Here is a 72,089-nt window from a genome sequence, read left to right on the forward strand (position 1 = left end):
TCCCTGTCTCGGTGTCTGACATTGTAGTTTTTGTGAAGTCCCTTGGTAAGGGTCTTCCTTCCAGGTTGACTATTACTGCAGATCCTGTCAAATGTCAGGACCCACTTCAAGCCTACATCTTAAGAAAGCAGAAGTCTTGGAAACAATTTCTTCCAAGCAGGAACTTTTATTAAGAGTAGGTGATAGCAGGCATAATAGACAGGATATGAGATTTCCCATGCAAAGCAGTAGATTATAATAACCCCAAGCAGGACCCCACCACATAGATCGACCGCTCGATGTGGGATAGCCAATCCCCAAGTGTTAAGTCCATTGTGGGAACTGGAGAGATAACATCAGCTCATCTCCAGCTCATGCAGCAAGGGTCGGCGGCTTCTTCACATCTTTCTCTGAGAGTGTAGACATAAACCAGGCACTGAGGTTACATTCCTTATTTCCTCCTTTGTTCTTAACTGACAGTTTAAAAGATAGAGTTCAGAGAGAGAGATAATGTAGGAAACAGGATACAGACCCAACAAACCTAGCAAAGATTGTCATTGTAGTGAATAGAGGAAGTGAAAGTAATAGCCCTGCAGGCACATTCCCCCTCCCCCTTGGAAGTATGGCAAAACCCAGGAAAATATGGAATGAAATAGAAAAGAAATGAAATAGGAATGGGTTTTGACACTATGTTTCAATAATACATATTTTATTTTGCTGTTTTCCATAATTAACAGGTATTTTCTGTATTGTCAACATTACATGATTTAGCTTCAATGTTCTATTTTTTTAAAAAAAAATCCAAAGCATTTTATTAATATGCAACATGGTGGAACTAAGGTAACATATGACATACGACCGACAATCTTTGCTGGCCTGGCAAGTTTCTAGTGGTTTTGGAACTGTTGGTGAGACCGTTAAAAGTCGTTGGCGCTGTTTGAATTTGTTCTACCAGCAGCAAGATCTGACTGATGGCCCAGTGATGGATTGTATTGCAAATCAGGGCTGTTTCCAGAGGAGGAGAGGAGGAGAGGACCTGAAGCTTATGGAGTGAAGGAACTGGATGAGGCTGTCGGCAGGCCCAGAGGAAGGGAGTGGGGCTTTTGGAGGAGTTGGTGGCAGCAGCAGCATGCTCCAGGGGCGAAAAGAAGCAAGGCCTCTTTAAGGAAAAGGTGGAAGAGTCAGGATCAGAAAAAGGAAAGAAGGCGAGGTTGTCAGAATACAAGCTAACTTGAGGGCTAATTCACATGGAGCCCCATTTCCATCTGTCCTGTTTGCCATCGTTCACTCGCTAGAGACTAAAATGGACAATGTGAAATTTGAGCGGGCCCCGAACAAGGAGTATATATCGGAGGTGGTGACCCTTTGAGAGCTGTATGCAATGAAATTTCATTTTGATGTATGCCGATTGGTGTACATTCAAAGTGACAATAAAGTTATCATCATCATATTCTGTATGTATTTGCAGGTTCATCCTTCATTTTGAAAATCCTATCCAGAAATGCAATTAAGATTCTTCGGATCGAAAAGAAGCATTCTCTGAAAGTCTCTTAATCAACCTTTTTGTCACTTCTTCACTGGAAAGTAGTTACAAGTGATGAAAAAAGACTTGCAGGCACTGAGATACTTGATCGCATGACAGTAATAGTGCAGAGACAAATGACAAATGAAAGCAGGGTGCCTGTGGAAAAGATGAAAAGAATGTGTAGTTCAGCAAAACAGTATTTTTCTGTGTAGGTTTTTCTCTTGAAGTATGGAAAAAGTGGCAAGCAATTTCTTATCTCTGGGGATTTCAGGGAGGGAATAATTATGATGAGTATTGCTATAGTCACTTTGTTTGCTCTTGTTTATAGCTGTTGAGTGATCCAGTAGAAATCACAAAACACAATAATTGTACAAAGAATTAATCTATAAGGTGGTTGCCATATTCATTTTAGAAATAACATAGCTAAACTAATATAAGTAATCTTATTTCTAATATGTCTTGAGAAGGTAGTATAGCTTTTTCTTATTTTTATAGATATGAGACTACTCTGTTTTAACAAATTTGACTAATAGGCAAATAACCATATAATGTTAAAGTTATCTGATGAATGATAAGCATAGAGGCTTTGAGATAAGTTTGCATCAGAAATATTTTTCATCCTGAGCATACCTACCTATACTTACAATTACACATTGCAGAAGGTTTCTTTTCAATTTGGAGCACATAATAGCCTGTTTTGCATTGATTTCTGGGGAAGATATGGTAAGAAACAGAAGTGCTTGCTGGTGTTTTTTAAGCTGAACCACAAAAACAGATTCGTTTATTATAGGGTTAAACAATTTTTTTGCTTATATAGTAAAAGAGATATTGACTTAGCTATAAGGCTTGAAACTTGGCATCTGTAATCTAACTGATGAAGTCTATGATTATGTTAAATCTAAAATCAATTTGATAAAAATACGCAACAAGTTTAAAAGTTCAAAAATCATCTCAGGGTAAGCACAAGACAATGTTTACCATTAACTAAAGTAGATATTCTGCAAGGATGATTTGAGTTTAGTCTAAACTTCATTAAAGACCTGTTTCCATAACATTTAAAATGTTAAAAGAACTCTTAAGCTTGCAAAATCTCAATTTTAAATGCAAATGCTGCCAAAGAACAGCAAAAGTGAGGCAAAAGTCCAACAACAGTAGTTCAAAGAAGCCTTTTAGATGTCAGTTCAGATAGACACCTTAGTGCCAACCAACTCTCAGTTGACAAAGATAGGGATTCTGGTTATGAAAAATGTTTGAAGCCCTTTGTCACTCTCTAAAACAGAAGGTGAGGTGCACAATTCTTTTAAGAACTTCACAACTATTATAATGATTTCCTATAGTCATTTCCTCTAGTTTGATTGATTGATATAAAGATATCGAGCAAAAAATAGTTGTAGAGAAATATTGGTGCAATTTACACTGATGAATTTTTATTACAGTTTCAATTAACATTATGGGATGGACTATTCAAGATTATGTTGCTGTACTACTTTGGATCTACTTGCTAATTTCCCAGTTATTGGCACAAAGTAAGTTGCAATTTAAAAAACATGCATTTGGAACAGAAATGGTGTATTTTTCTTTTTAAAATGTATATAAGAACTGGGATAAAAGTCAGAGCTAAATCAGTCTTCAACATTACACTGTTTGCCAGGCTACTTTAATGTTGATGTACAATGATTTTAGATTGTTTATGTACAAAAAAATGAAATTTAACAAAAATTTAGGTTTCAAGGTAAATAATACAGATAAATATTGTAATGTTTAGCATAAGCTAAAGAAAACAACCAACAACAATATAGACTATACTACAACTTTCTGGACAATATCCAATCTAGGTTGGTCACTGGGACCAAAGGTTTTGTCTTCTGAGCTTTTTGAGTTGTGCTGGAGCCCATTTTCATGGAACTTCTCTCTTCTTTTTGGACAGTGTTAATACATAAAGAAGATATAATTTAAAAAATGTTTTGAATAGGATTTAATGAACTTTTACTAAAGCAGTTTAATTCCAATATAATTTTGTTTGCATTTTATTTATTTTATCATTTTATTTATTTATTTGTCATTTTTAATAATTCTTTTCCAGCAGATTTTGTTTATTAATATTATATATTGATTTTAATTTTGGCTGAGTTATCTTTCACAGATTGCATAAACACGTCCGTTATCTCTCCAAAATGGATTATTAATATTTTAGTTATTGCCCAATTGTGTTTTATTTGTATCTATTATATTATTATATACTTAATAATTATGACAGCCTATAAGTTAATTAAAAATAAATACATAAAATATTTTTGTCTTTATACAGAATAAACCTGCTAAAACCAATGGATTTAAATTAGTACGATAATTCAATCAATCTACTGTACTATAATTAAATTTGGATTAATGCATTGCTTATAATTAAAAGACAGATATAAAATTGTAGTAACTGGTATCCTTGATTTCCTGGAATATCTCAAGAAATTTGAAGTTACATCAACATTCTCTTGTTACTTTATTATAAAATCCATTTTACAAAGCAAAAATTATTATAGACAGGAAGAATAATCTATTAGTATGTGTTAGGAATATTGAACCATTTATATGGTAGTTGCACAGGATTTTTCTTTTTTCAATCACTCTTACTTATTTCTTTTGAAGATTTATGTCCCCCCAGTGAATATTCTGATGAGGAAGACACCTCAGAAGAAACAGGTAGTATTTTAAAGATTGATTGATTCATTATTTGCCATCAAGTCATTTTTGACTCCTAGTGACCACATAGATTTTCTTCCTGGCAGTCTATTCCTAATCTATTCTTCCAAGTCTTCCAACTGTGCATTCATCTCTATTGTAACTGAGTCCATTCACCTTGCTGTGGGTTGTCCTCTTCTCTTTCTTTTCCCCTTCCTAGCATTAGAAATGTTTCTAGAATGCTGGGTTTTTGCATAATGTATCTGGAGTACGATAATTTGATATTGGCTATTTGTGTCTCAAGTTAGAACTCTGGTTTATTTCTTGGTTGATCCATTGGTTTGTTTTCTTGGCCATCTACAATATTCTCAGGACTCTTCATCAACACCAAAATTCATCCACAAATATGTACTCACAGTCTTTTCAGTTCTGCAATATACTTCATAAAAATCTTTTTCCAACTTCCCAAATGCTTTGTCCCAAGGAAGAGAATGTTTTATCTTAAATTCAGGTTGATTTGGAATTTATTTTGCTGCCTTCTTCTGATTGTATTTGAATGGTGGAAAGTGGTGGAGACTGACAGAAAGTACCCTGAAGACTACTTACAATTGTCTTCGAAGTATTTGATCTCAGAAAACTATAAATAAGGGCTAAGTCACTCAAGCCATGTTATATGGTTTGATCAAATGCAGAACAATTCTGAGCAGTTTCTGTGAAATGGACCTGAAACATGTCAAAGTGTTTTTCTCCTTCAAAGAAACTGAAATTGAGGAATAATTGACATCCTCCTGAGACAAGGTTCTTCCATCTGCACTAGTTATGGGGTGTTTGGGGGTCCAATTTGAGGCGCTGGTAGTTACCGTACCTATAAAATACTATATGACTTGGGACCAGGTACCTGAGTGATTGCCTTTTCCAAAAGTCTCTACCCATCCAACAAGGTCAAGGAAAAGGGGCATGCTGCAGATCCCGTCAGCCAAAAAATGCCGGCTGCTAAAAGCCAGAAGGCAAGCTTTTTTTGCAGTGGCCATTGCTCTAAGGACCATGTTCCCTTCTGTACCCAACCCTGTTAGCTTTTCATAAGGCCTTAAAAGCCTGGCTATGTTTTCAAACTTGGGGCGTTGAACATGACAATGGACCTATTCCCTAGCTATATTGCTAACAAGTCAAATATCTTGCTGTGTGATGTTTTTATTGTTTTAAAAATGTTATTTTGAATTGTAATATATTTTATGAACTGTAAGCCAGCCAGAGTCATTGGCTCAGATGGGTGGCCATAGAAATTGAACAAATAAAATAAATAAATAAGGAGGCATAGGAAGACAAGTGGAAAATATAGCTATCCAAAAGTTTCACAGATACAAAGACTTTATCGCATTCTCATCTATGTCTTCAATAGGTCAGGAATAAATTAACTCCACGCACAAACATGATCAGTTTGAAGGGTAACAAAGGTCTATAAAAGATAAATGTATTTATAATTGCTATATAGAAGATCTGAAGCTGTTTTTTATATCTTTTCTTTTTTCTTTCTTTTATTATTTTCAAATTTATTTTTCAATTTTCTCTTTTTTTCTTCTCTAAGTTTATATTGTTTTTGCTCTGTAAAATAAACAGTCAGTAAAAATTTCTTTTAAAAAGTACATAGTGGGATAACCATTATCGGAGAGCATCAAGGATTCTATGGTGAAATTTATGGAAATCTTTTATACATGATTGCACATCATAACTGAGGATAAATTAAATATATAAAGTGGCACAAATGGAAATTATAACAACCTTGCCTTGAATCCTAAGTTGTCCAACTATTTTCCAGTGAGAACTAAATAATGTAGAGTGAGAAGTGAAGCTGATGGAGAACAGGTAAACTGTCTGAGCCAAATATATGCATAAATAATGTAATATATGTTGTTAAAGGGATTTAATAGTTATAAACATAAGTTCGCAGGTTTGACAGTTCTTTGACAGCTGACAGTTCCACACACGGCTACCACTGACAGCTCCACACACGGTTACCGCTGACAGCTACCGATAACAGCTGCGACCTGACAGCTCCACATGCGGTCAGCAGGGATTGGTCGAGCAGAAGCAGTGGGAGAATCCCCGAACAGGGATTGGCCAGGAGTCTGCCAGCAGGACTATATAAGGGGGTTTAAAATGCGCTAACATTGTTCCTGAGGAGATGAATAAACAGCTGATCTCACTCAAGCCTGCTGTCCTTTTTTCGACCGGGAACCCGCCGCTACAATACATCTGGCAACGAAGGTGGTACTGCTTCACGGAGCAAATACGGAGTGAAGTCACTGGGGGAAAATAGCCCCACAAGACCCGTGAAGCAGCAGGCACCAGGACAGCATGACATCTTTGGGACAAATAAGAGAATTTGACATCAAATACCCCAAGCGATGGGAATCACACTTCGGGCAGGTAGAAGGGTACCTTCTATTCAACAAAATTACTGAAGACCGCCTGAAGGCTGCAACGTTACTATGCCTCAGTGGACCTGCCATCTATGATGTCGCCGCCGGCCTTTGCAACCCGGGCCCAGTCAACACCGTCCCTTATGTGGTCCTGACTGACCTATTGAACAAGCATTTCATACCAGCTCATTCAGAGCTACACTGGCGACTGTGGTTCGCCCAGCAGACTCAGCAGACAGGAGAAGCTGCAACAGACTTTGTTGCTGCTGTCAGACACGCCGCTCGCTGGTGCCATTTCCTGGACTTAGAAGATAGGATCCGGGACCAGATCATCCTAGGACTCCTCGACAAGCGGCTCTAAAGGAAAATAGTTGCCAAACCAACTATGAGCCTCGCCGAGGTCATCAGTGAGATCCGGGCATATGAAATGACTCGTGAGGAAAACCTAGACCAGCCCTCCAACGGACTCCAGAGGTCAATACATCTTTGCAACTCAGCCGACAACAAAGGAGAAATAACAGACCCCAACATCGGAATCGATGTAATTCAACAAAGCTACAAGAAACCTCTGTCACAGCGAGGTGCCGCAAGGCCTCCAAACAAACCACTGGCGTCGACCTACCAAAACCCCCACACACTGAACAACAGGAACACCTGATAACCGTTTAAATGTCCATCAGTTGCTAAGGCCCCAAATTAGAATCAAAGTCCATTTACAGGGAATTCCCTGCGAAATGGAGGTGGATTCAGGCTCCTCGGTCTCCATAATTTCTATGGAGACCTATAACACAATCTGTGGCCTTAGCAAACAGCAAATTCCCCTAAAATCTACTAAAATGAGATTGGCTGACTTCCAACAGGCCCCAATTAAGCTTAAGGGAATAGCCACCCTAAACGTTAGATTCAGGGGATTCCAGGGCCCACTTGAAGTATTAGTCACCCAGGGAAAGGGGGCCAGCTTAGTGGGACTCAACTGGTTCGAGGCCTTGGGTATTTGGTTAGGGGGAGTCTACCTTACCCAGGCCAAAAGCCTCGAATCCGTCTGCAAACAATTTGCAGACGTATTCGATGGTTCCCTAGGAGGGTACACGGGCCCCCCAATCTCCCTAAAATTTAAACCCGATGTCCTTCCTGTTAGAATTAAGGCCAGAAGAGTTCCCTTTACCCTCAAACAAAAAATCGAGGACGAACTGGAACGCTTAGTAAAACTAGGGGTGCTAGAACCCGTGGAAGGAGGGACCTGGGAAACCCCTATAGTCACCCCCGTGAAACCTAACGGGGATGTGCGCATATGCGCTGACTATAAAGCCACCCTCAACCACGCTCTCAACCCACATGCTTACCCTGTTCCTTCGGTGAAGCATGTCCTCTCTGCCATTCAGTCTGGCGCCATCTTCTCCAAGCTAGATCTCACGCATGCTTACTTGCAGCTCCCTGTTACCAGGGAGACGGCAGATGCGCAAACACCACGGGGCTTTCAAAGTTCACAGACTGCAGTTTGGCATTTCTGCCGTGCCTGGGATTTTCCAGGAAGTCATGGAGCGAACTTTGAAAGGCATTCCGGGGGTGTGTCCTTACTTCGATGACATCCTAATTGCTGTGGAAAATGAAGAGACACTAGCAGAGAGACTACAAACAATACTTAGCAGATTTCGTACTGCTGGGTTAAAACTAAAAAGAGAAAAATGTTCAATTGGGGTGACATCCACAGAATTCTTGGGCTACAGGATAGACACACAGGTGATCCATCCAACAGAGTCCAAGGTAAGAGCTATTAAAAGAGCCCCTACTCCAAAAAATAAAGCAGAGCTTCAAGCCTTCTTGGGGCTCTTAAATTTCTACCATACCTTCCTTCCCCAGAAAGCTGCAAGAGCAGAACCTTTACATAGATTACTAGATAAAAATGCCCCATGGAAGTGGACCACACTCCATGAAAACTGTTTCAGGAACCTAAAAGAGCTGCTATCCAGCAATTCTACCATCACCCATTATAATGAGCATAAACCAATTTGTATCGCATGTGACGCATCCCCTTATGGGGTTGGCGCCGTGCTAAGCCATCTGGAGGAAGGAGGGGTCCAGAACCCAATAGCATATTACTCACGGTCATTAACAAGGGCGGAGAGGAATTATGCCCAAATAGATAAAGAAGCGTTAGCCCTTGTTGCAGGGGTTATATAAATAAAATTATAATTATTATTATTATAATTATTATTATTATAATTATTATTATAATTATTATTATAATTATTATTATTATTATTATTATTATTATTATTATTATTATTATTATTAAAAAATTCCACGATTACCTATATGGCAGAGAATTTACGATCTTTACAGATCACAAGCCCTTGCTGGGGCTTTTCACCATGGACAAACAAACCCCCCAAATTCTGTCCCCTAGGGTTCTGCGCTGGTCCACTTTTTTATCAGCATATACGTTCAAATTACTTCACAAGCCCAGCAAAGACATGTGTCATGCTGATGGGCTTAGCAAACTGCCTTTAGCAGACATTGATCCAGCCCCAGCCCCAGGGGGACAGATCTTGGCCATTGAAGAATTGCCAGATTGCCCCCTGCAAGTGAAAGACATAGCTTCTGCTACAACCACAGACAGGCTCCTTAGCAGGGTACTGGGTTGGGTAACCTCTGGCTGGCAGGCCCATAGCCCAGGGCCTGAATTACAGGCCTACTTTAATAGGAGAAATGAATTATCCACCCACCAAGGGTGCATCTTATGGGGAAGCCGAGTAGTCATCCCTGAAAAACACAGGCAAAGAGCCCTCTTAGCCCTGCATGAGGGACACCCAGGGGTGGTAAAAATGAAGGCCTTAGCTCGCAGCTACCTTTGGTGGCTGGGGTTGGATAAACACATAGAGGAGCATGTTGCCAGATGCCAGCCATGTCAACAATCCAGACCAGGGCCACTACACGCACCCCTACATAAGTGGGAGTCAGCCCGCAAACCCTGGTCAAGGATCCACTTAGATTTTGCAGGACCCTTCCAGGGGCAACTGTTCCTTATCATAGTTGACAGCTATTCCAGGTGGCTAGAGGTCATCCTAGTTAGAAGCCTGACTACAGCCAGCACAGTACAAGTGCTTAGGGGGCTCTTCACCAGGCACGGTCTCCCCGATATTATAGTTTCAGACAATTCATTTCTGCTGATTTCCAGAATTTCACCAGGGCCAACTTGATTAAACATATCACCTCGGCTCCCTTCCGGCCATCCACTAACGGCCTGGCTGAAGTCATGGTCCGGACAACCAAGGACGTCTTACGATGCATCATTGCCAGAAATTGGCACCAACGATTGGCTCAGTTCCTTCTGGCCCACCACTCGACCCCTTGCACAACCACAGGCAAAAGCCCAGCTGAATTGCGTTGGGGCCGCCGCCTAGTCACCAGACTAGACAGGCTACATCCGGACAGAATGGCAGCTGAGACAGAATTGCCAGTCCCCTCCAGACAATTCGACATAGGGGACCATGTGTGGGCAAGGAACTTTGGACTCAGAAACAAATGGCTGCCTGGGGTAGTCATCTTTCGCACAGGGCCAATATCATATCTTGTTGAAGAGGAAGGAGGTCAGCAATTGAGATGTCATATTGACCAGCTGAGGAAAAGGGGACCTAGCATCCAAACCCCAGCACCAGCAGAACATCCAGCAACTTGGGAGCCAGGCAGCTTTAGCCCCAACCCTCAGGCAGAATTCGAAAACCTCCCAGACCCAGTAGAAACCTCTGGCCTAGGGGAAAATCCCTGCGCCACCCTAAATCCCCAGAGCAGCCAGGTCCCCACGACCTGGAACCCCCCAGCTCCTACATCCTCATCTACCCAAGAAAGCCCGGTTGGCAATCCCCCCAGATGCTCTACCAAGAGCTGAAAGACCACCTGTTTATTTAAGGGATTACGTATGGCCAGGCGGCCAATAAGCAGGCAACAAGTTGTTTAAATATTAACTGTTTAATTATTGGGGGGAAGGGGTGTAATATATGTTGTTAAAGGGATTTAATAGTTATAAACATAGGTTCGCAGGTTTGACAGTTCTTTGACAGCTGACAGCTCCACACGCGGCTACTGCTGACAGCTCCACACGTGGTTACCGCTGACAGCTACTGATAACAGCTGTGACCTGACAGCTCCACATGCGGTCGGCAGGGATTAGTCGAGCGGAAGCAGCGGGAGAATCCCCGAACAGGGATTGACCAGGAGTCTGCCAGCGGGACTATATAAGGGGGTTTAAAACGCGCTAACATTGATCCTGAGGAGACGAATAAACAGCTGATCTCACTCAAGCCTGCTGTCCTTTTTTCGACCGGGAACCCGCCGCTACAATACAAATAAAGTCAGTATAAACAATAATATTTTTACCCCATCTCTTTTTATCTCTCCAATGAGAATTTTCAGTAGCACTAGTGGCTACAGAAGGAGGAGAGAAACTTTTGTGAATGACTTTTTGTAAATTATATGTGTTCATTTACTGCAAACAAATGATCAGTGTAAATCAGTATTTCTCAACTTCAGCCATTTTAAGATCTGTGGACTTCAACTCCCAGAATTCCCCAACCAGCAACACACTCATTCCTTATTTGTTAATTATTTTCCAATCACTATCATTTTCGTGCGGTATGGTAGTCCTTGTTCAAAGTTGCTTGGTTATAACATTGTTAGAACACATAAGGACTGTAATTTGAAAGATGATTTGCAAATTTGGTTGAATCCATAAACAACCTTTTGTAGCCTGACCCTACATTTTGGCTTTTCATAACTATAAATATTGAGTTTTAAAAATTCACAAATGTTTCACTATAGTAGCATGTCAGGCAAGAGAATCTCTAAACAAAATATTCAGACAGATTTCATTATACAAATGTCATGTTTTATTTTTCATTATGATTGACCAGATTCTTCATACAATGAAGACGAATTGTGTATAAATTATATAATAAAAAATATCCACAATGAGCAGATGAAGATCTTGTGGGATCCTATAGAAAGGTTTACTGGAGGGAAATTTACGGTGTTTTATAGGTAAGTATTATTGAAAGACTGTACTCAGTTATATGGGAGGCATACAAATTTAATAAATAAATAAATAAATAAATAAATAAATAAATAAATAAATAAATAAATAAATAAATAAATTTTACTTCCTTTGAACAATTAAGTTTTAATGCTAAAAGTTCCTTTGAATAAGTAACACAGTTTTACAAACAACATAAATGGTGTTCTTCATCATTTTTCCTCATTCTTTTGTTTTGTCTGGAAGAATATTTTTACTACTACAATAGGCCTCCCTTTTTCATTCTTTTAAATCCTTGAGAGCTTTTAAACAATGACATTGATATGAAGAAACTGTCAGAGATTTACTGTACATTTTACTTAAAAGAAAAAATTGAGCAGCAAACACATCATTAATTGAATTTCAGTGACATAGTTTTGGGCTAGGACCACAGAAGGCTGACTTTGATGTAAGTGGAACTAAATGAAATAAATAAAGAAATAAATGTGCTTTTAAAAAAAATCCTCTCTGAATTGTGACTCTAACTGGCGAATACCAATCTGACTTCCACAAATATCCATTGTTAATTCTACTTTGAAAAATCCAGATGCAATTTTTATCTCATTGGCTAAACATTCTATATTTTTGACACTTTCACTAACCTAAAACCTAAGTATGAGGAGACCAATTACCATTGATCTCACTGAACCTTCTTTAATGCACAGTTCTAACACTCTGTTCAGAATTATCTGAAGATATATTTTTGTGGAACTAACCTACAACCTAATGAGAGCATGATATTTTATACCAATGGTAGGCAAATACAGTAGATGCTGAAAACAAAAGCTACAAGTGGGGCATCAGAAGTCTGAGATGAAAAATCAGTGCTGATTTTTCTTGCAAACACCCATCCTGTGGGGAAAAAAGAATGAAGATTTGCATACAGGTAGTCCTTTACTTACAACCACTCTTTTAGCATCATTCAAAGTTACAACAACAGTGAAAAAAGTGACTTAAAACTGGTCTTTGTATTTACAACTGTCACAGATCTCCACAATTATTTGATCAAAACTTGAGCACTTGGCAAGTATCTTGTATTTATGACTGTTGCAGCATCCCAGGATCATGTGATTGCCATTTGAGACCTTTCCAGTTGGCTTCTAACAAGCAAAGCCAATGGAAAAAGCTGGATTCACTTAAGAACCCCTTGCTTCACATAACAATTGCATTGATTTTCTTAACAACCATGGCAAAAAGGTCATAAAATCAGATGCAACTCACTTAACAACCACTTTGCTTAGCAACGGAAATTCTGGTCTCAGTTGTGGTTGTAAACTGAAGACTACCTATATAGCCTTCTATTGGAGGAATGAAAGTACAGAGTTATTTAGATTAAGTTAAGGGAACTGTAAATGCTGCTGAGAGGCAGTGGAAAAAATAATCAAGTTTATCTACTGGGGCTATTATTATATCTTTAATGCAACCTAATGATTGCATTGTTTTTTCACAAGGTATCCAGAAGAATGCAGGTCAAAATATATTCAGATGGCTTGAGGACTGGGCTTCCTTTACAGAGTCAAAGCCAACACTATGTTGACTATTTTGGTCTCCTTGTGGACATCCCCGGTAGTTGCACTTTATTATTTTTGCACTTAAATTGAAATTCAGTTATGACTGAATCCTTGTCACCTTAGAAAATGGATGAAGTAGCTGTTAATCCCACTGATTTTGCCTTCACATGTTTATTGTAGTACAGATATATAAACTGCCCTGACAGTTGGAAACACAATATTGGATTTTTGTTTTCCACTTCCACTCCTCTCTGTAGGATCTTATTCTAAGGACAAATGTTAGGAGTTTGGGTGTAAGAATGGTGTGTAGTAAAAGGAATCGGTGGTGATTGCAGTCCTGTGGTTGTGTGGGTTTTTCCCACTACACCGGAGACATTATGCATCATGCAGTATGTGGTTCAAAAGGTTACCACATTCAAACCTAACTTCTGAAACATTCTTATATAATGCTGCTGAGCAGTAAATATCTCATTGGCAGAGAAAACTAACAGTGCCAGCTGTAACAACCAGAATATCTGCAGAACACTTTACTATCATTGTGCCTCCCTGGCATTTTATGTTTTGCTGTTATTACCATTTTTAAAGGAGAAAACAGATGGAGTCTGTTGTGAATCTAAGAAGTGTCTGTCCATCCTTGTCAAACATTTAAGCCAGTCTGCATTGACTTTTTATATTGCAGAAAGACTGACATTAGCACAAGGAGTTGGGTTTATTTTTCCCGTCTTTTCTTTTCCTTTTTTCAAGTTAATATTGTTAAATCTATATTATTTCACTGTAGAAACTGAATTTATGTTGATTAAATTGCTGATTTTTATATGATGTGAGCATACCGAACTGAACAAAGATTTTAATATTAGTTCCTTTAAGTAGGAGTGAATATGCAACACCTTCTACACACACACACACACACACACACACCAGAGAGAGAAAGAGAGAGAGAAAGAGAGAGAGAGAGAGAAACAGAGATATAGATATAGATAGAAACACAAACACACAAACAAATTCCCAATGAATTGCTTAGTATTCACTTGGCCTACAAAACCTACAAAGCCTACTTGGTCTACAAAAACAGAGAACTTTTATTAGAAAGTCATAATTTTTCAGAGTGGGAGAAAGCTAATTGTTTCAGATGGCATGGAATTTCTTATGTTTATTCCTGGGACAATAAAGTAATCAGCATTTTCTGGAAAATAATAGGAATATTTTGTAGGATAGGAAACAGAGTATTTTCAAAATAGGAATATTCTAAAAATATTCATTTCTATGATTCTCAAAAGATAATTTTGTATGATACCAGAGGACAACCAGGACCGAAATCCTCTCTTTCTTGTGGTCACACACAAACTGCAATCATATCACTATTTAATATTGCTATTTCAACTTTAGATTTGAGGAACAGAATTGGAAGCAGTGTGTCCAGTATGTCCATGATCGTGGATACATAATTGGTTGTGTTTTTAAAACTGAAGGACGTGAATTTGATATTTCCATCAGAGATACAAATGGGACACAAAAACTTTACCAGGATTTTAAACTAGAAAGCATAAAATTCTGTAAGTCTATATTTTTACATATTAGAAATCTATTCAAGTGACAAATATAATTATGGGGTACTTGGTATTTAATAAAATTGTAACTGCATGAATAATAGCATTTGTAATTTGATATCATATTTCATAGCAAAAACATGGTAAGCAGTCATAAGAATATGACTTAATTGCTGGATTAATTCCAGACTTCTTGTTTTAAAATTTTTTCAGCTCTTCACTGAGTTGGAAATTTCAGTTGATTGAGATTTTAATGAGTCCTTGTTACTCAACAGGAAGTGTGAGAAAATTTATTAAAATCACCTTTTCTCTCTATAACACAGTGGTCCTCAACCTTTCTGGCTCTGCGGACGAGCAGGGGCAGTGGTGAGCAGTGGTGGCAATGTGGGGGGAAGGGATTGGTTTTGTGTGTGCAACCTAATCCCGTGCATACACGAATGGAGATTTGTGTGCTTGTCCACTGCTTGCATGGTCCAGTTCCCAATGGGCTGTGGACCAATAGGGACCAGAGGTTGGAAGACCCCTGCTCTAAATAATTAAGTATTTAATTTCCAGACAAAGGTTATTTTTAACAACCTTTGCCATAAACATGCTGATTTGGCATTTTTGTTAAGAAAATATCTCCCTGTTTTAAATTGGAGCCATAGGAAACTGTCTTATTCCAAGTTAGACATTGTTCCATCTCACTATTAGCTTTGTAGAGTTTCAGCTGGATTTTCTCTCAACTTTACTTGGGATCAGTCTAGAATAGTTTGCTTTCAGACTACAGAAAGATTAGAGACTCTAACACTAGCATCATTTTAGTTCTTTCCTTTATCTTGAAAAGAGTGCTGAATTTTCTACTGCAAGTTGCAGATTACATATTTAATATAGAGAAATCTATTCTCGTGACTGAACTGCCTTGCAAAAGGACTGCCAAAAATGATAAACCTGACCTGAGAAATTGCTAGTTCTGTTCTTTCACAATAAGTAAAACTGAAATCTGGATAATATCTTTTCCCAGTAGCTAAATTTTTCAGGGGCTGTAACCCAAAGAAGCAGCTCAAGTTCCTAGTAATGTAGAGCTCTTGAGTCATGAACTACAAGGGAAAAAAAAGATTTAATTCTTGACTGCAGAAAGATATTCTTAAGTGAGACAAAATGGGAAGAAAGGATTACCAGTCACCTGAAATACAATTTTGGAGGAAAAACTGGGAGAGAAATCTAATAATGAATATGTTCCCTGACTCCCTCTAGTCTCCAGTCATTTGAACCTGTGGCCTACCCATACCCTACAGAGAACAAAATATGGTTTCTTCATTATATATTTCTTTACAATACCTGAAAAATACTAATTTCTCAGCAGTTGTATAACATCCTGCTGCAGCATCAGGGCTTCCTAAAAAAAGAAACATAACCAAGAGCATATAAACACATAGAAGCCATCAATTTAAAAAAGTTAATGAGCTACAAATATTATTAACCTAGTTTTGCTCCTACCTTTTATTCCCAGTAGACATAGTACTGCCCTATCAGATCACCTGCAATATTCTGGATTTTAAAATTTTATAGTAAAACCTGATGCCTTACATATTTAAAAGATCATTTTAATTACTGTACATAAAAATGTTAATGCATAATCAAAAAGGACTTTTAGAAAAATTATTAAACATTTAGATTCTTGCAATGTAATAAGTATTAGAAAATGAAAAGCAAATTTGTGGGCATCTAGAAAAGTTTCAATCTGTACTGATTTATTTCCATTTTTTCCAGTGAAGCCCAAATCTCCTCAAAATTTAACCTTCCTCTGGGAACATGACAAAGTGATCATAGAATATAAGCCACCTTTCTCTCTACGTTGTTTTATATTGGAATATCAGTACAAAAGTGACTTTGCTGAAGATTGGGTATGTGTCCGATGGAATTTTTTGTTACATAGATTCAAAGGTAAAGGGGATGGGAATGTTGAAAAGGCAGTTAACTATGTTTAAAAGCCTGTCATATGTAACAGATATAGAACTGTTCTCTGTTAAAATAGAGTGGGATGTGGAACAACAGGTTGAAATAAAATGCAAAGATGCATTAAGGATGAACATTAGGAGGAATTTCATGATGGTAAAGGTTCTGTACAAGCAGAATAGTTTGCCTAGGACACTGGTGGACACCCACTTTTTGAAGAATTTCAAATGGATTGGAATTCAAATGGTTGGATGTGTGTGTGACTAGAAGATTACATGGTTCCTTCCAGTTTATATGTTCCAATATTCTATGAGGTTTCAGGCTAACGTGATGAATCTCATAATGATTATTTTTCCTGGTGATTACAGTAATCACAAAAAACATAGGCTTGCAAACACTCAGATATTTTTTTCTTAATTGCCAATGTAAAAATAGAAAGATGGGAACTTAAAAGAATGATTTGTGCTTAATTGCTTTATGGTCTATGGTTCCCATTATGTTCTGAATTGTGGTGCAGGTGATTGGATTATAAATGAGACTGATGAATTTAACATTTTACATTACTGATATCTGACAGAAAGAGTTGATCTTTCTAATAGATTTGTGTATTTCAAAAACCTTTGCTATCTAATCTTGTTTTTTCCTATATCTACTAGGATAAACTGGAAGGGGAAATATTCATAGTGAACAAAATTAATAATGACTGCCACTCTTGCCATTCAGTTTAGGAAAAATGAAAGCTGCAAGTTTGAAATACAAGGTTTGGATCCAGTGAAGTGCTATTCCTTCCAGTTTAGGGCGAGATTCAGATGCAGTAGTTCTTCTTACCCGAGTGAATGGGGACCAAAAATACACTGGAAAAATGGCAGTTCTATAGGTAAAAACTGCTAAATATTATTTCCCTATCATCATCATCAACAACATCATTAATTCTCTGATGTTTAATATTTATTTATGTACACATATGTATAATTACCAGGCTCATAGTCTCAGCCCTGTGAGGTACTCTGGACAACAAGCACACATAGAAGTACTGCTCTCAACATTATTGTAAGGCACGGGTGTCAAACTCGCCACATCATGTGACATGTCACAATGTATCATGACTCTTTTTACATTGCCGGCAATGGGGTGGGTGCAGCTTCAGTATGATGAAACCAGCCTGCAGGCCGGCAGTTTGACACCCCTGTTGTAAGGTTAGACTAACAAAATCATGTTCCTTCTGTTGGCTCAGTCTGACCCTTTTTTTGTCTGCAGGAATTCTACATGCATCTGAAAGCCATTCACACTTATCATTCCATTTAGATCGTCTTCCACTGATGCAGCCTCAGCAGTAATAGCACTAAATCTGGGTTTGGCAGGTTATATTATTATATTATAGGTCTCACTAGTTAATCCTGTAGAGAATCAGGATGTCCCAGATGGTTTGATCTTAGAAGAATAATGCTCTTCTGCCTCTTTCCCAGGTCTCTTCATGCTGATACTGAACGTGAGGACAATCCAGAATAAAACCTGATTTATCTCTAATTTAACTATGGATTAGAGCAGGAGTTTCCAAATTTGGCAACTTTAAGACTTGTAGACTTCAATTCCCATGACTAGCTGGGGAATTCTGAGAGTTGAAGTCCATAAGTCTTAAAATGGTCAAGTTTGGAGACCTCTGGATTAAAGGCTGAGATAGTATATAAGAGCCAGGTGGAGAAAGGGGAGAAGCTAGTCTCTTCCAATTTAATCCTCTTGTAGTAGTAAAATAGATTTAAGGTTAAGGAGGGTTAGGGATAGGATGTTGCTGTAGCCTTTTAAGGTGTCCATTGCTTTCTTCAAGCTTTCAATTCATGTAAATGCTAATCTGGACTGCTGGGAAATTGAGATGTATTAAAAATTTTGAGGATAGACTGCGTATCTGCTGCTTCTTAGTTTTCTTACTTGTTCTATCTTAACTGGCTTTTCTGTGTGGCAGAGGGCCTTATTCCAGAGAGAAAAAGGGTGGATCTTGCTCTCTCTTTTAAACAAAATTAATTGTAGAAACACATGTAAGATTTACTCTGAGCCATATTCTATAAAGAATGAGTTGCCTCCTGTTCTCAGTTTGGAAAATCACTTTACAAGTCTCAATACCCAACTGCAAACTAGTAATAAAATGGGATTGAATGTATACTTGTGTTATTTGGGGAAAAAACAATTCAAATATTAACTAAGATCAAATGCTTTTAGGTTGAGACCTTGCTAAGTGTGGTAACAGCTGTGATGAGGCATCATTACGGTCACCTCAGGTGGCTTTTCTATCAGGTATCTTTACCAGAATATTTCTAGTGAAATACAAAATGTATTACCATGAAACTTTAACATGGCAATAATATTAAGACTGGTGTACTGTATATTGAAGATCCTCCATAAAGCCTTTTCAGACTTTATTCCTTTTTAGAAGACAATATTTGCAAAAAATATACCTAAGCAGAAATGATGTTTCTTTTATTAATCCCTTAAAGAATACTTCCAACTTTTTGTCTCTGTGTGCCTGTGTCTGCATCTTTTTGTGATTTCTTTAAGATTCCTGTGAAACTGATGAGTTCAATCCAGATTTAAATATTGTTCTCCAATCAAGTTTGATGATGGCTGGCCTCCTAATCATGACAGCCCTTCTGCTTTATATCTGCAGGCTGAAGAAGTATGTGATGCTTATTTTTATAATTCTTTGTCAACTCTTTGTAACAATGCCCTTTATTATGATTATAAAACCTAAGCAATTATTGAGATCAATTGGGAGCAAAGTTTTTTTTTATTCTGGTATGTTGCACCATCTTGATTCTTCCTTTTGCATTAAATGTCACTTTTAAACTGAATCCGTTACTCCACTAAGATACCCATTGTGGTATGCATATTTTGGATGAGAAACATTTGAAGGATAAACATGTCCCAAGATCCATATTAGGCTAGGAACCAGTAATTAGGCCAGTTTGCTCAAAAACATTTATTTATTTATTTATTTATTTATTTTATTATATTTATATACTGCCCTTTCCCGAAGGACTCAGGGCAGTTTACAGGGTGGTTAAAACAAAAAATACAAAAGTTAAAAACAGATTAAAAATTTTTTATATCCGTCTCTGAACAAATAAAACCCCAGTTAAAATTAAAATTAAAATTAAAATTCTCAGCCTGGGCCAGAGAGCTCGAAGAGCCAGGTCTTCAGGTCCCAGCGGAACGAATGGAGGTTGGGGGCGGTCCTAAGCTCCACTGGCAGCTGATTCCAAAGGGCAGGCGCACCCACTGAGAAGGCCCTATCCCTGGGTGTTGTCTGCCGGCAGTCTCTTACCGGCGGTACCCTGAGAAGACCCTCCCTGTGGGAGTGCACTGGACGAAGGGAGCTTGATGCCGGCAGCAGGTGTTCCCTGATGAAATAAAGTGATTATTGAAAGAGGAATTATTTTCAACGTAGTGCAAAAAGAGGAAGTTGGTTGGAAAAGTGAAGAAATTGGAGTGGGTGAGAGGAGACTTCTAAAGAAAGTTCAAAGAAAGTGTTATAATATTTGCAAATCAAGCACAGACAGATTTTTTCACAATTTATGTACTGACAAAAGCAGGGAATTTATACAAATCCTTGTAGCTAATTAGTACCTGATGTGACTTTCATTCATTCTTACTGGATAAAATTAAAATATTGTATTTCCCATCATTATAAACCTCCATTGGCTCAGCCTCCAATGATAGATACTTAAAAGTTTCCAAAGAACTAAAACAGAAGTGAAAGATAAGTTTATTTTAAACAAGAATAGCATATAGAGAAGTTTTTACTGTCATACTTTAAACTCAGATTAAACTTTTTTCTTGAAGCTAAACTGAAGAATTGAAAATAATCTCTGTTTAAATTATCAGTGGGATACTGTCTCTTTTATTGGTAATACAGTACTTTATCATGGTAAACATGTTGCAATTTTCTACGGTAGCATACTTATTATGATTAAATATTTCTAAAGAGATTCAACAGAAATCAGATTGACTATATGCTCTGCAGCCAAAGATGGAGAAGCTCTATACAGTCAGTAAAAACAAGACCAGGAGCTGACTGTGGCTCAGACCATGAGCTTCTTGTTGCAAAGTTTAGGCTTAAATTAAAGAAAGTAGGGAAAAGCGCTAGGCCAGTCAGGTATGAATTAAATCATATCCCTGTTGAATATACAGTAGAGGTGACAAATAGATTTAAGGAATTAGATCTGATAGACAGAGTGCCTGAAGAACTATGGACAGAGGTTCGCAATATTGTACAACACGTAGCAACCAAAACCATCCCAAAGAAAAAGAAATGCAAGAAAGCAAAATGGCTGTCTGAGGAAGCTTTGCAAATAGCTGAGGAAAGGAGGGAAGTGAAAGGCAAGGGAGAAAAAGAAAGATATGCCCAATTAAATGCAGAATTCCAAAGAATAGCTAGAAGAGATAAGAATGCCTTCTTAAATGAACAATGCAAAGAAATAGAAGAAAACAATAGAATAGGGAGGACCAGAGATCTTTTCAAGAAAATTGGAGAGATGAAAGGAACGTTTCATTCAAAAATGGGCATGATAAAGGACCAAAATGGCAGGGACCTAACAGAGGCAGAAGAGATTAAGAAGAGGTGGCAAAATTACACAGAAGAACTATACAAGAATGAGCTTAACGTCCCTGATAATCCCAATGAGGTGGTCACTGACCTCTAGCCTGACATCCTAGAATGTGAAGTGAAGTGGGCCTTAGAAAAGCTGAGCAACAACAAAGCTAGTGGAGGTGACAGTATTCCAGCTGAGCTATTCAAAATCTTAAAAGACGATGCAGTAAAAGTGCTACACTCAATTTGCCAGCAAATTTGGAAAACTCAATAGTGGCCACAGGTTTGGAAAAGATCAGTTTACATTCCAATTCCAAAGAAAGGCAGTGCCAAAGAATGTTCAAACTATCACACCATTGCACTCATTTCTCATGCTAGTAAAGTTATGCTTAAAATTCTACAAGCTAGACTCCAGCAGTATGTGGATCGAGAACTACCAGAAGTACAGGCAGGATTTCGAAGAGGCAGAGGAACTAGAGATCAAATTGTTAACATATGCTGGATCATGGAGAAAGCTAGAGAGTTCCAGAAAAACATCTATTTCTGCTTCATTGACTATGCTAAAGCCTTTGATTGTGTGGATCATAACAAACTGTGGCAAGTCCTTAAAGAGATGGGCGTACCAGACCATCTTATTTGTCTCTTGAGAAATCTATATGCGGGCCAAGAAGCAACAGTGAGAACTGGACACGGAACCACTGGTTGGTTCAAAATTGGGAAAGGAGTCCGACAAGGCTGTATACTGTTGCCTTGCCTATTTAACTTATATGCAGAGCACATCATGAGAAAGGCAGGGCTAGATGAATCAAAAGTTGGAATTAAGATTGCCGGAAGAAACAATGATACCACTCTAATGGCAGAAAGTGAAGAAGAACTAAAGAGCCTCTTGTTGCAGGTGAAGAAGGAGAGTGCAAAACTTGGGTTGAAACTAAACATTAAGAAAACCAAGATCATGGCATCTGGCCCTCTCAATTCGTGGCAAATAGATGGGGAAGAAATGGAGGTAGTGACAGATTTTATTTTCCTGGGCTCCAAGATCACTGCAGATGGGGACTGTAGCCAAGAAATTAAAAGACGCTTGCTCCTTGGGAGGAAAGCCATGGCAAATCTAGACAGCACACTAAAAAAGCAGAGACATCACCCTGTCAACAAAAGTGCGTATAGTCAAGGCTATGGTCTTCCCAGTTGCAATGTATGGCAGTGAAAGCTGGACCATAAGAAAGGCTGAGCGCCAAAGAATTGAAGCCTTTGAACTATGGTGCTGGAGAAGACTCCTGCGAGTTCCTTGGACTGCAAGGCGATCAAACCGGTCAGTCCTAGAGGAGATCAACCCTGACTGCTCTTTAGAAAGCCAGATCCTGAAGCTAAAACTCAAATACTTTGGCCACCTAATGAGAAGGAAGGACTCACTGGAGAAGAGCCTAATGCTGGGAAAGATTGAGGGCAATAGAAGAAGGGGACGACAGAGAATGAGGTGGCTGGCTGGAGTCACTGAAGCAGTAGGCGTGAGCTTAGATGGACTCCAGAAGATGGTAGAGGACAGGAAGGCCTGGAGGAACATTGTCCATAGGGTTGCGATGGGTCGGACATGACTTCGCAACTAACAACAACAACAACAACAACAACAACAACAAAGAGATTCATTTATTTATAGAAATTCATTTATGTCGTGTTCAGTTTCAAATATGATTGCCACAACTATGCTAACAACTTCAGTTCTGAATTTATCAACCAACTCTGTCCCAGACCTTTAAATTATTCAGTGAATGGCTAGATATTCCAAATCTTATTAAAGTTACTAGCTTTAGACTTTGAATCTTCACTTTTTTATGTTTTCACTCTTTCAGCTGAAAGTTGTACTTCCTTTTCTTCTTACTGTAAAACTGTAGAAATATGTGTGGAGGTTTTTTAATTAAAAAAAGAATTTCTGCAGGAAATTAACACAAATATTAATGGCTGTAAATTTATCACAAGAAGTCTGTTTTTGGAATATATTAGTTACATTTTCTCTAATCAGTTTTCTTAATCAAGCTTTATCTTTTAAATGGTTACAGAATTAGAAAAACGCTGATGCCAGCTATACCAGACCCTAAAAATATATATTCTGATTTGTTCAGGGATCATAATGGAAACTTCCAGGTGAGTTATCATAGAATATTGAAGTCCTCTTCCTAATTTTTGATTGCCCTGAGAATCAACTTTTTATAAGTCTATTTAAACGTTGATTCATTAGGTATCTCCAAGCTATTTTGCACTTATTTTGTAATGGCCAGAGATTATTTATTTTTACAACTATTTATTGATTGTTCCTTTCTTGAAGCATTCTAGGTAGTTCATAATATCAATCAAAGCAACTAAAACCATGACCTAATCAAAACAAATATCACCAATTTATGACAAGTAGAATTAAAATATGTAAAATAGATAAAAGTAAATTGATTATGTACCACCATTGTTTTCTAGCCTTGGTAACCTCATACCAAAAATATTTATTAAACTATATCATATTCTTAATAATATGCACCATTTACTGGGCCAAATGATATATCTCAATAGATAAAAAATAGAGGGTGTGCAACAGAATGGTTTCAGAGTTCATAAGGTAGAGAAAATTAATTCAGAACAGACTTTTGTTTATTTTGTTTGGATGGCTTGATCTGAATTTATTCCACTTCAGCTACTAGATTGCATGCAGCTGTTTTTCCAAACTGCTTCATAACCGCTGCACCACATGAGAGGACGAAGGTGAAATTTTTCATAATTTTTAAGGGAAAGTAGAAATACAGAGAATAACAATTTCAATGACAAGATATCAAAATGTCCCTTAAAAACTTGGGAGTAGGGGAAAGGTTCACGGTTAAAGGAGATCCTTAAATTTATTATTCATTTTAGTTAATGATAATCCAACTTCTCATCCTAAGTAACTGGCAGTATTGGCAAGCTGTTGTGGACAATGAGGTTTTCGCGGGTGTTTGTATGTGGATCTTTGGTCATTCAGGTTTTTCCCCGCGTAGAACTAAAGGTGTAGGAGCAACGTTTTGACGGAATCCCATCCGTCATCATCAGGCTGGTGGCTTCAGCTTCCTTCTTCTGGGAGAAGCATGTGGTAGTGGCTGTTTGTTCCTCTTTTTTAAACTGCCAGAGGGGGTGTGTTCTGTGGGTGGAGGTGTGCTCTGATTGGGTGGGGGATTAAGTGTGTTCTGATTGGGTGGGAGTGTGTTTTGAATGGTGGGTGTGTTCTGATTGGGTGGGGGTGTGTTTTGAGTGGATGGGCTGGTCTCAGCTGCCAGCCTTAGACCTGAGCTGGTGAGTTGTGCTGCTTTTGTTCGGCTTCGTGTTTGTGGTGGTGCCATGTTTTTATAGTGGGTGTCAGTTTGCTTATTGTGTGGTTTGGAGGGGTTTAAAGTGGCTGATGTTGCAGCTGTAGTTAGGTTTCTGTTTTGTGGTTGTGCCTCGTTATCATTGTGGGTTTGGATTTGCTTTTTGAATGGTTGTGTGGTGGTGATGTCATGTGATGTTATAATGAGTTTGGGTCTGGTATCATTCTTGGTGGTTGGGACTCGTCTGTCAATCAAGGCGGGTTTCCAAATGGCTGGTAGGTGAGAGGTATCATCTTGTTTGTTCATGCTGTGGGGGCGTTTTTCTATCTCAATGGCTTCTCTGATTATTCTGTTGTTAAAATGTTCAATTTTGGCGATAGTTTTGGTTTTTTTTAAAATCAATTTCATGTCCCGTGGCTTCAAAGTGTTGGACCAGGGATGAAGTTTGTTCTCCCTTTCTGAGTGAGTTTTTGTGCTCTTCAATGCGTGCACTTATTCTTCTGTTGGTCTGTCCGATGTATGTGGTGGGGCAGGTGGTGCATGGGATTTCGTATACTCCTTGGTTTTCTAACCCAATTATGTCCTTGGGGTTTCTTAGGATGGTGGATATTTTTCTGTCTGTGTAGAATGCTGTTTTGATGTTGTGTTTTTGGAGGACCTTGCTGATTCTGTCTGTGGTCCCTTTTAAGTATGGGAGGAGGGCTTTGCCATTTTCTTGTTCTCTGTCTTGGGTTTTTGTGGGTGTCTCTCTTCGGATTAAGTTGGTAATCGTGTTTCTTTGGAATCCATTGGCTGTTAGTACATTAGTGAGAGTGTGTAGTTCGGTTTTTTGGTGTTGTTCGTCAGCTAGGTGTTTTGTTGTGGAGATGAGTGTCTTGGCTACGGAGTTGATCTGTGCTGGGTGGTGGTGTGAGAGTGCGTTCAGATAGCGGTTTGTGTGTGTTTTTTTATGGTAGATAGTGTGTCCTAGGGAACCGTTGGATTTCTTGTAGACTAAGACATCAAGGAAGGGAAGTTGATTGTTAGCTTCTGTTTCCATGGTGAATTGTATTTTGGGGTGTAGGCTATTGAGGTGTGTGAGGAAGTCATCCAGTTTTTCTTTGCATCACATGACATCACCACCACACAACCATTCAAAAAGCAAATCCGAACCCACAATGATAACGAGGCACAACCACAAAACAGAAACCTAACTACAGCTGCAACATCAGCCACTTTAAACCCCTCCAAACCACACAATAAGCAAACTGACACCCACTATAAAAACATGGCACCACCACAAACACGAAGCCGAACAAAAGCAGCACAACTCACCAGCTCAGGTCTAAGGCTGGCAGCTGAGACCAGCCCATCCACTCAAAACACACCCCCACCCAATCAGAACACACCCACCATTCAAAACACACTCCCACCCAATCAGAACACACTTAATCCCCCACCCAATCAGAGCACACCTCCACCCACAGAACACACCCCCTCTGGCAGTTTAAAAAAGAGGAACAAACAGCCACTACCACATGCTTCTCCCAGAAGAAGGAAGCTGAAGCCACCAGCCTGATGATGACGGATGGGATTCCGTCGAAACGTTGCTCCTACACCTTTAGTTCTACGCGGGAAAAAACCCGAATGACCAAAGATCCATATATATATATGTGTGTGTGTGTGTGTGTGTGTGTGTGTGTGTGTGTGTTTGTGTGTGTGTAAATTATTCAAATTGCTAATAAAGAATTGACAAATACTTCACATATATATATATATGACAAATGCTTGTTAACTATTAGATTACCTTGCTAGGCCACAAACATGGGACAAATCTTTATCTCCTGTGTCAGCCTATCCTGAAGGCCAATGACAGGCAGTAGTCACACTGGTGACAGCTCATATTTGTGTAAATTTTAAATTGCTAACAAAGAATTAAGGGAGACTGATATGCATTTCAAACTTATTAGTTTTCATCAGTCAGCCATACCCTTCCGAGATTCGAACCTGGGCTGATTACACATTAGGCAGTTGTTTTCACCTCTAGGCCACAGGATCTCTCTCGCTTTGTTAGCAGAGAAGCAAGGGGAGATATATGACAAATGCTTGTTAACTATTAGATTACCTTGCTAGGCCCCAAACATGGGACGAATCTTTATCTCCTGTGTCAGCCTATCCTGAAGGCCATCGACAGGCAGTAGTCACACTGGTGACAGCTCATATTTGTGTAAATTTTAAATTGCTAACAAAGAATTAAGTTTGAAATGCATATCAGTCTCCCTTAATATCAAAAAAATAAAGGGGACACAAAATAAGACATCCTACTATTAAATATAGTACATTGTGTTTTTTAAGTGTTCCCTTTATTTTTTTGAGCAATATATATATATATATATATATATATATATATATATATATATATATATATATATATATATATATATATATATATATAATGTTTTCATATATGCATTGTATGTATGTATATATATATATAAAACAGTCGCTTATTGCTGAAAGATCATAATAAGCCATAAAAAGTAACCGTTTAAAGCATATCTACCTAATCTAAGCTTTCGCTGGTCCTCTGCCAGCGTCATCAGAGAAAGCATTGAAGGTTTGAAAAACCGTTGGTAAGCCTGTTTGGTTCTGCGCTCTGCTCATTGGCCGCGTGATGGACCTTGCTCTAGCCAATCGTGATTGTTCTGACTGTCTCGCATCGCTTCCCGTGCAATCCGGTCTTACTGTCCCCCTTTTTTTTAATCTTTCTGTCGGTATTTGTATTTCCTTGTTCTCTGTGTCTTCCTTCTCTACCCTCCTTGCTTATGATTAGCTATTCTGTGCTATGCCCGGGTTTCCCTCTTGACTCCCTTCCATGATTTCTGCAAACAGCTCCCGGCCCCGATTCACTTGACGTATGTCTTCCTTTCAATGCTTATCCACTGATCTTTATCTGATCCCTATACTAGCCACCCCAATGTTTTTTGTTTATTTATAGGCCGACCTTGCTTTCTGCTATTTGATTTAGTTGAACTTGCTGTATTTGGACGTTCTTTGTGTCTTGGTGTGTATGTGTGTTGCGGTGTTCTCTTTCCTTGGTTCGCCCATATGTGTTCAATTGGGGTTGTCTTCAGATCATTCCTTGTCTTCTCAGCTAGTTGTTGCATGATCGGTATCTTCTTTTTCATATGAATCACGTTATCCTCTGTTTGCTGTATTTCTTTCGATGGGTCACACGTTGACTGGTTGTTTTCCTGGCTTTGGGATGGTCACTTTCATCTGTTCATTGTGCTTGTCTGTCCATCCTGTTAAGCTCCTGTCTTCCGGGTGCTCTCCATCTGTTTGTGCGTGTGTGTGACATTGTCTTCTCTTCCCTCGCTCTATCCACCTCCGATCTTTGGGAGTTATTGCATGATTGTTTGTCGTCTGTTCCTGTTTTCCAGGCTCAGTGGGTTGTTGTGTGTCCTGGTTGTCCAGCTTTGATTTCTTTTGATTTCTCTCCTTTTTATCGTGGGTAGACCTTTCTGTTGCTGTTGATGAACTTTTAATGCCTGGTAGGCAGGTGGCAATTCTATGTGGTGATTAATTGTAAATTTATCTGAGAGCCAGGCTTCCTTAAGTAATATGCCTCCTTTGGAGGTGTCTTGGGCAATGGTCTGTGCCCCTGCAAAGTCGAAGGAGTGGTTATTATCCATCATATGTGTCCATATTTGTGAATATTGTTCATGTCTTTTTATGGCAAGCTTATGTTCATGGATTCTTGTCTTTAGTTGTTTGGATGTTTCTCCAATATAGCTATATTGGCACTCATTGCATCTCACCCTATAAATTACTGATGATTTTTCTTTTTCAGATAGTTGTTCTTTTGGGTGCATCAACTTGGTACGGAGTGTCTGGTTTGGCTGGTGTGCCACATTAATGTTGTGTGGTGCCAATTTCTTGCCATTGCCTCTGAAACTCCATTTATGTATGGAATTGTCATCCAAGTTGTATTTGCCAAGCCATTTGTGTCAAATGTGGTTCTTGGTGCCTACTGTAATGCCAAATAAAATTTGTTGGGTAGCCATTTTGTCTGCATACCCGATATAGATGATCACGTTCCTTGTCCCTGGCTCTTTTCATGTTACAGTGTGTGTCTAAATGTTTGAATAATGTTCAGATGCAGGAGATCTTGTGGGATGTGGGGTGATTACTTTTATAATTTAGCATCCAATCTGTTTGTGTCCCTTTTCTGTAAATGGATGTGTGGAGGGTGCCGTTTGTTTGGCAACTGATTGACACATCGAGGAAAGCTAAGGTGCCATTGGATTCCTCCTCTGCTGTAAACTGGATATCCGGAAATATTGAATTTAGTTGTCTCATGAAATCAATCCCACAATTACCAACGGTTTTTCAAACCTTCAATGCTTTCTCTGATGATGCTGGCAGAGGACCAGCGAAAGCTTAGATATGCTTTAAACGGTTACTTTTTATTGCTTATTATGATCTTTTAGCAATAAACGACTTTTTTATCCATCCCGGTGTTCGAATATATATATACATAATATTAATATTTTGTTTAATATAAGTAAGATATATTTAATATGTCACTTTCCAATCTGTTTCTATTTCCTCTGACCAAGGAGATCTCATTACTTTTACCATAGCTACCAGATTGTGATTATTCCAAACATTTTGGACTGCAATTCCCATAATCTGCCTTAGGTCCAATGATCACAATTGTTAAGAATTGTAGTCAAATGCTAAAGCCATCTGGGTGGTTTTGGGCAAGTCACTGTCTCTCAGTCCAACCCAGGGTTATTGTTGTGGGGAAAATAGGAGGAAGGAGCATGTTTGTCACCTTAAGTTGTTTATAAAAACAGTAAAGGCAGGATAAAAATACATACATACAAAAATAATCAAAGATTAGGGAAGGCTGTGCTATCTTAATATTCCATGTAGTAGCAGCACCTTGCAGATCATGACTGGTCTAAAAATGCTAAGCTGAATCAGATCTGGTTAGACCTTGAGTGATAGATTGATAGACTGGGCATACAAAGGATGTAAGTTCAATCAAGAAGTCAAAAATACATCTTGGAAGAAGACAAAGAAAGACAAATCACTTCCATCTACATAGACATTGGCATGGCATCACTAGAAATCAAATATTAGTTCCAAAGAAGACTTTACTTTCTATTACCAGGTAACATGCCTGGAAGATACCTTTTAAGAAATCACAGTAATCAGTTGGTGATTTTTTTAAAGGAGTGGATTACTAAAACTGAGAATGTGCTGCCTGCAATACAGGTGGAATGTGTACAAAAAGAATGTATAATTGAAGACGAAAAAGAGGAAGATCTCCAAAAAGCTAAAATGGAAGCCAAAGGTATGTTTTTAAAATCCAGTCTGTGAATATAGAGGCTGTATTGCCCTTTTCCAACTTACATTACAGCTTTTGTTTGAAATTAAACTTTTGAACTGAACATAGTGATTTATAATGCCAAATTGCACCAGTCAGTGAAGCTATGCTGGTGTTTCAAAAATGGGAAAGTTGCAGAAGAGAACAACTCACATAAACAGTAGCTGTAACAAATTCCTTATCTGGGCTTATTAAAAGGAATAAAAATACAGATATGATATAGGTATATATAAGTATCCATGTAACAATAGAAGAGAACATTTGTAGCTCAGGGATAAATTGTGGGGTTCTTGGTGCTCTCTGAGCTTGGTTATTTTTGTGCAGACATATCATTACACAATTAAGTAAGATCATAAGTGCTAGAAGAGAGTGGAGTTTGCACTGTTTATATACAAGTGGTCGGCCCTGTCAGTGTTGGAACAAAAGGCCAACATCCAATAAGGGAGCAGAGGATTTTAGAAATGAACCACTGGCTTAAAAATTGGTGTCTTCAACAGAACTTCTGCTTTCTAGACCATGGTCTACATTACCTAGAGCAGTGCTTTTCAACCTTTGTACCACATTTAGGATTTGGCAATATTAGAGTACCACCAGTAACCTAGCAAGGTGCCAAAAACTTTGATGACCAAAAAAAAGAAAGGAAAAAAAGTGATAAAGTACAGGTAGTCCCCAGCTTACAATAATTCACTTAGTGGCTGTTCGAAGTTACAGTGGCACTGAAAAAAATAACTTATGACCATTTTTCACACTTATGACCATTGCAGCATCTTCAGGGTCACGTGATTTATATTTGGATGCTTGGCAACTGATTCATATTTATGATAGTCACAGTGTCCCAGGGTCATGTGATCCCCTTTTGCAACCTTCTGACAAGCAAAGTCAATGAGGAAACCAGATTCACTTAACAACTGTGTTACTAATTTAACAACTGCAGCGATTCACTTAACAAATGTGGCAAGAAAAGTTGTAAAATGGGACAAAACTCATTTAACAATTTTTTTACTTAGCAACATAAATTTTAGGCTTAATTGTGGTCATAGTCTGAGGACTAACTGTAAACCCACTTACCACACTTTTAATGGTAAACTTGTGCCTGTTTCTCTGACATTAATCTTTGCACTGTTCTATCCCCTTCTCTCCCTCTGCTTGTCTCAAAGAAACCTCTCCTCTTGTCTGTCTCTCTTTCTCCATCCCCTTCTCTTTCCCTGTCGACTTTTCCCCCTCTCCCTTTCCCTCCAAAACCTCCTCCTTTTATATCCTCTCCTTTCTTCCCCCTCATATTTCTTTTCTCTTCAGTGCATTTCCAGCTGTCTCCTCTCCCCCAGGCTGCACGCTGCTCGAGGAAGTTCCAATCAGCCCATGCCAATCCTGGGTGCTCAGCAGAGCCCCAGCAACACTGCAGCTCCAGCAGACTCTCCCACATTCCTGTGCAGTGCTGCCATTACTTCATCCCCCACTACACTTTTACACTTTTTTACACTTTTTTTACAGTGATTTTCAACCCTTCGTACACATACCACCTGCCAGGTGCCAAAATACCGTAAGTGGTTCATGGGTTGAAAAGCACTGATCTAGAGGAAGGGCTACTGGCAAGGGATATAGACTGCACCTCACAAGAACTGGAAAGAATATATTCAGAAAACAACAGGATCATCTTATCAAAAGGGCTTTAAACTAGAATTGAGGGGGAAGGGGGGGGCAATATTCACAACCTTTAGAACCTAATTCCAAACAAAAACCAGTAGATAACCAATCACATAAGGAGGTAGAGAGTAAAGAGAAAAAAGAAAAACATAATGAAATAGAGAGTGATGGAAAGGATGGAAAACCCAGATTCAAAGTAGGAGAATATAAGAAACATACCCAAGACACATAAAGGACTCAAATGCCTATACACTTACACTCACAGTTTTGAGTGAATTTGAAGCATTAGTACATGAAAGATAGATATGATATAGTTGCTATTACTGAAACTTGGTGGGATGAAACTCATGACTGGAATGTATTTGTAGTGTATGCTGGGCTGGCATAAACGTGTAGCAGCCGCATCAGGAGGAGCGGAGCTGGACAGCTCCGTGCAGGAACTACGTTCGGTGGGAAAGCCAGATTTAAAGGGATTGGCCGCCTGGCCGGCGGGAAACCAGGGTTCAAACCTATTGGTCAGGCATTCACCTGGGCAGGTATAAAGCATGCCCAGGTAACTGTTGTCTGGCAGTTCAGACCATGCTACCACCAATAAAGATTATACACACACCTACGCCTGCGTCTCATCAATCCGCAAAACCGACTTAACAGTGGCGATGAAGGTGGGATCCTGTTTCGATTAGCGGTAAGACACCTGCAGTCAGTCGCATCGCCAGGTAACTCGCCTGAAATCGAAGCAGGACCGGTCGGATTGGACGCAATGGCTCAGGTCGGTCAGGCTCCTGTTTTTAACATCGCTCAGCCAGAAGAGTGGGAAGCATTCGTGGGGCAGCTGGAATTCTTCATAAAGGTTAACCACATTACTGAGGACAGCATGAAAGTTGCTGCACTGCTCAGTACTTGCAGAAAGGACATTTACAACCTGGCAGTGGGGTTGTGCTCACTGACAGCCATCGGTGCTGTGACTTACGGCGACCTCATTGCCAAACTGAACCAACACTTCAACCCGCACATGTCGGAAGTAGCATGGAGGTATCAGTTCGTAAAAAGAGACCAGCAGCCAGGCGAATCGGCATCCACATTCATAGCCGCAGTCCAGCAGGTGGCTTGTCTATGCAACTTCGAAAATCTAGAGAATAGGGTGCATGATCGAATCATTTTCGGACTCAGAGACCGGAGGTTGCAGCAGAAATTGTTCGCCAAACCGAGCCTGACCCTCAAGATAGTCCAGGAAGAAGTACTGGCCTGGGAGCTAGCGGAGAAAACAGAGATGGTCGAAGCCAGCCACAGCAGCCTGAGCACCACCGTTCATCAGATGAGCGGATCCAGAGGAAGCAGCAAGGATGGACTTGTGGCAGAGGTAGATGCACTACACCTGAAGGCAAACCAACCGTCGGGGCAGTGGGATAGCCCAAGGGGTCAACGGTCGGCAGCCACCACCACCTGCCAGGAGAAGAAATGCTCCAGATACAAGTGCGGGGGGTCTAAACAATGATGTGCAGGGTGCAGAGGAAATCATAACCGAGCCACCTGCAAATTCAGGCCAGCCAAATGCAGAGTGTGTGGCAAGACAGGACACATCACATCTGTCTGCCGGAACCGAAACCGCGACAATCTGCACAAAGTGGACACCGAGATTCACCTGCCGACAGGTACTAGGGCTCCAAATCATATCACGGCCATCAGCTACACCAAGAGCAGATGGGCAGTTTGTAACATGGGGGCTCGACAATTCCTCACCCCCAAAATCAAGCTAGATGTGCATCTTCAAGGGGTTTCCTGTAAAATGGAGCTGGACTCCGGCTCATCAGTCTCTGTCCTTTCTTTTGAGACTTATAAGTTAATTTGCAGCCAGAGTGGCAAGCGGGTTCCCTTGAGGTCATCTAGCATCACCCTAACTGATTTTCAGAACACCCCAATACAAGTCCAGGGGGAGGCTACCTTTTCTGTGTGGTACAGGGAGTTCTAGGGGCCCTTGGACGTCCTAGTGGTCAAGGGACAAAGGACCAGCCTGTTAGGGTTAAACTGGTTTCAAGTGCTGGGAATCTGCATTATCGGAATCCACCAGACCCAGGTTCTCAGCATCGAGTCCATGTGCAAGGCATTTGCAGACGTGTTCAATGAAACGCTGGGAAAATACACAGGACCACCAATCACATTCAAGTTAAACCCCAACATCCAGCCCATCCAAATCAAACCCCGGAGAGTACCGTTCACATTAAAACTCGACAAGCTAGTCACGCAGGGAGTTTTGCAGCCAGTCAAGGGAGCTGAGTGGGGAACCCCCATAGTGACCCCACTCAAAGCAAACAGTGAGATGAGGATCTGCGCTGATTATAAATGCACAATCAATAAAGCATTAAACCTGCACACGTACCCAGTGCCCACGGTCAGCAGCATCCTCGCATAGCTCCAGGGAGGCGCTATCTTCACCAAACTGGACCTTGCTCAGGCTTATCTGCAACTCCCGGTCAACCCAGAGACCGCCGATGCACAGACTATAGTAACCCACAAGGGGGTGTTCCAGGTAGACCGGTTGCAGTTCAGAGTTAGCGTAGCTCCAGGCATCTTTCAGGAGGTGATGGAGCGAACGCTTAAGGGTATACCGGGGGTATGCCCGTACTTCGATGATGTTCTCATTGCAGGGGACTCTGAGGAGATTCTGGCAGAATGACTGCAGGCTGTTTTAGGGAGATTTCGTGCTGCTGGCCTCAAGCTCAAAAGGGAAAAGTGCAGCATTGGGGTGCCAGAAACGGAATTTTTGGGGTTTAGAATTGATGCTCGGGGGTTCACCCCACAGCATCTAAGGTGCAAGCAATCAAGGAGGCTCCCACGCCTAAAAATAAGGTGGAGCTGCAAGCTTTTCTGGGGTTACTCAATTTCTATCATGCCTTTTTACCCCACAAACCATCCATTGCTGAACCTTTGCACAGACTACTGGACAAGCACACCACATGGAACTGGACCAAGGTACATGACACCAGTTTCCAGGCCCTTAAGGATCTGCTAACAAGCAATGCTACAATCACTCATTTCATAGAAAACAAACCAATTTGCATTGCATGTGCTGTGTCCCCTTATGGGGTGGGGGCTGTGTTAAGCCACTTAGAGGGGGATGGCAAACAAGTCCCTATTGCATATTACTCCAGGACATTGTCTGGGGCTGAGCGTAACTATGCCCAAATAGACAAGGAAGCCCTGGCAATAGTTGCTGGAGTAAAGAAATTCCATGACTATTTGTATGGTAGGAATTTCACCATTTTCACAGACCATAAACCATTACTAGGCCTGTTTACAACAGACAAACAGACCCCGCAAATTCTGTCACCCAGAATGCTCCGATGGTCCATTTTTCTATCGGCTTACTCATGCAAATTAGTGCACAAGCCAGGCAAGGAAATGAGCCATGCTGATGGTCTAAACAGACTTCCTTTAAACCACACAGAACCAGATCCCACACCAGCAGCCCAAATATTAGCCATCCAAGATCTGCCAGAATGTCCCCTCAGTGCCAGGGACATTGCAGCCAGAACACCAACAGACAAGATCTTGAATAGGGTGCAGAGATGGGTAAACATGGGGTGGCAAGACAAATCCCCAGGGCCAGAATTCGCGGCATTCTTCACCAGGAGGCACGAGTTGTCCACACACTAGGGTTGCCTGTTGTGGGGATGCCGGGTTATCATACCAGAGGAACTGAGAGACAGGGTCATTCACTAACTACACGAGGGTCACCCAGGGGTGGTACGAATGAAGGCGTTGGCAAGGAGCTACCTGTGGTGGCCGGGCCTTGACAAGGACATTGAGGGACAGGTAGCTAGTTGCTACACCTGCCAAAGATCTCGGCCAGAACCGCCTCACGCCCCAGTCCACAAGTGGGAGGAAACCCACACACCCTGGTCCCAAGTCCACATTGACTATGCTGTTAATGGCTAATCATTCTTGGTAGTGGTGGACAGCCACTCCAAATGGTTGGAGGTGGTACCTGTGAGTAGCATGACCACAACAGGGACTGTCCAGGTGCTCAGGGGACTCTTTGCCACACATGGCCTCCCCAATGTATTGATCTCTGATAATGGTTCACAATTTACTTCTTCGGAATTCCAGGCATTCCTGAAGACCAATTGAATTAGACACGTCACATCCGCTCCCTTTCATCCTTCGACCAATGGCTTGGCTGAACGCATGGTGTGCACCACAAAGGATGCACTGAAGTGCATCATCCAAGGGGACTGGAAACAATGGTTGGCCAAGTTCTTACTACACCAACACACCACACCCTGCACCTCTACCAGAAAAAGCCCAGCAGAACTTTGGTGGGGCAGGTGTCTTATAACCACTCTTGACAGATTACACCCAGACAGAGTGGCAGCGGACACTGAATACCCAAAGACCCCCAGAGAATTCTCTAAGGGGGAATCCATATGGGCAAGGAACTACGGCTCTGGTCATGTATGGGTGCAGGGGGAAGTGGTTGAGAGAACAGGCCCATTGTCATACATTGTAAGGGTGGAGGGGGGCCTCAAATGGAGGAGACATGTTGACCAGCTCACATAAGAAACATACCCAAGACAAATAAAGGACTCAAATGCCTATACACTTACACTAACAGTTTTGAGTGAATTTGAAGCATTAGTACATGAAAGATAGATATGATATAGTTGCTATTACTGAAACTTGGTGGGATGAAACTCATGACTGGAATGTATTGATAGAAGGATATAAACTATTCAAAAGAAACAGACCTAACAAAAGAGGAGGTGGAACTGCATTATACATAAAAGATCACTACATCTCTACAGAAATACATGAAACCAAGTGTTGTGACTCAGGGCCAGCCTGTGGGTCCGACAGCCGGGTCCGATGTATCGGAGGACTCAGATGTGGGGGAGGAGGGAAACGAACCGGCTGATGATGATTTGGAGGCTTTGCAGAGTCCTCAGCCGGGGACCTCTTCTCAGCTGTGTGAGCCCGAGAGTGCGGAGGATGATGACCCACAGCTGGCCCTGTTCAAGGACGCCCGACGCAGGAGGCAGACGAGCAGGGACAAACAAAGAAAGACTATGGGACTCCTCGGGAGGAGGCACAGGGAGACCACGCCCTGAGCTCTCTATAAAAGAAGTGTTTGGGGAGGGGCTGGTTGCTGAAAGCAACTTTTCCGCTTGAGAAGACAAGCTCTTGTGTTTTTGTTAACTGCGTAATTAAATCTTGGCAGAAGCCTTTTAGCCTTGGACGCTTTCCAGACTCTTCTTTTAATTAGGGGTTACGAGAAGAGGGCTGGTTCAGAACACCAAGGATGAAAACCTCTTATAATCCATATGGGTCAGTATAAAAGGGGGAAAATGGGCTATCCAAGCAAATAGACAAACTCTTTGCTAACCAATTAACAGATTTTGTAGGAAATATACCACAGTAGTAATGGAAGACTATAACTACCCTGATATCATATTGGAATTCAATATAATGGAAACACAAGCAATGTAATATAATCCAACCAATGTCTTAAACTTTAAAAGAGCAGATTTTAACAAACTTAGAGAGAACGTAAGAAAGATTCCATGGATGAAAATCCTAAAGGGGAAAACAATTCAAGAAGTGTGGAAAACTCTGAAAAATATAATCATAAAAGCTCAGTCCAACACAATACCACTGAAAAAGAAAAACAAGAAATCCAAGAATAAATCAGCATGGCTACACAAGGACTTCTCTGCTAAACTGAAAGACAAAAAGGATAAGTACAAAAAATGGAAAGAGGGACACATAACCAAGGCAGAAGAATATCAGCAGATAGCCAGAATCTGCAAAGATGAAGTCAGGAAAGCAAAGGCTCAGAATGAACAAAGACTTGCAACAAAAGTCAAGGATAATAAAAATAAAAGTTTCTTTCAACATATAAATAACAAGAAAAAAGTCAAGGAAACAGTCGGTCCACTAAAGAAAGATGACAAGGAAGTAACAGGCAGTACAGAGAAAGCAAAGCTGCTTAACTCATTCTTTGCATCATCTTTATGAAAAAAGAAATTATAGCCCAACCTACCAAAAACATGTATAAAAGAAAGACTAGAAACAAAAATTAAAATAAGCAAGAAAATGGTAAGACTACAGTTGTCCGATCTTAATGAATATAAATCACCAGGACCTGACAGATTACATTCTAGAGTTCTGAAGGAGCTGGCAGATGTTATCTCAGAACCATTGCACTATATCTTTCAAAAATCCTGGAGCACCAGAAAACTACCAGAGGATTGGAAAAGAGCCGATGTAGTTCCCATCTCAAAAAAAGAAAAAAAGAAAAAAAGCGGGGGGAACAGACTCAGGAAGCAACAGACCAATCAGCCTAATCAATATATGGAAAGATACTGGAAAAGAGAATCAGAAAACAGATCTGTGAACATCTAGAAAAAAATAAAGTAATAATGAGTAGTCAGCACAGTTTTGTTAAAAACAAATCATGTCAAACCAATCTTATTTCATTCTTTGACAAAGTAACTAAATTAGTAGACTAGTGAAATGCTGTGGACATTGTATATTTAGACTTCAGCAAGGCATTTGGCAAAGTAGACCACAACCTACTTCTTGGTAAAGTAGAAAAATGTGAGATAGACAGCATCACCAACAGATGGATTTGTAACTGGCTGACAGACTGTACTCAATGAGTTGTCCTTAATGGTACTACATCTACATGGAGGGAAGTAAGCAGTAGGATACCACAAGGTTCTGTCTTAGTCTCAATACTCTTCAACATCTTCATTAATGACTTAGATGATGGAATAGAAGGGGAACATAAAATTTGCCAATGACAGGAATAGCCAACATCCCAGAAGACAAGCTCAGGTTCCAAAAACATCTTGGATAGAAACCTGGCGGCTGCTGACAATTCAGAGCAGGAATTAACAGATAGAATGCTGTGGGAAGACTGGAGATACAACAACCACAGTGGGGCCCCCAGCAACTATTTAACCATCATGGTGGGGCCAGCAGCAATGGGGGCCCCAGTAACCAATGATGAACCCACCCTTCAGAGCAACCTTCGATGGGGACCCAAAGAAACTGATTTTCTTCCTCAACCACGTACACTCTCATTTGAATAGCTGGGCCCATCTCTACCTGGACCCAGGTGCTATGGTCAATGTGATTACATCCAGCCTAGAGGGAGAAGCATCCGAATGGTTGAACAATTTCTATAACGAGCAAGTCCCTGACTTGGAGGACCCCCTCCTTTTCCTCCTAGGGCTGAGGGAAATATTTGAGGACCCATCAATTGCCCTCAAAGCGGAAGAGCAAATCCACAAGATAAAACAAGCTGGCTGGCCTGCCCTGGAGTACATGCGGGAGTTTCGAAAGCTGGCCGGTCAGATAGAGAGATGGCCTGAGCAATCCATAATTCATCTTTTTAGAGAAGGGTTAGATGACTACCTTTCTCTAGCATGTATCTACCAAGCTTTGCCTGACCAACTGCATGAATGGTACCAGGCAGCAGTGAAATTAGATCTTCAGCTCACCCACTATAAGAAGCCTCTCCTACCTGAACCCAAGCCAAGGTCAGAACAACCTGAATGGCAATCACTCTGACGAAGATCTCCAACTACTGTGAGGGCTGAAAGACCCAAGCCACCTGTAGACCCAGCAATTAAGTGTTTCCGATGCGGACAGCAGGGACATCGAGCAGCAAAATGCCCAGTCCCCTTCCCCCAACAGCAGAACAGACCAGGACCAGCAGTGAGAAAGAAACCTGCACAGCAGCTAAAGGGAGAGAAATCCAACAGAGGAACCTGTTGTCCAGGTCACTTCCCCCACACAGTAGGACACCGGAACTCAGACTGGATCCACTCCAGTTCTACCCTCTTTTGACAGCGATGATGAAGGGGAGAATGACCTGATGGTGAGTCAATGCATCCTACCTTTTTTATTGCCTCCTAAACTCATAATCCCTAAGTCAGGGGCACAAATAGACCTGAAAGTGCTACTCGATACTGGCTGCTCCCGATGCATCATTAGCCTGTCATGTGTCTTGAAACTAGGCATATGGGCTAAGCTGCTCTCCAAACCTGTGAGGTTTGAGCAAGCCGATGGATCCCTAATGGGAGGGACTTCAGTTATGCAATTAACGGAGCCCTTATGCCTGGCAATAGGTGAGCACTGGGAGTTTATTCACTTCCTGGTAGCTCCAAAGATGCCTGAGACTGTGATCCTAGGACTAGCCTGGCTAGACAAATGGAAGCCATTGATTTGGTGGAAAAAGGAATGAGAACTGTGAGATTACCCATAGGGCCTGATACTCCCATTGATTCAACAGATGTTACAGGGGATTTTAGCCCATCCAATGAGTGAGCGCACATGGCTGTCTTACAGCCACCTGGTGAGCCGCTCATCCCCAGTGAGTACCAGGACCTAGCAGATGCGTTTAGTGAGAAAGAACGCAATAATTTGCCTCCTCACCATCCCAATGATTGTTCCATTGAACTGTTACCAGGGGCCAAACTCCCCCAACCAAGAATGTACGCTATGTCCCCCCTTTAATTGGAGGAGATGCAGTGGTATGTGGATACAAACCTAGCGAGGGGATTCATCGAATTGGCCAAGTCTACTGTGGGAGCCCCTGTGTTGTTCAAAGAGAAAAAAGATGGGTCTCTTCATCTCTACGTGGACTATAAAGGCCTAAACGCTGTGAGTGTGGAAAATAAATACCCTCTCCCCCTCCGGAAAGACTTACTAACCCACCTAGTGAAGGTGAGTGTCTTCACTAAATTAGACCTGAGAGAAGCTTATTACTGGGTGAGAATAAGGGAGGGGGATGAGTGGAAAACGGCCTTCAACTGCCCCTTGGGAAGCTACCAATTCAAAGTTATGCCATTTGGACTGCAGGGATCCCCAGCCATATTTATGCAGTTGATTAATGAGGTCCTACATGAACATTTATACAAAGTGGTTCTGGTGTATCTTGATGACATTCTAATATACAGTATGAATATGACTGATCACATAAAACTGGTCAGAGAAGTGTTAAAGAAAATATTGAATGCCAAAATTTATGTCAAATTGTCGAAATGTGAATTTCACCAAACCTGATTAGATTATCTCGGTTATAGAATTTCTGACAAGGGCATCGGAATGGACCCAGCCAAAGTGAAAACTATAATTGAATGGCAGCCCCCAAAGACTCGCAAACAGCTCCAGAGCTTCCTAGGGTTTACTAATTTCTACCATCAATTCATTCCCTCTTTTGCTGAGATTGCTCTACCCCTTACAGAACTAATCAAAACAGGCAAGAGAGGGGGAAAACCATGACCTGGCCAACCACTAGAATGGACTATGAGTTGTCAGAAAGCTTTTGAGGATTTAAAAATATTTGTGGCTGAACCCAGGGAAGCCCTTTGTAATTCAAGCAGATGCCAGCGATGTGGCAGTTGGAGCTGTGTTACTGCAAAAGAATAAAAGTGGAGTCCTACAACCTTGTGCATACACCTTTAAGAAATTCACGGAAGGCGAGAGGAGATGGACAGTCTGGGAGAAGGAGGCCTTTGTAATTAGGTGGGGGCTATTAAACTAGTGACACTATTTAGAAGGGAGCAAGGTACCTTTTGAAGTATGGACAGATAAAAAAAATTAGAGGCACTAAAAACTCCCCGCAAATTGTCTCCAAAGCAAGTGCGATGGGCACAGTACTTTAACCATTTTAACTTACTTTAAAGTACATACTGGGAAGAAAAAACTTCCTAGCTGATGTGCTATCCTGACTGCCACAGTACAAAAGTGAACCTGAAGAGGTCTATGAGGCAATTATCCCCAGTTCACAACCTGCTGCACAACTCATGCCTCGCAGAACCCCTAATCCTGATGAACCAGGAGTGAAGAAATTAAAACGAGAGCTCCTTACTGATCAATGGTTCAAAGATAATCAAACCTCCCTAACATGCAGGGATGGTTTGGCATACATGGGGGAAACATTGTATCTACCTGAAACCCTCCATCTCAATGCTCTCAGACACAGCCATGATGTAAAACAGGCTGGACACTTCAGATATTTAAAAACTCTACACCTCATCTGCCGGGGCTAAAACGAGATGTGGAAAACTATGTCAAGAGTTGTATCGTATGTGCCACCATGAAAAGAATTCCAGGGAAAACCCCTGGACTACTGCAGTTGGTAGCAGACCCTTCTCAACCATGGGAAGAAATAGCTATGGACTTTATTGTAGACCTACCTGAAAGTAGAGAAAATACTGTCATCTGGACTGTGATAGATCTGTTTTTGAAGCAGGCTCACTTTATCTCCTGTAAAGGACTCCCATCTGCACAATGACTGACTAAATTGTTCCTGAAACATATCTACCGACTGCATGGCACCTCTAAACGAATAATTTCAAGATAGAGGAGTGCAGTTCACAGCAAAAATTTGGAGGAATTTCCTTAAATTAATTGGATCATCTCAAGGCTTATCTGCTTTTCATCCAGCTACCAATGGGGCTGCAGAATCCGCTAACAAAACTGTGGAGCAATACCTCAGATGCTATGTTTCCTACCAACAGACAAACTGGACTGACCTCCTCCCTTTCACCAAGGTGGCCTACAATAATTCTGTTCACAGCAGCACTGGCTACACAGCTTTCAGAATAGCCACAGGAAAAGAGTTCAGCCCGATGCCTGACTATCCTCAGGTGCCCTCTGCTTCCCAGACACTTGATCAATGGGTGAGGGGTTAGGAAGAGATTTGTAGAAACACAAAAACAGCATTAAAAAAGACTTCTGAGACTTATAAAAAAACAGGCTGATAAAAAGACGGCTCCCCAAAGAACATTCCAAGTGGGGGGAAAGGTTTATCTGTCAACTAAATATTTATGTCTCAAATTACCCAGCAAGAAATTGGGACCGAAATTCTTGGGGCCTTTCCCCATTGTGAAAATCATCAACCCGGTCACAGTAAAATTGAAACTCCCCAGACTTTGGGGGAAAATTCACCCGGTGTTTCATTATAGCTTACTGAAACCTTTTTGACCTTTAAGACCTCCCCCTAAAAAAGCACCTGGACCCCTCATAGTAGCGGGTCAGACCCATTAAGAAGTGAAATGTATTCTTGACTCTAGAATCTTTAAAGTAAAATTGCAGTACCTAGTACAATGGAAGGGATACCCATTGTCTGAAGCCATTTGGGTGAAATCTAGTGATGTGAAATCTAACAGACTTGTCAAAAAGTTTTATGAGAAACACTCCAACAAACCAAAAGCCAGCTCCTAACTTGTGTTTTATACTACAGGATCTGTTCTTTTTTTATTTTATTAAAAAGTTTTAACATACAATTTTTCCCTTCAAAAATCCCCCCTCCCCCCCTTCTCCCTCCCCCCCTTCCTCTCCCCCCTCCCCCCCTCCCCCCCGACTTCCCAGAGCTAAGTACAAGGTATATATAAAAAAACAATCATAAACAACCATATACTAACAACCATAAACTCTAAAATCTATCACTCTCTAGCTTATATAGGATAACACAAACCTTAGTAATATTAAATATACATAAATATATATATATATAAAAAAAACCAATATAGAAAAAAAAATAAAGAAAGAAGAAAGAAGACTTATTCAAATATAAAACTTCTTAACCCTATACTTATTCTGAGTAAACTCAAGCCATTTTCTCCCTTCCATAATATAGCGTTCCTGCGAGTAATCTTTCAAATAGGCCGAAATCTTCACCATTTCGACCAAGTCAGAAACCTTTAAAATCCACTCTTCTATGGTCGGCAGTTCCTCTTTCCAGTACTATCCTATCAAAAGTCTTGCTGCCGTAATTAAATTCAACATCAACTTAGTATATTCCATCAAATTTTTATCCAAAAAGCCTTAACCTGTTTGCAGGTCTACCATATATGAAAATAGGAAAATATATTACGTCTTTATCACCGCACCTCCAACATTTAGGCTAATAATTCAGATACATGCTTAGCTTTTTAAAGTCTAAATACCATCTATACAACATTTTGTAAAAATTCTCTCTTAGATTTCAAACTTATATAAATTTTACATTCCTCATCCAAATCTTTTCCCACCTCCCACTACTTGGCTGTAAGTACGTTGTGAAAGTTCCATAGACTTCTGCTGATCTTGTTCTTTTATCTTTTTTGATCGTTTTAAAGCAGCACGCGTCACCCTCTGTTCTCTGGGATCATCCAAAAGTGTTATAACTTGATCTCCTGCAGCACCACCCTCCTCTATCTGTCCATCTTCAGCCTCTTGATATTCTCCTTCTCCAGATCCCTTTGCAGCTTCCAAAAGTGTTAATGGGGTTGCTTTTAAAACATTATTGTAAAAATCACGCGCTTGCATCACAGTAACCAAACGGTACCTTTTACCTTCATACATCACCATCAACCCAGCTGGAATCTCCCATCTGAACCTTATATCTCGTTGCTTGAGCTCTTGCACCAGAAATGCAAAATCCTTCCTTCTCCTTAAAATCTTTGGAGGAATTTCTTTTAGAACCAGAACTTCTTGATCAGCAATCACGACTTTAGTATCATAGGCAGCTTGTATAACTTCATCTCTAATTTCCCTTTTTGCAAAATAAACCACCACATCTCTAGGCAACTTTCTCTGTCTAGCAATCCATGAGTTCACACGATACACTTTATCCATACCTCCTTTTATTTCAGATGCTGGCTGATTCAATACCACTTCAAGAGCCTCAGAAACCAGCTGCTTTAAATCTTCCTTAATATTCTCCTTTAAACCTCTAATTCTAATGGCAAACTGCATCTGGAAATATTGAGCAAGACTTAATTCTCTATCCATTTTGTCTCTTAAATCTTCATTCTCCAATACTTTTGCTTCTAATATAGCATTCTTTTGAGTCAAATCTTTGACTTTTTCATCCAAATCTTCCACACATTCAGCCACTTTATACACTGAAGACAAAATGTCTACCTTCATCACGCTGAACTTCTGTTCCATCCTCTCTTCTATTCTCTCCTCCAATTTCTCCAATTTCTCCTCCATCTTTGCAAATTTATCATCCATTGATTGATTAATTGATTCCAAAAGTTTATCCAGAGCATCTCGTAAGTCCTTCGATGTCACTACATCAGGAGGATGTAATGCCTGCAATGATGATTGTTGCACCGGGGAAGTTCCAGCACTCCTAAGAGTTTTAGGGGGAGGTTTAGCCGCCATCTTTTACTTTCGATTGTGACGCACTTTCACTTAGAGTTTAAAAAATCCATCAAGCTCGAGAGTAAAATAAAATAGTCCTCTTCACCTTTTCCTCTTGTACCGCTCTGCCTGCTCTTTTTATTCCATAGTCCTTCCTTCAGGCAGGGGTGGTCGCAGACGCCTGGCTCTGCTCCATAAAGTCAGGAGCAGAGGCGCTGGCCAGCTGGGAGCGACCCAGGCTACGGGGGAGTTCGATCCTTCGGCCGCCCAAGCTGCAAGCTCAGGCGGCCCCGGAGAACTCAACCCCTACCTGGGGCCTCACCCCCTCCTCTTCTCCCGAGGAGGGGGCTTCAAATTCGCCCGAACAGCTGATCGGCGCTGTTTCGGGCGAAAAAAAACTCAGCTGAGCCGCGGGCAGCCCGGGAAGGCTGTCTCCGTCGCCGCGGAGCCACCGGAAGTCCACTACAGGATCTGTTCTTTTGTAAAGGGGGCCAGATGTCAATGCTGCAAACATTGACATGTTTTTGCACTGACAATATAAGAGACAGCCTGTTACTTTAATTGCTTCATTTCGGGGGGGGGGGAAGGAAATCTACCTGGATGTTGTGAGAAGATTAGGAAAGCCCACGTATAGAATGGGAAGTGAAACCTCATATGTAAAACTAATTGGATAATGTGATTTATGACATGTAGATAAGGGTGGCCTTTGGTTCCTTCAAGCCTATTGGCCACTAGGCGGTGGCCAATAGGCTTGAAGGAACCTATTCCCTCCCTAGAGCCAACCAATGGTCGTCCTGGAGACTGCCTGTCTGAGGAGCCAGTGACCATTACACAGACTCCTTGATTAAGCAGTCTCAAACAGTATTCAAAGACACGTGGTAAAGTTCAAGTAAAACAGGCCCACTTCATTACACCCCTCCCTGCTAGAATGTACAAACATTGTAAAAATATTTGAAAAATAAAATACAGCAGTAATACAATTATTTGCAATTACACAATCACTTCAGAACAAAATCTTGAAAGTAGGTTGGTGGTCTGCGTGATCTTGCAGATCGCCCGGGGGATCCAGGCAACTCCCGGTCTACCAGCTTGCCCACTGGGCTGGGTAGACCAGGACTAATGTGTTCACAAGAGTCAGATTGATTCGAGTCCCTTTGGCTGGCCATTCCAGGTTGGCCCAGACCAAAGTCCAATGAAGAAACAGAGTTAGCACAACTGCTCTTGATCGGGTTGACTTTCCCCGTCAGGGGACCCATGTTGCATTCCCGGGCTTTGCCCATCTACGACCACCTTCCCATTGTACTGACTGATAGAGTCCTCGGAACATGTGAACATGGCTGCCAGTTTCTGGCTCTAGCAGCGGACCCGTCAAGAGATCTTTGCTTTGTGGCCATTCTTGGAACCGCTTCCGCAGCTGATCAATATGGCAGTGAACGACTCGCCCACCATCCAGAGCCACGTTGTACGAGAGGGGGCCTGAGACTTTGGCAATTTTACCCAGCACCCACAAGTTCCCATGCCCATTGTTCCGGGCCCACACCCCATCACCCACTTGCAACCCCCATGGAGGCTTTGGGTTAGAGGTGTCTGCTGCCACCTGGTCTGGATGCAATCTGTCCAGTTTTGTGATGAGCCTTCTCCCCCAGCAAAGCTCTGCTGGGCTCTTGCCTGTTGCTGTGCAAGGTGTAGTGTGCTGGCAAAGCAAGAAGTCAGCTAGCCTATGGTGCCAATCTCCAGTCACTATGCACTTGAGTGACTCCTTTGTTGTGTACACCATCCATTCGGTCTGCCCATTAGTCGAGGGGTAAAAGGGAGCCAACGTAGCATGCCTTATGAGGTTAGTCCTCAAGAAGGCTTGAAACTCTGCCACTGTGAACTGGACCCCATTATCAGATACTATGATGTCCGGTAGCCTGTGTGTTGCAAAAATCTTTCTAAGCACCTGGATGGTCCTAGCAGTAGTCATATTTGGAATAGGAATAACTTCCAGCCATTTAGAGTGGCTGTTGACCACTATCAAAAATTTCTGTCCCAGCGAAGTTGATGTGAATCCTTGACCAAGGAGTATGTCTCCCCTCCCATCTATGGACCAGAGCGTGTGGCATTTCTGGTCTGGATTTTTTTTTTATTAAAGAGTTTTACAAAAACAAAATTTTACAATATATCCCCAAATCCCTCCCACCCCAAACCCACCCACTCCCCCCCACTTCCCAGAGCTAAATACAGGATTATAGTTACAATAATCATATTCTAAATAAAAATTATGCATAATATACAATTAACCAAATTCATAATGCGCTTTAACTCTCTTTTAACATAACTACAAACAACGTACCAATAACAATATCCCACTAAAATCTACTCATAAGCTAAATGGTACTTTTTAGTCCCATATTTGTTTTGAATATAATTTATCCATCTCCTCCAAACTGAAATATATCTTTCCTGTGAATGATCCTTGAGATAAGCAGAAATCTTAGACATTTCTGCAAGATTCGAAACTTTAAACACCCATTCTTCTACAGTGGGCAAACTATCCTTCTTCCAATATTGTCCCACCAGTAATCGTGCTGCCGTTATCATGTTCAACATCAAGTTAGTTTCTTTAACATCACAATCTACAACAATGCCCAATAAAAACAATTGCGGGGAAAACTTTATCTTTCTCTTAAAAATCTTTTGAATGTTCCACCAAATTTTAATCCAAAAAGCTTTTATATTTCTACAAGTCCACCACATGTGAAAATAGGTAGCTTCTAAACTACCACACCTCCAACATTTAGACTGTAAATTAGGATACATGTTGGACAGCTTCTTGGGATCCAGATGCCATCTATAAAACATTTTATAAAAATTTTCTCTTAAATTTTGAGCCTGGGTAAATTTAACATTTCTGACCCAAATTATCTCCCAGGTGTCCAACGAAATTGGTTCCTGAATATTTTGTGCCCACTATATCATGCAGTCTTTAACCAGTTCCGTTTCCGAATCCAATTCAATTAAAGCATTATATATCCTCTTTATATGTGCACAATTTGAATCTCTAATTTGCTTTACTAAATTTTGATCTGTAGTAGTGATGCCAACCTTTTGATCTGACTTCCACCTAGCTTTCAATTGGGTATATTGAAACCAAGAGTAACTTATGTTTTCTTGTCTTAACTCCTCTACTGGTTTAAGTTGCCAATCATTCCCTTGCAATCTAAGTAGTTCCTTATAAGAAACCATATCCATACTCACTCCCATAGATACGCCCTCTATCACGTGTCCAGGAATTCCCCAAATCGGTATTTTATAATTTAACTTATAATAATACTTTTTCCAGACACGCAATAAAGCACTTCTAAGAATGTGGGATTTAAAAGCCCTGTCTACCTTCTTATCATAAAGCAAGTATGCATGCCATCCATATACCAAATCCCATCCCTCAAGATGAAGTATTCTCTTGTTAGTTAGATTAAGCCAATCACTAACCCAGGTCAAGGCAACCGCATCATAGTACAATTTCAAATTCGGCACCTTGAGTCCCCCTCTTTCCCTGGCATCTTGTAAGATCTTGAATTTAACTCTTGGTTTTTTCCCCGCCCAGATAAATTCGTTAATACCCTTCTGCCATTGATCAAGGTTGGCATCCTTTTTCAATATAGGTATCAACTGAAACAGAAAGAGAAACTTTGGAAGAACATTCATTTTAACAACTGCAATTCTTCCCAGTAATGATAATTGTAATTTTTTCCAATTATTTAAGTCCCTTTGTACCTTCAACCATAGTGTTTCATAATTATTCTTATACAATTTTACATTTGAGGCTGCAATATATACTCCTAGATATTTAACCTTCTTCACTTTCAAAACCTGTTAATTTAGATAACATATCCCTTTCACTCATAGATAAATTCTTGGATAATATCTTAGTCTTATTACTATTCACCTTAAACCCAGAAACCTTACCATACTGAGTTATAATTTCCATCAAGTCTATAACCGACTGTAACGGTTGGGATACTGTCACAACCAAGTCATCAGCAAAAGCTCTCAATCTATAATCATTCTGTTTTATTTAAATTCCCTTTATCAAAGAGGACTCTCGAATTTTAATTAGTAAAATCTCTAATGTTAAAACAAACAATAATGGTGATAGGGGGCAACCCTGTCTTGTACCTTTTTCAATTTTAAAAGTCTCTGTTAATCCCCCATTAACTATAATTTGTGCAGTTTGTTGTTGATATATAGCTTTAATAGCATGTAGAAAACCTTCTCCAAAATTCATCTCCTCAACAACTCTTAATAAAAATTGCCAATTCAATTGGTCAAAGGCTTTCTCTGCATCCAAAAATATCAATGCTGCTGAGACTTGGTTGTTCTTATCCAAATATTCAAGCAAGTTAACAATTTGTCTTACATTATATTTCATATACCTCCCAGATATAAATCCCGATTGATCACTATGAATCATTTGTTTCAAAACTTGCATTAATCTATTAGCCAATACTTTAGCAAAAATCTTATAATCTGTATTTAAAAGTGATATAGGTCTATAATTTTTAGGTTGAGTAAGATCTTGATCCTCCTTTGGGATCAACGATACAAAAGCTGTCCTCCATGATGGAGGAACTGCGCCTCCAGTCTGAATTTCATTAAACAAAATCTTTAAGGGTTCAATCATTTCAGGCAACAACTTTTTATAATAAATTGCTGTTAATCCATCTGTTCCCGGAGCTTTGCCCAATTTCAACTGTTTAATAGCTAAAGACATTTCTTCTGATGTAATTGGGCAATTCATCTCAAGTTGTTGTTCTTGTGAAAATCTTGGAAAATGAGCTCCCTGTAAATACTTGTCTACATCTAAAGCTTGTATATTCTCTTTAGAATATAATTTCGAGTAAAAATCTAGAAAACTCCTCTTAATCAAATTTTGTTGGTAGACTTCTTTTCCTTTATATTCTATTTTGTCTATAGTACGTAATTTCTGTTTCTTCCTTAATTGATAAACCAACCATCTACCAGGCTTATTGGCGTTATAAAAAGTATTGTGTTTGGCATAACGCAAATTAGTTGCTACTTGATCAGCCAATAGCATATTAAATTGTTCTTTCAATAAATGTATTGAGATCTTTAAATTATTATCCAATGGATTCAAAATGAACTTTTTCTCCTTAGTTTTAATCTCTTCCTCAATATCTAAATGTTTTTGCACTTGCTTACGCCTATAAGCATTATTCATATAAATCAAAACCCCTCTCATATAGGCTTTACTAGCATCCCAAACCATTTCCATCGAGGTACCTTTATGCATATTCATGACAAAAAATTCTTTCATATGTTCTCTACATTTCTGCAAGAACAAGTCATTTGTAAATAAATTCTCATTCAGCCTCCAGGATCTCCTACTAGTGTCTTCAGCAAAGAACTCCAGCCAAACAGGACTATGGTCAGACATTGTCCTAGGAAAAATCTTAACGTTCTTAACCGAAGAGGAAAGATCAGTAGTAATCAAAATGAAGTCAATCCTGGAAAAAGATTTATGTCTATCCGAAAAAAAAGTAAAATCTCTGTCTCTCATATTCCTTTCCCGCCATACATCTCTTAATTCCAGATCTTCCTTCAAATCAAAAAAAGCTTTAGGCAATTTTGAATTAAAAAAGTTTTTAGAAGATCCCTTCTTGTCTTCAGATGGCACCAAAACCCCATTCCAGTCCCCCATCATAATAACAGATTTATAATCCAGTTCAATTAGTCTCTGATGTAAAAATTTGAAATTTTTTTGCTGTTGTTGATTTGGAGCATATAATCCAATAAGAAGAACTTTCTTTCCTTGTAATGTTAATTCAATACTAACATATCTCCCTTGTTTATCCGATTCAATCAATCTTGCTGAAAAGTCTTTTCTTAAGTAAATAACCACTCCAGCCTTCTTGTCCGGAGCAGAAGATGCAAAATGTATTCCCAATCGGGAATTAATCAAATATTTTTGATCTTTTAATGCAATATGTGTCTCTTGTAAGCAAACAATGTCATTTTTATGTTGTTTCAGATAAAAAAATACTTTCTTTCTTTTCTGTGGTGAATTTAACCCATTAACATTCCATGTCAGGAACTTTACCATCTCTGGTGACCATGAGCCTTTGGAACATGGCCTGAAGATCAGCTGTTGCTCTCTTAGGACGTGCTCCTCCCACAGGCTCTGAGACGGCTGCATCTTGCGTAGCTGGACCAGTTACAGGCTTTTGTTTTTGCTCTTTTTCCATACGCTTATATGCAGCTCTTCTCATCCTCTGTTCTTTTGGGTCTTCCTTTAATGCCAAACTCTGCTCCATGGCCTCCGCCTTCTGCATCTCCTCAAGGGGCAACGACATTGCCCCTTCGCTCAATTGTTTATCATCTTGTCTTACTTCTGTTCTTTTAATTCTGGGAGATGGTGGTGAACCTGCTTTCAGGACCTTAGTGTAGAAATCTTTTGCTTTTAAGATTGTATCCAGTCTGTATCTGGTCCCTGCATAATTTACCACAATTCCAATAGGTATTTCCCATCTGAACTGGATTTATCGCTTCTTAAGCTCATCAGACAAAAAGGCAAAGTCTTTCCTCTTTCTAAGAATTTTTGAAGGTATCTCCTTTAAAATCATAATATCTTGGCCTGCAATCTGAAATTTTTCCCGATAAAAAGCCTGGATAATAGAATTTCTGGTTGATCTCCTGGAAAAATAAATCACTACATCTCTAGGTAGACTTTTTTGCCTAGCAATCCAGGAGTTAACCCTAAATATCTTATCCATTTCTTTAAGTAGTTCTTCAGGTTCCCATTTCAAAACAGGAGCCACTGCTTGTGCTATTTCCCATTCCAGATTTTCTTTAGGATTCTCTTTGAGGCCTCTAATACGCAAAGCAAATTCCATGTTCTTATATTCTGATATAATAACCTCGTCTTCTGTTCTGTCAATCTTGGCCTCTGCTCTATCAATCTTCTGTTCAGCATCAATAATTTTATTTTCCAAGTTCTCCACATACTCCATAACTGAGTCCACACGAACATCCAGGCGTTCTATATGTGCAGCTAAGCCCTGGAGTGCATGCACTATATCTTCCCTCATCTGGTTGTTTTGATTCTTTATTTCTTGTTGCAAAACTTGCGTTGACTGCATCACAACTTGCTGGATGTCTGTCAGTGTAAATGCAGGAGGTGGGGGAGAGGGTGGTTGTACTGTAGGTTTCATCAAAGTCTGCCCTGCAGCTTGTGGTATAGGTGAGGAGATAACATTCTTAGAAAGCGGGGGCCCTCCCCCACGTCTCGCAGCCATCTCTTAAGTTTCAATTTCCTCTTTCACCCAGCAGAATCAAAGTTCAAAAGAAAAACAAAGGGAAGAAGAAATAACAATTCTCTCAAAGTTCTTAACCTTCATTAAGAAGAATAGGGAACAGGCTTTCAAATACACAAAATCCGATACTGGATAAAGTCAGTTGCAAATTGTATCTCTTGCTTTGTAGCAAAATATAACAATTTTCAAACACAGTCACTTCACACAGGAGAGTTACATTCCAGCGCCATTTTTACTCCATTTCAAACTTGAAACTTGAAGAAGATAATGAAACTGAGTTAAAGTTGAAATCCAATTTATAAATTCAGATATTCCTGCTTTGCTCTGCCTGCTTTCCAAAGGAACAAAATACTCACAGTCCCCTCTAAGCAGCAGGTGTAGTTGTCGCGTCTTGTTCCACTCCTTTTGGAGCAAAGAGGTCCTGGGAGCGGAGAAAGCCTGGGCTCTGAGGGGGCTCACCCTGTTATCCCCCAAACTACTTGGGAGAATTGCAGGGGAGCTCTACCTCTATCCAGGCAGGCTACTGGAAACGACCTTTCAGCCAACGGGAGTCCCTGATGCTGGTGACCTTGTACTCAGGGGTGCTGTCTCCATCACAAGGTCCTGATGGGGGAGGTTCCGCTCTGCGGAGTGGACAGGCCGGTTGCTCGGGGACCAACAGAGACCAATGAAAGACTGGATGCACATGCAGGGAACGTGGCAGAGTTAAGCGATAGGTGACCGGATTGATGACAGCCTCGATTGGGAACGGTCCTAAATATCAGTGATCTAACTTTCTCACCGGCCGTGTTGACAGTAGGTTCCTGGTGGACAACCAGACCTGATCTCCCACCGATAGTGGAGGCGTATCCTGCCTTGACCAATCACCAAACCTTTTGTAATCGGCCTTGGCCTTCTCTAACTGTTGTCGCACCAATCGATGGATTGCCTGTAACTCTGCCATGTAGTTGTTAACTGCTGGCTCCCGTGAGTCCATGGGAGAAAGGGGGAAAAACCGGGGGTGATATCCCACATTGGCCAAGAACAGTGTCATCTGTGGGGAGGTGTGCTGCGAATTGTTGAATGCAAACTCAACTATGGCCAGATAGTCCACCCAATTGTTTTGCTGCAGATTGACGTAGCAGCGCAGATATTGTTCCAGAATACCGATGACCTTCTCGGTTCCTCTGTCAGTTTGAGGATGATGCGCGGATGAGAGGCAAATCTTGATATACAACGCATGCATCAACTCCTGCCAGAAACGGGCTGTAAACTGGGCCCCCCTATCAGAGACGACTCTATCAGGGAGGCCGTGCAGCTGAAACACCTGCTGAATGAACATACGACTAGTGGTGCGGGCTGACGGTAAGCCACGACAGGGGATGAAATGCGCCATCTTGGTCAGCATGTCCACCACCACATACACTGTCATAAAACCAGAAGACGGGGGTAAATCCATCAGAAAGTCCATGGACACAGCCCCCCAGGGTCTTTTGGGTGTCGGCAAGGGCTGCAGTAATCCAGGTGGGGCCCCTGTTGCTGACTTGGCCTGCCTGCATGGGATACAGGAAGTGACATAGGTCTGGACGTTGTGTCGGACTCAGGGCCACCAGAAGGTACGGGAGACCAGGTTCAGGGTCTTGAACAGGCCAAAATGCCCCGCCGCCAGGTTATCATGACACTGGCTGAGGATGAGTCCCCTGAGTGGCCCTCCCGGAACATAGAGCCAGTCACGATAATACAAGAGTCCATCCGTGACCGTGCAAGGAGAATCTGGCCCCACCTCCTCCTTCCGCTGAGCCACCCACACATCCTGCTGCTGTGCCTCCGTGATCCGAGCCCATATATCAACCGGCTCCTGCACCGCAGCAAAAGACTCGATGGGGATCACTGTCCTGGGCAGAAGCTTGTCTTCCACTCGGGAATATTCAGGCTTCCTGGACAGAGCATCTGCTTTTGGAGTGTGCCCGCTAGGTATGTACTTAACTCAGAAGTTGAACCTCGCAAAGAAAAGAGACCACCGGATCTGGCATTGGTTCAAATTCTGTGCGGTCTGCAGGCTTTCCAAATTCTTATGGTCCATCTGGACCTCGATTTGATGCCGCGCTCCCTCCAGATGATGCCTCCAGGCCTTGAACGCCAATTTGATGTCCAGCAGCTCCTTCTCTCACATTGTATATTCAGGGCTTTTTTTCTCATAGAACGCTCATAACGGAGTTCCGGCACCTTTTTTGGATGGAACCTTGTAGGATAGGCAAGGCGGGTTGTATGACATGTGTGAGTTCCGGCACCTTTTTCTTTTACAAAAAAAGCACTGGTATAATTGCGCTCTGAAGGGTTCAGTTTTCATGAATGGTATGTGCAAGGGAAGAGGGTACTGCTGGGTGTCATTGCCTGGAGTAACATCGCCCCAATGGCAATGTCGGAGGCGTCCGCCTCCACGACAAACGGCCGTTGCGGGTCAGGATGCTTCAAGATGGGCTCCTTTATGAAGGCTTCCTTCAAAGTCTGGAAAGCCCGTTGTTCTGGAGCGTTCCACTGAAACCGAGTCTTCTTCTGCAGGAGCCGGGTGAGGGGGGCTGTCAAGGCAGCAAACCCAGGGATGAAAGTTCGATAATAGTTGGCGAACCCAAGAAGTCGCTGAACATCCTTCACATGACGTGGGGGTTGCCAACTCTGCAAAGACTCAACCTTACTTGGCTTCATGGCGATGCTCTTAGGAGAAATGCGGTGACCCAGGAAATCGAACCCACCTTCGTTGCCAGTGTTGTGTACTGGGTTCTTTGCTGGAAGAATGAGAGGAGGCGAGAGAGTTCAGGCAGGAACATGCTTTATTGAATGCAGGAACTGAACTGAGAACCAAGGCTGCTATGCAGCTATTTATACTTTGGCCACTAGGCAGTGGCCAATAGGTTTAAAGGAACCTATTGCCACCCTAGAGCCAACCAATAGTGGTCCTGGAGACGATCTGTCTGAGGAGCCAGCGACTGTTACCCAATTACCTGCTTAAGCAATCTCACAGCATTCAAAACCCAGTTTTAAGCAAACTAGGCCCAATACTGTACATTACATATATTGTTGTGTATGGTTTTGGGTTACAACATAGCAACAGCATTACTTATACCACCAGGTGGCGCTGTACTGGGACTGATGCGGATTGGGCTATTTTTCGGCAGGAATACCAGGTTCAAATGGATTGGCCTGGTGAATACCTGGCCAGGTATGTATAAGGACTCAGGTAACCCCAAATCCCCAGTACAGTTCTACCCACAATAAAGAGCTGCTATGCTGTACCCTGTGGCCTGGCGTCTTCCATGCGGTCTAGAACCCACTACACAATAGTGGCGATGAAGGTGGGATTCTGCTTCTCTCAGAGCTGAAGTCACTAGGGTCAGAGAAAGAGGCATCTTTCCCCATCTCCTTCACTGAAGCAGATTCCACAGGACCAGACACGCCATGGCACAGTTCGGCCAAATTCTGGTGTTCGACTTTCGCCATTCCGAGAGATGGGCTTCACACCTGAGCCAGGTCGAAGAGTTCCTACGGGCCAACCGGATCACTGACGACAATCAAAAAGCAGCATTTCTGACCTGTATGAGTGGGCCAGCAATCCATGATCTGGCCATCAGCCTGTTCGCGCCAGAAGCGATCGAAACTGTAAAGTATAAGGACCTCACAGAGAAGCTAAATGCACATTTCAAACCGCGAATGTCAGAGGTGGCTTGGTGAGGCCAGTTCGAACAGGGTTTTCAACGGCCGGGGGAGTCAGCCACTGAATTCATTGCAGCCCTGAGAGAGGCCGCTCACCTGTGCAAATTCAGCAACTTAGAAGAACGGCTTCGCGATTGCCTGGTGTGTGGTCTCCGAGACAAAAAACTACAACACCTATAAGCCAGACCCGACATCACACTCCAAGATGCTCAAGATGAGATCTTGGCTAACAAGGCCGCCACAGGAGCAGTTCATGCGACCCATCATTCCCGACCCAGCAGCCCAGGAGGAGCCATCCATTGTGGGGAAGCTGCGAATGGCGGGAGCAGTGAAGCGAGTGAGGAGGCAGAGATTGATGCTGTACATCAAAGACAACCACGGCGCGACAATCAAGGAAATCAGTGGAAACTAACAATGGCCAGCAAATGCAACAAATGCAGTTGCAGAGATTCTGCCCCAAAATGTGCTGGCTGCGGGGGGAATCATGTGAGGGCGGTGTGCAAATTCCAAGCTGTGGAATGTCGGGCATGTGGCAAGACGGGACACATCGCAGCCGATTGCCGGAATCGCTCCTGGGACAGCCTGCATGAACTGCAACCGATGGTTATGTTGCCGACAGGTATTAAGACCCCGCAGCACATCACCACCAATTTTTTTTGAGACCCAGAGGGCCGTTTCCCACATGGGAATCAACCGGCTGATCACCCCCAAAATTAAACTAGAGGTCCGTTTGGAAGGTGTACCTTGCAAGATGGAGCTCGACTCTGGCTCCGCTGTCTCAATAATTTCTTATGAGACGTTTAAAACTGTTTGCGGCCGGAGCAAGCAGTGGCCTCGACTGAGACCTACCAGTTTAAAGTTAACTGATTTTCAACATGCCCCAGTAAAAATTAGGGGGGAGACTACTCTATCGGTGGGTTTTAGGGACTTCTCTGGGCATTTGGATGTTTTTGTGACTGAGGGCCGGAAGACTAGTTTAGTGGGGTTAGATTGGTTTGAGGCTCTGGGCATAGGAATCTCAGGAATCCATAGCACCCAGGCCAAAAGCCTCGAATCCATCTGTAAAACGTTTGCAGACGTATTCGACAGAAAATTAGGCAGGTACAACGGGCCCCCCATTAAATTTAAATTGAACCCAAATGTGCTACCTGTGAGAATTAAACCCCGGAGAGTTCCCTTCGCCCTCAAACACAAGATTGAGAGCGAATTGGATAAGTTAGTAGAGCAGGGGGTATTAAAACTGGTAGAAGGGGGAGAGTGGGAGACCCCCATTGTCACCTCACTGAAATCTAATGGGGAAGTGAGAATTTGTGTGGATTATAAGGCTTCGGTAAACCGGGCCCTCAATCTGCACGCTTACCCAGTTCCGACGATCAGCCACATTCTCTCCTCATTACAGGGCGGCGCCATCTTTGCGAAGCTAGACCTCGCACAGGCATACCAGCAACTCCCGGTTACCAGGGAGACAGCTGATGCTCAGACAATTGTAACACAGAGAGGAGCTTTCAGAGTTAACCGTTTACAGTTTGGTGTCTCTGTAGCTCCAGGAATTTTTCAGGAGGTGATGCAGAGGACTCTGAAGGGCATTCCGGGGATATGCCATAAGGGATGCCTTTTGTGGAGTAGCAGGGTCATCGTCCTTGAAAGACTAAGGGACAGGGTCTTAGATTCATTACATGAAGGGCACCCGGGTATAGTGAGGATGAAGGCGTTAGCTAAGAGTTACCTGTGGTGGCCAGGCCTAGACAAGGCCATAGAGGAACAGGTGCACAGTTTCTATGTATGCCAAAGGTCCAGGCCTGAACTGCCACACGTGCCTGTCCACAAATGGGAGGCAACACACACTCCATGGTCCAGGATCCACATTGATTACGCTGGTCCATTCCAGGGTCAAATATTCCTAGTGGTGGTAGATAGCCATTCCAAATGGTTAGAGGTAGTACCAGTCACTAGCATGACCTCGGCCAGGACAATCCAAGTGCTCAGGGGTCTCTTTGCCACACATGGCCTTCCTGATGTGTTGGTCTCAGATAACGGCCCACAATTCACCTCTGTTGAATTCCAGGATTTCATGAAGGCCAACTTGATTAGGCACATCACATCTGTGCCCTTTCACCCATCAACCAATGGATTAGCAGAACATATGGTGAGAACAACAAAAGATGCTTTGAAGCACATCATCAGCGAGGACTGGCATCATAGGTTGGCTCAGTTCCTACTGGCTCAACATTCCACACCTTGCACAGCAACAGGGAAGAGCCCAGCGGAACTGCATTGGGGCAGACGGCTCATCACCAAGCTGGACAAGTTACACCCCGACAGGGTGGCTGCAGAGACAATGCAACCCAACCCAACTAGGGAACTAAACACAGGTGAACTGGTCTGGGCCAGGAACCATGGGCCGGGACATGCGTGGATTCCTGGCGTGGTGGTTGACAGAACAGGGCCCTTGTCCTACATTGTAGGGGTGGAGGGGGACCATCAGATCCGATGACACATAGACCAAGTTAGGAGACGGGTTCCTGAAAGGCCACTGGAAAAAAATCAACAGGAGAGCCATTCCTCGCAACCAACAGACCAACATGAAGAACCTGAGCTGGTGGAGGACTTCAGGGACCCTGGAGAGACTGGGTCAGCACAGACAACAACCGCCTCAGGACGTTCAGGACAATCCAGCCACAGGGTCTGACAAGGGGATGAGTCAACGCGAGAAGCCCAACCAAGCCATATCCACTTACCCTGCTGTCCAAGTCAAAGAGGAAACCCTAAGGCGGTCATCACGGGCAAATAGGCCTCCAGCCTATCTGGCTGACTATGTTAGGTCATGAGGGGGTGGAAGGGCATGGTAGGATTGACGTGTAATGGTTAAATTGTACTCAATGTATTTTAGTGTGTAGTTGTGTGAATCATTATTGTTTGTTCTTAAAAGGGGAGGGGTGTTGTGTATGGTTTTGGGTTACAACATAGCAACAGCATTACTTATACCACCAGGTGGCGCTGTACTGGGGCTGATGCGGATTGGGCTATTTTTTGGTGGGAATACCAGGTTCAAATGGATTGGCCAGGTGAATACCTGGCCAGGTATATATAAGGACTCAGGTAACCCCAAATCCCCAGTACAGTTCTACCCACAATAAAGAGCTGCTATGCTGTACCCTGTGGCCTGGCATCTTCCATGAGGTCTAGAACCCACTACACAATATATATCATGTAAATAATTTGCTTTCAGAAACTGCTGTGGCTGCATATTCTTAAAAAACAACATGGTTTCATCAGTCTTCAGCATTCCTGAAAAGATCCAGTGGTTTGCCAGCTTGAGGAAGAATGAAGCCATCTGCCATTTTTAGTAATGGCAGTGTAATGACTAGTGACAGTAAGGAAATCAAAGCAAGAGCTGAAGAAAATCCTGCTTGAACAGTATAATTAAACCAGCAATATTCCTCCTCCCACCAAAGTCATAATGTCCATTTGAAATCCAGCCAATCCACAGGTGGCACAATGAGCAGGTAACTGGTACAGTTGGCGCACATCTCAAGGTCTTCTCCAGCTTTCATTTCTCTGTAACTGTCTCCCTGATAAGGGAGACACATTCCTTTCTCAAGTGGATAGAGGTGGAAGAAGGAAAGCAGAAAGCAAAAGTTATCACAAGCAAAAGCAAACATCCCCCTCCCCCCAGCAAAATGGCAGGCCCCAAAGCAGAGCACTAGAATATATATATGGAAGGAAGACAATAAGGCTTTGGGGACCTGACAGGCAGTAAAATGGCAGCTGATTTTCTGACTTACCTACAAATTTGAGTTAAAGATAGAATTGGGAATAAAAAAGTGTTCTTGACCTGGGGACTGCCTGTAATACTAATCTTGAGGTTTGGATGTGACTTCTCAGTGGTCTTCCCTAGCCTGAACAGGGCTGGCTCTTGCCTCTCAACTTTAGGCCTTGTCCTACATTTGAGCACATACTTTGAAAAACTGCTTGAACTGAACTCAGACAATTAATTACTAATTTTTGTTGATATTTTTTCTCCACAGCATTCTGGTGTTAAGAATCAAGAAGTATAATTTGCATCATGGTGCTTAATTGTTTAATACATGATAGAATGAGTCTCACAATTTCTGCTGAACCAACAACAAACTTTGACTCAATTGCAATCATTTCAGTTTTGTTTCTAAAGTTTCTTCTCTGTAGGCTGTTTGTCATTCCACTTTGTGAATTTTATGCCTGGAAGTTTCAGAATGTTACATTATATGTGCCAAATATCCATAAAGATTACAATTGTAATAAGCACAACAATTATCACAGTTGTCCTAAATTATATTTTTCAGTCATTTTATATTTTCTCCTGAACTGCTATTAGATATTCATATGCTACATTTAATTTTATAAGTAACATTCATCAACCAGGGGTTTTAAGAGGATTTCCTACTTTCTCCAGGTATGCAGTTCCCTAGAACTGCTATTATTTGTAAAATTAAAGAAAAAGCTCACTATGGACTCACCCAGATGATATACAATTTGCTTTGGAAGTTTAGCAAATGTTTTTTGGCTCTGGAAATGCAAATAATAATTAGTAGGTGTATATTTTTAATGATTTGTTCTTTTTATCAGTTCAGAACACAGAAAATCATTGTAACACGAATATACATTTTTTCTTTTCTTAAAGAATTTATGATGTTCTAATCAACTGTTCCTTTGTAATTATAACTTTCTGCTGTAATTTTGAACTTGAATACTCTGTCAATTCATGTGTACCTCAACTGTTTGGTTCTTAATATTATTGATATTCAGAAGAGATTAAAGTGAAAATTTACTGGACTTCTTCATCTGCTTTTGGGATTCCTCTTCATTGACATGGTATCCATATTTCAGTAATTAAACACATGCTTTTTCATCTGGAATGGTGACAAAAATCTCATCACTATTCCAGAATAAATCTCAGCTGGGTAGATGCAATACTTCCAGGCTAAATTCGTCCATTTGATGTCCTGTTCTTAACTAACACCATTTCTCTATATGGTATATTTTGTGGAAGATGAGTAAACTCTTGGTCTGTTTCTTGAAAAGAATGAGTTAATGTAAGCCCTACTTCTAATAGATATCTTCATAGAAAAATAAGCAAAGATTTTGTTGTTTTAAAATATAAATTATCACGCCTTTTTCCTTTCTTTTTCTTGGTGTGATAATACAGGAGCACAGATATCTGACAATGCTTTATCAAAAGAACTGTGGTTTAATATACAACATGAAACAACAACATTCAAGGAGCATACAGAAGGCAAGGCAGCCAGTTATGTACAAACGGTTCAAGTGAGCTAAAGATTCCAACTATCACTTCCCTCACACAGTCTCTTAAAGGGATACTACCCACAAAATACTTATTTATTTTTATTTTTATTTATTTTAATTCCATTTATATCCCGCCCTTCTCCGAAGACTCAGGGCGGCTTACAAGCTTAGCTTACTTCACTGACTCACTCTCTGTATATCATCTCTGCCAGTCAGCTACTAAATTATGATTACCTTGACACTCCTCCCATTTAGAGCTGAATGGCTGCTAGTCAGAATGCCTTTACTCAGTTTTGATACTTGTCTGAACTCAAAGGCTTCTTAATATATCAGCCAAATTATTTTCTTTGTGTGAATCCCTGTGCTACTAGTCTTGCCTTATATTGCAGTTCATTACTTTTATAACAACTTCTTTTTATATACCCACTTACATCCCTTGGCCTTTTTCCCTTCTGGTAATCTCATGGGCGAGAACACTTGATGCACATCCATAGATTCCATTTCCCTGTTCATGGCTTCTTTCTATTTTTCTCATTCTGTTTTCGGTAAGGACATCATTTCTTGATAATTGCAAAATTCATAATGCACACTACATACTCTAACCTCAGTTGCCTTGTATCTATCAGGAGGTACTCCTTTATTAATTCATTCCAACCTCCTTGGTAGCATCTGTTCCTGTGCTTCTGTGTCTTCACTTTTCATGTTAGGTCTGTCTTCCTTTATGTTTACAGTTTCTGACCTGCTACCCATTTTCTCTGATGATGGGTCTTCTGTAGCTTCTCCTCCCTGAAATCTATTACTATGTGATGGAATAAATATCTCTGTGTTGGCATGTACCCTATCCCAATTATTATGCTCTGCAAAGCTGGCAGAATGTGAAATCACAACCTTCAGAGTTCCATCAGTAAACCTATATTTCTTGGATGCTGGCTCATATCCTATAAACCTCAGTTTTTGGTCTTTTTCTGTTCCTTCCTTCTAGTGCTCTTAGGATTATGGACCCAGGCATAACTACCAAAAGTTCTTAGGTGAGCCAATGAGGATTTCTTACCATATAACAAGAAAAATGGAGTTTCGTTCACAGCAGAACTCCATAATTTATTTATTAAATAGTTAGCCATATTTATGGCTTCTCCCTAGTACCCTCTACTATTGCCTGCATCTGCAAGTAGTGAGTCCTTCATTGTCTGTAATATGCCATTTCTCCTTGCAGCTACTCCATGTTCAGCTGGTGTATATGGGTTTGTTCATCTGTGTCTAATACCTAGACTCCTAAGCCAATGTTGAAAATTGTTGGACATAAATTCTGCTCCCCTGTCTGTCTGCAGTTGGCATATTTTATCACTATATCTGTGTTCCACAAATATCACCCATTGTTTAAATTGTTGCAATACCTCTGTTTTGTGTTTGAGTAAATAACAAAATCCATATCTGGTATAATCATCTACAATTAGCAGAACATATCTTGCTCCTCCAATAGATGGTCCCATAGGACCTACTAAGTCAGCATGTACTAACTGTAAAAATTTGTTTGTCTTTCTTAAGCTTTTCTTGCTTACAGGATAAACCCTATATTTTGACTCCTTACACATGGCACAATCTAGGTATGCATCACAGTTCTTCACTTTCAGTCCTTCTGCTATTTCTGGCATTTTCTGTAGCATTCTAAAGTTGGCATGATCTAATCTCCTATGTAATAGATGCATACAATTATCATGTGTGGGTGTGTTTGTCAGAGTACTTGCACAAACATCCTTCTGTTCTCCTAATATGTATAAACCATTCTGTCCAATGCCCTGTGCACAAATCCTCCCATCTTTCTTGATAGTATATTGCCCTCTAGCAAACATTACTTCATATCCTCACTATCTAGACATGCAACACTTAGTAAATTATGGTCTATATCTGGCACATATGACACCACCCTAGTTCAAGTACATAGACTTTTCCTTCCCCTTTAACTCCTGGTCATTGTCCATTAGCCAGGCTGGCAAGATCCTGTTTAGTTGGTCTTAAACCAGTAAATGCATGTGGATTTGCTGCAACATGCTGGCTTGCCCCACTGTCTAGTAGCCACTTGTTGCGCATGTTTTTCTTTGTTGCTGCCAGGGTAAATAATGTCCCATCTTTGGTTGGTTTGCGTAGTTCTATATCCTTGTCTTGTTGTACCTCTGTTTTTCCTCTCTGGAAAAGAGTCTTTGGAGATGTTCTGTAGAACCACACATGTAGCAACATTTTACAGTGCAAACGGTCTCAGCTCCTCTTTTTTCTTTTTCTGATGTTGCTGTCATATGTCTGGTTTGAGCATTTTCTCCTCCCTTTCCTCTGTGCCTATCCAACCGTTCTTCCTCCAGTAACTGGTCATAATTAAATCCTGCTCATTCATGGATTCTAAACTTGTTACTAGAACATCCCATGAATTGTGCAATGAACTGAGGATAACATATACTTTGTGTGCCTCAGTAAAGGTCATTCTTTTTTCCTCTAATTCTAGGAATGTTTTTCTCATGTCCTGCAAATGCTTGGACATGCTCTCTCCCTGTTTAAGTTGTGCTTCATACAGTCTCCTTTTCAACATTAGTTTGCTGCCCGCAGTCTCTTACATAAACACTGCACAAAACCTCTCAGCACTCTTTTGCAGATTGGAAACCTCTTACATGTATCAGTTGGTTATCCTCCAAGTTTAGGATAATGTTAGCTAATGCATTCTTTGTTAGGACTAATCATCTAACATTCTTATTTTTTCTTTGGTTCCCTTCATCCAGTTCTGTTGGAGGATTAGTAACTATTATTCACAGCTCCGCTCTTCGTAGATACATTTCAATTTTTATTGAAAAGTTTTTCAATACATTTTATCTTTAACAAAACAAAACCCCTCCCAACCCACCCCCCTTCCCAACCCAGCCCAACCCTCCCTCCCCTTCCCCCCTCCCTGACTTCCCAGAGCTAAATACAAGGTATAAAAGTAAAAACAATCATAATCTACCATATGCTAACAACAATGAATTATTAAGTCTATCGCACTTTAACTCTTTTTTTTTTATTGAAAAGTTTTAAAATACAGTTTTCCTTTAAAAAACCCCCCCTTCCCCCTCCCTCCTCCCCTCCCTACCTCCCCCCTATCTCCCCCCTCCCCCTCTCCCTCCTCCCTCCCCTGCCTCCCCCCCCTACTTCCCCTCCTCCCCCCCTCCCCCCCCGACTTCCCAGAGCAAAATACAAGGTATATATCTAAAAAGCAATCATAAACAATCATATACTAACAATTATAAACTCTAAAATCCATCACTCTCTAGCTTATATAGAGTAAACCAATCCTTAATAATACTAAATATGTATAAAGAACTAAAATAAAAGAAAACTAGCGTCATTCCCATCTATGTTCTTCCACAATTCACTATTTCCTAAACATATTCTCATTTACACATCACAAACACCTATCCCTATTAACCTCTCTAGCCAAAATAGGCTATAATAGATAATTCTTACACAAATTAACCCACATTAACCCACAAAACTTTCTTCCTCTGTAATAAATTGTCCATTAATTCCAAATTAAAGATTCTGTTACCATACATATCATCCCAAAACTCTTAAAAACACAACTACCACTTGACTATCAGTATGTTGTGGAAGTTCCATAGATTTCTACTAGACCTATCTTCTTTTCTTTTTTGAGCGTTTTAAGGCAGCACGCGTCACCCTCTGTTCTCTAGGATCATCCAAAAGAGTTGCAGCTTGATCTCCTCCTGTACCATTCTCGTCTATCTGTCCATCTTCATCCTCTTGATGTTCTCCTTCTCCAGATCCCTCTGCAGCTTCCAAAAGTGTTGATGGGGTTGCTTTTAAAACATTGTTGTAAAAATCATACGCTTGCTTCACAGTACCCAAACAGTACCTTTTGCCTTCATACATGAAGCTCAACCCAGCTGGAATCTCCCATCTGAACCTTATATCCCTTTGCTTGAGCTCTTGCACAAGAAATATAAAGTCCTTCCTTCTCTTTAAAATCTTTGGAGGAATTTCTTTTAAAACCAAAACTTCTTGACCAGCAATCACAACTTTAGTATCATAGGCAGCTTGTATAACTTCATCTCTAATTTCCCTTTTTACAAAATAAACCACCACATCTCTAGGCAACTTTCTCTGTTTAGCAATCCACGAGTTCACACGAAACACTTTGTCCATGCCTTGTTTTATTTCAGATGCTGGATGATTCAATACCACCTCAAAAGCCTCAGAAACCAGCTGCTTTAAATCTTCCTTAATATTCTCTTTTAGGCCTCTAATTCTAACAGCAAACTGCATCTGATAAAATTGGGCCAAACTCAGTTCGCTATCCATTTTGTCTTTGAAATCTTCAATTTCCAATACTTTTGCTTCTAATATAGCATTCTTTTGAGTCAGTTCTGCCACTTTGTCATCCAGCACCTCCACACATTTAGCTATTTTATGCACTGAGGACAAAATGTCTACCTTCATCTCTCCAAGTTTCTGTTCCATCCTTTCTTCCATTCTCTGCTCCAATTTCTCCAATTTCTCCTCCATCTGTGCAAATTTAACACCCATTGACTCCAAAATTAACTGGGTATGTTTTTCAAGATCCTTCGATGTCACTACATCTGGAGAATGCAACGCCTGCAGTAATGATTGTTGTTGCACCGGAGAATTTCCAGCACTCCGAAAAGTTCTAGGGGGAGGTTTAGACGCCATCTTTTACTTACAATTGTGTCGCACTTTCACTTTAAGTTTTAAGCAAAGTCCATCAAGCTCGAGAGTAAAATAAAATAATCCTTTTCATCTCTTCATCTTTCCCTCTTGTACTGCTCTGCCTGCTCTTTCCCTTTCATAGTCTCTCCTTCAAGCAGGGATGGTCGCAGACACCTGGCTCTGCTCCATGAAGTCCGGAGCAGAGACTCTAGCCAGCTGGGAGCAGCCCAGGCTGCGGGGGAGTTCGATCCTTCAGCCGCCCAAGCTCCAAGCTCAGGCGGCCCCGGAGAACTCAACCCCTACCTGGGGGCTCACCCCCTCCTCTTCTCCCGAGGAGGGGGCTTCAAATTCGCCCGAACAGCTGATCGGCGCTGTTTCGGGCGAAAAATCACACAGCTGGGCGGCGGGCAGCCCGGGAAGGCTGTCTCCGGCGCCACAGAGCCACCGGAAGTCCCTATCGCACTTTAACTCTTGTAGGATGACTACAAGCTATATAAATATCACATCAATACTTATTCAAATGCTAAATGAAACTTTTTAGTCCCATATTTATTCTGGATGTAATCAATCCATTTTTTCCACTCCACAATATATCTCTGTTGTGAATGGTCTTTCAAATACGCCGAAATCTGTGCCATTTCCGCCAGGTTGGAAACTTTTAGAGTCCATTCTTCTATAGCCAGCAGTTCTTCCTTCTTTCAATATTGCCCTACTAAAAGTCTTGCTGCCGTAATTAAATTCAACATCAACTTAGTGTCCACAACAGTAGTGTCAGTAATAATACCCAGTAAGAACAATTGCGGAGAAAACTTTATCCTTCTCTTAAATATCTTCTGCATATTCCACCAAATTTTGATCCAGAAAGCTTTAACCTTTTTACAGGTCCACCATATATGAAAATAAGTTGCATCTTCACCACCACACCTCCAACATTTAGGCTGGTAGTTCGGATACATACTTGCTAATTTTTTGGGATCTAAATGCCATCTATAAAACATTTTATAAAAATTTTCTCTTAAATTTTGAGCTTGCGTAAATTTTACATTTCTCACCCAAATCTTTTCCCAAGTATCCATTGTAATAACTTCTTGAAAATTCTGAGCCCACTTTATCATACAATCTTTAACAAGTTCTGTCTCTGAATCAATTTCTATCAATGCAAGATATATCCGTTTGATATGTGCTGGACCCTGATTTCTAATTTGCTTTACCAAATTTTCATCAGTCATTGAAAAACCAATTTTCTGATCTTCTTTCCACCTGGCCTGTAGTTGCCCATACTGAAACCAGGTTTGAACAATCTTTTCTCCTCGTAAGAGGTTATACGGCTTCAAATGCCATACATTCCTTTCCAAACTTAAAATTTCCTTATACGTAGTCACATCATGTTTAAACCCAACATTTATATTTTCTATTGCATGTTTCGGTATTGCCCATAAAGGTATCTTATAATTTAACTTGTGTCTATACTTTTTCCAAACTCGCAACAGAGCATGTCTTAAAATATGCACCTTAAACACATTATCCACCTTCTTATCATACAATAGATATGCATGCCAGCCAAATAACAAATCATGACCTTCAAGATTTAATAATCTTCCTTGTGTTAAATTAATCCAATCACTTATCGCTGACAAAGCAGCAGCTTCATAGTATAATTTAAAGTTGGGCATTTTGAGACCACCTCTCTCACGCGTATCCTGCATGATCTTAAATTTGACTCGTGGCCTTTTCCCTGCCCAGACAAATTTATTAATACCCTTTTGCCATTCCTCCAAGTTTGAATCCTTTTTAAGAATAGGTATCATTTGAAATAAAAATAGAAATTTCGGCAAGACATTCATTTTCACTGCTGCAATTCTTCCCAATAAAGACAATTGTAATTTTTTCCAGCTATCCAATTCTTTTTGAACTTTTCCCCATAACTTTTCATAATTATTTTTATATAACTTTGCATTTGAGGGTGACAAATATACCCCCAAATATTTAACCCTTTTGACAATTTCAAATCCAGATAATCCTTCTAAAACAGCCTTTTGTGATACTGTCATGTTCTTTGACAGCATTTTAGTTTTTTGTACATTAACCTTGAATCCAGAAACTTTCCCATATTGCATTATTATCTCCATCAATCCTACAACAGAATTTTCTGGCTGGGTCACCGTAACAACCAGATCGTCTGCAAACGCCCTCAATCTGTAATCCTGATCTCTTATTTGAATTCCCTTAATTTTTTCTGAATCCCGTATTTTAATCAATAATATCTCCAATGTTAAAACAAATAATAGAGGTGATAACGGACACCCCTGCCTTGTGCCTTTTTCAATATTACATACTTCGGTCAAACTGTTATTTACTATTATACAGGCTGTTTGCTTTTGATATAATGCCCTAATTGGTTGTAAAAATTTATCCCCAAAATTCATTTTATCTAATACTTTCATCAAAAATTGCCAATCCAATTGATCAAAGGCTTTTTCAGCATCCAAAAAGATCAGCGCAGCAGAGATTTTTTTTTATTTTTTATTTTTTATTTTTTATTACATTTATATCCTGCCCTTCTCCGAAGACTCAGGGCGGCTTACAAGCTTAGCAGTAGCCTTCATTCTATGTATATGCCTGCTTGTTAGGGCTTTCACACACACACCCCAAGTGGCATTATTACAAAGTCAGCTTATTGCCCCCAACAATCTGGGTCCTCATTTTACCTACCTTGGAAGGATGGAAGGCTGAGTCAACCTTGAGCCTGGTGGGATGCGAACCTGCACTAATTGCAGGCAGCTGGTGCTACTTAAGGAGGCATCAGCCCACTGCTCCACCAAGGCTCTTGCTTGGTTGTTTCTTTCCAGAAATTCCAACAAATCAACTATATGCCTCATGTTATTTTTCATTTGTCTACCACTTATAAACCCAGTTTGGTCACCATGAATTATTTGTTGCAGTACCCTCATTAATCTGTTAGCTAAAACCTTAGCAAATATCTTGTAGTCTGTATTCAAAAGTGATATTGGTCTATAATTTCTTGCTTGAATGACATCCTGATCTTCCTTCGGAATCAAAGAAATAAAAGCAGTTTTCCAAGACGGAGGCACCCCTCCTCCCATTTGAATTGTCTGAAACAATTCCCATAATGGCTTTATCATCTCAAACTGTAAATTTTTATAATACACAGCAGTCAATCCATCCGTCCCTGGCGCTTTACCCACTTTCAATTGTTTAATTGCTAAAAGAATTTCTTCCTCAGTTATCAATTGATTCATCTCTTCCTTTTGTTCTTGTGTAAGAACCGGAATACTAGCATTCCTCAAATATACATCAATATCTGCTTCGTTAATCTTATCTTTAGCATATAATTTAGAATAAAAATCAACAAAAGTTTCCTTAATAAGGTTCTGTTGATACACTACCTTACCATTGTGTTCTATTTTATCTATATTAGAAGCCCTTTGCTTCTTCCTTAACATATAAGCTAACCATCTACCTGGTTTATTGGCATTACAAAAAGTATTATGTCTAGCAAACCGTAGATTAGTTGCCACCTGATCAGCCATCAACTTATCAAACTTTCCCCTTAATAAATTAATAACCTCTTTAATCTTCACATCCAATGGATTCTAAATTCCAAATTACGTCTGTATTTATTATTCAAATATATTAACACACCTCTCATGTAAGCCTTACTAGCATCCCAAACCATTTCCATAGAAGTACCCTTATTCATATTAGTTTCAAAAAAAAACCCATCTGTTTTTTACATTCTTCCACATTTTCCTGATTTCTAAACAGGTTCTCATTTAAACGCCAGGAGCGCCTATCTCTGTTATTAATCTCTAGCCAGACTGGGCTATGGTCAGACATAGTTCTTGGACAGATCTTTATCTTCTTAATCCTAGAGAAGAAATCATTGGTAATTAATATAAAGTCAATCCTAGAAAAAGATTGATGTCTATCAGAAAAAAAAGTATAATCCTTTTCTTGCAAATTTCTTTCTCTCCAAATATCTCGCAGCTCCAAATCATCCTTCATCTCAAAAAAAGATTTAGGCAGTTTAGCATGACTTGGAGTACTTCAAAAAGAACCACTCTTGTCCATTTGTACATCCAAGACACCATTCCAGTCTCCCATAAAAATAAAAGATTTATAATCCAGCTGAGTAATCTTGTTGTGTAGTAAACTATAAAAGTCTGCTTGTTGTTGATTAGGAGCATATAATCCAACCAGAAGCGTTTTTTGGCCTTCTATTAACAAGTCTATTATAACATATCTTCCTTGTTTATCTGCTTCAATTAACTCCGCTGTCATAGTATTCTTAATATAAACAACCACTCCATTCTTCTTATGCATTGCAGAAGCAATAAATTGTGTACCCATTCTTGAATTTAATAAGTACTTTTGGTCCGTAACTCTAATATGTGTTTCTTGTAAGCAAATAACATCAATCTTAAATTGTTTTAAATATTGAAAGATTTTCTTTCTCTTCTGTGGTGAATTTAAGCCATTAACATTCCAAGTTAGAAGCTTAGTCGCCATCCTTAGCGACCTGAAGCTTTTGGAGCGCTTCTTCCAGAATCCCCTTTACATTCTTAGGTCGCGCCCCTCCCACAGCTTCACTATAGGTACGCTTTGGAGGTTCCATGGCTTTCTGCTGGTCTTGTTCTTGCTCTCGTCTCATTTGTCTCAAAGCAGCACGCGTCATCCTCTGGTCTCTAGCTTCTTCCGATGATACTGAAATTTGATCCACTCCTGTAGCTTTCTCATCTGTCTGCGTTGTTCCTTCAGCACCTTGAGGCTCTCCCTGTTGTGACTCAGGGCCAGCCTGTGGGTCCGACAGCCGGGTCCGATGTATCGGAGGACTCAGATGTGGGGGAGGAGGGAAACGAACCGGCTGATGATGATTTGGAGGCTTTGCAGAGTCCTCAGCCGGGGACCTCTTCTCAGCTGTGTGAGCCCGAGAGTGCGGAGGATGATGACCCACAGCTGGCCCTGTTCAAGGACGCCCGACGCAGGAGGCAGACGAGCAGGGACAAACAAAGAAAGGCTATGGGACTCCTCGGGAGGAGGCACAGGGAGACTACGCCCTGAGCTCTCTATAAAAGAAGTGTTTGGGGAGGGGCTGGTTGCTGAAAGCAACTTTTCCGCTTGAGAAGACAAGCTCTTGTGTTTTTGTTAACTGCGTAATTAAATCTTGGCAGAAGCCTTTTAGCCTTGGACGCTTTCCAGACTCTTCTTTTAATTAGGGGTTGCGAGAAGAGGGCTGGTTCAGAACAGTTTGCTTTCAGCCCCCCACCCCTTAATACTACGATGGAGCAGCTTCTTGCCGAGAATGCCCAGCTCAACCAGCAACTCACCTTGCTGGCCACTCAGGTGGCACAACTGCAGGCTCAGGTACATGCTGCCCCCCCACCCAGGAGGAAATGTCAGATAGCTATGCCGGATAAATTTGCTGGTAAACCAGAACTGTTTCCTGCCTTCCTGGGACAATGCCAGCTTTATATCAGCGTGAGAGCAGCTGATTTCCCCACTGACCGAGATAAGGTGGGATTCGTGTTGAGCCTTCTGTCGGGAGATGCAGCTCGTTGGGGCACGCCTCTGTTGGCACAGCCTAGCCCTTTGTTGGATAACTTTGGGGGGTTTTGTGACCATATGCGCCTCATGTACGAGGACCCGATTAAGGCGCAGACCGCCACCCGACGCCTGAAAGCTTTGAGGCAGGGTCAGCGCCCTCTACAGGCCTATATCAGCGATTTCCGGCTGCTTAGCCAGGATTCCGCCTGGAATGAGGCTGCGCTCGTGGATGCCTTTCAGGATGGCTTGTCAGAGGAGATGTTGGATGAGCTGGCCCGCGTGGACATTCCCTCAGACCTGAATGGGCTGATCCATCTTTGTCTGCGGATCGATGCCCGGCTGCAGCAGCGTAAGAGTCGCCGTGCCACCCCACAGACCCCTGCCGCCCCTGTTGTGCGTGAGCCCCCAGTCCAGAGGGAGGAGCCAATGGAGCTGGGTGCCGCCAGGTCCCGTCTATCGGTGACGGAAATGGACAGACGACGATCGGAGGGGTTGTGTTTTTACTGTGGGGACCCTGGACATTTGGCTGCTTCTTGCCCGAAGAAGCGTCAGCGGGCGTCAGTGACCAAGCCGGCCCTGAGAAAGTCCCCTGCTTTGCTGTCGGGAAACGGCCCGAGCCCGATCTAGACGGTGTGAACGATCGGGCGAACCACAATGGCCACGCCGAGCGACGCCGTTCCGACGGTGCCTGTGAACCTCCACGGCATTTGATTTTGGAGGCACGACTGATCCTTCCTGGTAAGCCAGAGGGGATTCCGGTCCATGCCTTAATTGACTCTGGGGCTACCACTAACTTTA

The 72,089-nt window shown here is 41.1% G+C and overlaps 1 protein-coding gene across 1 annotated transcript; it reads left to right on the forward strand.

The window, feature by feature from the left end:
• Positions 1-2,899: 2,899 nt before the first annotated feature.
• On the forward strand, positions 2,900-32,270 carry CRLF2 (cytokine receptor like factor 2; the record flags this gene model as incomplete). Its single annotated transcript, XM_081326383.1, has 11 exons — positions 2,900-3,030; positions 4,148-4,201; positions 11,511-11,637; positions 14,566-14,732; positions 16,479-16,612; positions 17,388-17,541; positions 19,215-19,332; positions 23,301-23,385; positions 29,790-29,910; positions 31,240-31,483; positions 32,159-32,270. Exons 1-11 carry the CDS (start codon positions 2,955-2,957, stop codon positions 32,268-32,270), a joined length of 1,392 nt encoding a protein of 463 aa, XP_081182509.1. The 5' UTR covers positions 2,900-2,954.
• Between the last annotated feature and the right edge of the window lie 39,819 nt (positions 32,271-72,089).

This window comes from Vipera berus (genome assembly GCF_964194415.1).
Source record: "Vipera berus genome assembly, chromosome: 4".
Lineage (NCBI taxonomy): Eukaryota > Metazoa > Chordata > Lepidosauria > Squamata > Viperidae > Vipera > Vipera berus.